General features: G+C 35.6%; 5 protein-coding genes and 2 pseudogenes across 6 annotated transcripts; 4 read left to right on the top strand and 3 right to left on the bottom strand.

Moving 5' to 3' along the window:
* Positions 1 to 15,405: 15,405 nt before the first annotated feature.
* LOC143566285 (uncharacterized) lies at positions 15,406 to 16,403 on the top strand. Its single transcript, XM_077053028.1, has 3 exons — positions 15,406 to 15,572; positions 15,656 to 15,739; positions 16,000 to 16,403. Exons 1-3 carry the CDS (start codon positions 15,413 to 15,415, stop codon positions 16,098 to 16,100), a joined length of 345 nt encoding a protein of 114 aa, XP_076909143.1. The 5' UTR covers positions 15,406 to 15,412; the 3' UTR covers positions 16,101 to 16,403.
* A 5,581-nt stretch (positions 16,404 to 21,984) lies between these two features.
* LOC143566302 (protein NLP5-like) lies at positions 21,985 to 25,532 on the top strand. Its single transcript, XM_077053041.1, has 4 exons — positions 21,985 to 22,909; positions 23,588 to 23,635; positions 23,714 to 24,515; positions 24,715 to 25,532. Exons 1-4 carry the CDS (start codon positions 22,100 to 22,102, stop codon positions 25,530 to 25,532), a joined length of 2,478 nt encoding a protein of 825 aa, XP_076909156.1. The 5' UTR covers positions 21,985 to 22,099.
* Positions 25,533 to 26,472: 940 nt separating this feature from the next.
* Positions 26,473 to 49,176, bottom strand: LOC143566301 (uncharacterized; annotated as a pseudogene).
* LOC143566320 (uncharacterized) lies at positions 31,368 to 33,720 on the bottom strand. Its single transcript, XM_077053059.1, has 2 exons — positions 33,033 to 33,720; positions 31,368 to 32,923 (listed from the first exon to the last, which is right to left on the bottom strand). Exon 2 carries the CDS (start codon positions 32,712 to 32,714, stop codon positions 31,368 to 31,370), a length of 1,347 nt encoding a protein of 448 aa, XP_076909174.1. The 5' UTR covers positions 32,715 to 32,923; positions 33,033 to 33,720.
* A 1,121-nt stretch (positions 49,177 to 50,297) lies between the features above and the next one.
* Positions 50,298 to 53,563, bottom strand: LOC143566300 (putative serine/threonine-protein kinase PBL21 pseudogene; annotated as a pseudogene). Its single transcript, XR_013141214.1, has 4 exons — positions 53,384 to 53,563; positions 53,101 to 53,290; positions 51,432 to 51,823; positions 50,298 to 50,579 (listed from the first exon to the last, which is right to left on the bottom strand). The product of XR_013141214.1 is annotated as a putative serine/threonine-protein kinase PBL21 pseudogene (transcript).
* A 2,994-nt stretch (positions 53,564 to 56,557) lies between these two features.
* Positions 56,558 to 57,246, top strand: LOC143566299 (uncharacterized). Its single transcript, XM_077053040.1, has 3 exons — positions 56,558 to 56,692; positions 56,776 to 57,043; positions 57,140 to 57,246. The coding sequence occupies exons 1-3, from the start codon at positions 56,558 to 56,560 to the stop codon at positions 57,244 to 57,246; spliced, it is 510 nt and encodes a 169-aa protein (XP_076909155.1).
* A 7,437-nt stretch (positions 57,247 to 64,683) lies between these two features.
* Positions 64,684 to 66,646, top strand: LOC143566298 (HMG1/2-like protein). Its single transcript, XM_077053039.1, has 8 exons — positions 64,684 to 64,745; positions 64,831 to 64,886; positions 64,967 to 65,056; positions 65,129 to 65,186; positions 65,267 to 65,311; positions 66,191 to 66,271; positions 66,357 to 66,458; positions 66,629 to 66,646. The coding sequence occupies exons 2-8, from the start codon at positions 64,840 to 64,842 to the stop codon at positions 66,644 to 66,646; spliced, it is 441 nt and encodes a 146-aa protein (XP_076909154.1). The 5' UTR covers positions 64,684 to 64,745; positions 64,831 to 64,839.
* The last annotated feature ends 5,443 nt before the right edge of the window (positions 66,647 to 72,089 follow it).

Here is a 72,089-nt window from a genome sequence, read left to right as displayed (position 1 = left end):
ATAATTTTAATTTAATCCACCATCTTCTATAAATATAATAATTTGTGCTTTTAACTTTGTTTTTTGGTAACACCTTATTTATATCACAGACACCGGAAAATTCCCGACTACTGCAAATCCAATCTTTCTCTTTATCTTACATTTTCATTAGTTTCACAGGGGTCGGTTTCAAAATTTTATAGGGGTCGATCAGAATTCTAACACATATATAACACTAAAAACAAAATTTTTACAGGGGATGGCCGACCCCTGTAGCACCAACGTAGGTCCGCCCTGTTTTAAATAAAGTATTGATTATAAATTCAACATATCGTATGAATCAGTCGATCTCCATTGATTGAATTATTAATGCATAAATTATATTCTAAACATACTTAATATATAAAAATATTAATATAATAATTACGTGGCATAAACATATTTTCAATAAAATTGAAATGTATATATAAAGAGTACATTAACATTCAACTTTTTAAGACATCTTCATATTGAAGAAAACTATAATAACATTTTTTTATTTTTTATACAAATATTCAGTCTTGAAAATCATAGACAAATTTTTCATTTTTTATATTTATTATAAGACTATTATGATAGTTGAACAATAAGGACAACATGAAAGTTGTTCAAAAAGGAAAATATGGTGTCTTTTTTGTCTATGGACGAGTACGGAATGTAAAGCCTTTTTGTAAAAGACTTTAGCTACATCTTTCCCATTGAAAAACCACATTGTTTTAAATGTTGTTTCCCGTGGTATTGCTTCAATATTGTATACCAATGTTAGAACAACTCATTCTCGATTTAAAATTCAAATATATTTGATGATATAAAACGACTATATTTGTAACTTTGTTTACATAATATAAAGAGGCTTAATTATCTTTTTTTATATTAAATTATTTATTGTAATTTATGCATTAATTTATCACGTGTAATACACGGGTTTCTAAAGCTAATAATGCAATAATAATCTTTCACTTAAACCATGTATGTAAATTTATACATATAGATATTTTATTATTTATTATTGATTTTTTCATGTATTATTATAACTTGTAAGATAGATATACATCAAGACTTTTAGATAATGTACATGAGTTATTATTTTTTTTTATGTTGTATGACAAAAATGTACCTTTTCTTATACGTTGGTTTTCTTCTTTCTTTTAATTTTAATCAAGTTGCAACACTATAAAGGTTTTTAATTTATTAAATACTAGTTTGAGGCTCGTGTATTACACGGGTAATTGATAAAAATTTTAAAAGAGAAAATTATGATTTGCCTCCATGTGCTTTAGTGGCACGCAACACACAAAATCGGACTCGGGCCTGTAAAGTGCTCCCACCCATAAAGCGGGAAGCGAATTATATTTTTCTCATTTTTAAAATTTAAACATTAAGAAACATACAATCAACGACGAAATTATCATATATTGTTAATACAATTACAAATTACATTGAAATTACAGGAATTACAAAATAAACATTACACAAATACTTTACAAATAAGAACATTTCCTTGTACACTACATTTGTCCTTGTATTGGTCAGATTACCTTTTTTATCAAGAATCAAATTCTTTAGCACATGCCTGCTTGTAACTCTTGACAATACAACATATAACCGTCCATGTAAGAACACGAGTTCTTTCAAGTAAAAAGATATATGTCGGTTATTTTTTATTGAATTTGATACTTTTAATAATGTTATACTAACAGACTTTTAATACAAAGTATTATACTAATTGAATCGGAAGTTGAATGAGCATGATAAATTTGTTGTCACCAACCAATCTGTATTGAAATATTTTAAGTTTTCTTTTAAATTTATTACCAAAAAAAAGTCATATAATCAAGGAATATATGAAATAGTTGAAAGTATTACACAAGGAATGCAATTAGTATAAATATGAAAAAGACATACTAACATGTTTGGCATAGTTGTGAAAACGTTGATTATTGTATGAGTTAGCAAAGTACCACGGGATGTTCTTATATATAGTACTTGAAAATATTAGATATAGAATGTTTTAAACTTTGAATACTAATCCCGTGTGATTAGTGATTATTTTAATAAGTAGCAATATTTAATTAAATTGATATATCTCTATCTCTATAATTATTTAAAACAATTAAAAAATCATGATTGTAGTTTTCAAAATAATGAAATAATTCAGATTTACAGGAAACAATCATGGTAAATGAGCTGACCATATTAAATAAAAAAACCGTTATTATAGCTTGATCATATTAGACCCTTGATTTATTCCTTAAAAAAATCTACCTAAAATAATCTATTGATTTATATTTAGAAAAAATTGAAAAATCAAATCACTCACATTTATATTAGTTAAAAGTGTTAAATAATGAATATCTATAATTTGATACATATCGATAATTTCATTTGGAAAGTTGTTAAAATATTAAACACGTAGTAAACCATGATTGTTTTCACACTTATATATGTATAATAAGGAAAAAGATATAATTTAATACTAGATTTTAAGGTTTAAAACTAATAATTATTCGTATGATTAGAGTTTTAGCAAGAAAACCAGAATTGCAGGTTTTCAAAGTTTCAGCTAAAACTAATAATAGTTTTAATATTTACCTAAAATTCTCTTAATTTTAAAAATATTAAATAAAGTGATTTTAATGAAAATGTTAAAACTTTGCACATTAAGCAAAATATAGTCAACAAAAATATGAATGACGAAAAAACAAACAACTAATGGTATCTTAGTTATGAAAATAAAGACATAATGAAAAGTTTTAAATAGCTAGTAAATCGTGATTGTAGTTTTCCATATAAACAAAGAATTCGAATTTTTAGGAAGTATGTTAAATGAGTTGACCATATCCAAAATAATGTTTGTTGAATTTATGTTTTTTGAAAAAAAGCTAAAAAATGAGAATGGCTAAGGGAGTGATGTGACATCTGCCCCGATCCGACCCGACCCGACCCAGGTACCCGTTTCTCTGACCCGATCTCTTTCTTTTATGATTTAATATTTATTTATACTTATATTTTACTTTTAATAATAATATATATTTTCCTTCCCGCCTCTTTCTCTCTCTTTCTTTCCGCCGTCCCGTCCCTCTCCTTCTCTCTTTCCGCCTTCTTTTCCCTCTTGTCGCCGTCCCGCCCTTACGCCTTGTTTCCCTCTTTTTCTTCTAACTCTTTGCTTGTCCTTTGTTCCTTCCCGCCTAAGGTTGTCTGCGCAGCTCCACGCGCCAGACCCCTTACAAGGAATCCTGCGTGAAGACCACCTGTTTCAGCGATACGCGAGACGAACTCTTCTCGCAGCGCGCTAAGAATTGTAATTCTTCTCGCAGCGCGCTAAGAACGATAGTTCTTCCCGCGACGCGCTAAGGATTTGTAGTTCTTCTCGCAGCGCGCTAAGAATCGTAGTTCATCCCTCGACGCGCGAAGAATTATAGTTCTTCCCGCGGCGCGCTAGGAATTTTAGTTCCTCCCCGCGGCGCGCTAAGAAATGTGATTCTTCCCGCGGCGCGCTTAGAAATGTAGTTCTTTCCGCGACGCGTTAAGGTTGGTTCTGTCTGCCTTCGCGCTCGCGCTCTCTTGACCTTCTGTGTCTGCCTTCGCTCTCGCGCGTGCGCTCGAGCCTTCTCGCGCTAAACCCTTTGAGTTTTCTTCTGTTTAATCTAGCCATTTGCTTTTGTGTTGTCTTATCTTTTGTGCTGTTGACCTAATCTGCTTTATGTCTGAAAAGTTACTTTCGGCGCAGCATGCGCACCAACCCCATTGGTTGGCAGAAAAAGTGACTGACATTATCTTTTGAGATCTGCTTTTTCCATACTTGACCAGTACCTTTTTCTGAACCGCCCATGCCTTTTTACTGTTCCCTGTCAGCCTTTTTCTCTTCTTCCCTGCTGCCATATCTTTTGATATCTTTTACTTGCTTTTGGATATCTTTTGTTATCTTTTGTTTTGTCTTGTTCTGTTTGTCTTGGAATCTTTTCCCCTTTTTCTGGATTCATGTCTCCTAGGGTTTCTCTATAAATAATAATGTTATTTTTCCTAACACTACACACACAAAACACTTAATCTCTCCTGTTCTCCTTGCTCTCTCTGCCGCCTCCCTCTCTGCCTCCGTCTTCCTCCCTGTTCTGCCCTGCTTTTCCGGTAATATATATATTATATATAATAATTTACTTATTAATTATGCTAACTTATAATCAAGACTTAAAACAGATCATTAAAACAATAATCTTTAATTATAGGTTAACTTGTGCTTGTTTAAAGTTGGTTCTTGCTTTATCTTACACTGCATCGTTTATCAAGTGAGTAATCTCGTACCTAATACCTTTTTATTTTTAAATGTTTTGGGATGTTCATGTGTTCGTACAAACTTGAGTCTTAAACTTGTTTATGAACTTTAGTCGCGCAGTATCCCATGTGTTGAGGACGTTTACTTGGCTGTTTATTTGTATGTGTGTATCATTAACCGCTTTGTTCGGCCTATTCCGCAGTTTTCATGGATCCATTAGATGAACACGGGAGACCTATCGTTTACGGTTTTCTTTGTTTACACTTGCACAGATGTTTTCTCGTTTTTGTGCTCAATTGGGAGCACGGATTGAACTATGAACTATGAGCTATGATCTATCTAGGCTTGATCACAATCTGATTGCACCCTTGTTAAACACCAGACATACACGTGTTGCGCGCAGATTTATTGTTATCTATTATTATCTATTAAACTTGATTTCTCACCAACACGCAAGTGTTTGACGTTTATTTTAACACATGTTCAGGTTTGCTGTAGCTACATTTGGAGCTTGTGGACACGTAGGAAGTTTTCTTTATTTTGGACCTAGATTAAAATGTGTCAAGACAAGTTTTTGCTATTCGAATATTATGATTTATAATATATTGATTTATGATGATTTATGTTATCTGTGTTTACTCTGCGCGTGCGCGAATGAATGTATTTATTAAATATTGACACCCAATAGTGTCACGAGTAATGAAACAATATGTGGCGCCCCGATGTATAATCCGCCTTTGGTCGGGGTGTTACAAGTGACAAGTGACACAAACAAGTAGTCTTTTATTATAGGAAAATTGGATTTTAATAATCCCAACTTAATGCAGTTGGCTGATAATAATCCCAACTTTGAAAGTAGCTGTCACTGGTCCCAACTTTCACACTATTTATTTTCATTGGACCTCCGTTAAAAAAAACTTAACGACGTTATGTTTTTTCCAAATTTCAAACTGATATTTTAGGGCTTTTGATCGGAATGAGAATACGAGTCGATTGATGTAAAACTTACTTCCAAACGGTGGTCCAAACGACTAAAGGAAGCTTCAATTTCGGTGTTTAAACTTTTAATTAACAAAAATCAAGTTGTTTGAAGTGTCGTTTCGAGTTAAGTTTTACATCAATCGACTCGTATTCTCATTCCGATAAAAAGCCCTAAAATATCAGTTTGAAATTTGGAAAAAAAACATAATGTCGTTAAGTTTTTTTTAACGAAGGTCCAATGAAAATAAATAGTGTGAAAGTTGGGACCAGTGACAGCTACTTTCAAAGTTTGGATTATTATCAGCCAACTGCATTAAGTTGAGATTATTAAAATCCAATTTTCCATTATAATAGTAGATTGTTAGTTTCTGACCTAAAACTGGAGTGATGGTGTATTTAAACATCAGGTTAGAAAACATTGACAAAACCTTGACTTAATAAGTTGATATTAATAAATATAAAACAAAGATGATAAAAGAAGAGATTTGGCATATTATTATATTAAAAACTAGCTTTAGAATCCGTGTGATGCACGAGATACTTAAAAGAAATGCAATTAAACTATATAAATTAAAAGATTAAATTTGAAAAATAAACTTCTATTTTATCAAATTAAATTGTTTATAAGTTCAAATTATTTTTTTAATATTCATATGAATACGTGATGTTTTCACAAATAATTTCTTCATAACCACGAAACATATGCACATAGTAATTTTATAAGTTGGTACATTCATGTGAAAAAAAATTAGAATAGGTAGACAACGAACTTCTACGTTATAAAAATTAATAACAAAAGTTGATAAAATATGGGAAAATAATATTAAATCGTGAGATATAATGAACATATAAACAAACTTCTAGCATTATGAAAACTTGAATCGAACAAATGAAACTGTAAAATTGACAATGGAAAAATTTTAAAGAGTTTAAAAAATTGTATCTTGTATTTTATGTGTGTTGTCTATATATTTATATATTGTTCATATATAATCATATATAAAATAAACTAAAAATATTCGAGCCAAACCGAACTAGTGACTCGTTTACAATCGAGCGAAAAAACGAGCGACCATTTTCTAAGCAATTTCTGAATAAGCGGTGAGCGGTTTGAACGACTCATAAAATTAAGAATGCATTTTGTTAAAGTTTTCAATTTTACTTTTTTTTTCGAAAACATAAAAGTCTATTCTACATATATTCTCCTTACAAAATTCATCACACACTCACTTGATTTATATAGAAATAGAAATAACTAATTAGAAATTTTATATTTTTTATATTTGTTTAGTTATCTGAGTCTGAAATTTTGGATATCTTGATTTCGATTATTCGAAATTTCGGATATGAATATGAATATTGAAACTCATTGTCCGGAATTTTTGGATATATGAATTTGAATACCCCTAGGTTTTGACTTGTTCATGGTTCAATGGGTTCAATTATTAGCTCGACCAAATTAACCAATCGGTTTATTTGGTTAAATTTTTGATTTTCGGTTCGGTTAATAAACAACATCAAATTTGGCTACAAATTTTACATAGAAATACATGAAACGGAAATATAAATACTTGTAGTGAGGAATAAATACATGAAACATTGATATAAAACATGAAATACATGAAATTGAGATATAGAAGCTGAAAATACGAATAGTTTGGTTCAGTTTCTTTGATTTTCGCTTAAGTTCGATTATCACTCACCACTAAATTTTGTTGCGCAGTTTAAGATGTTGGTGGCGGATCATTGGACGACCCCACTACTAGAAAAAATGATAAATTAAGGCTTCATTCAAGCCCCCCTCCCCCCCCTGACAGAATTATGATAACATCTGTCACCTGTTTCTCGTTTTGCACCGTTTTGTCTTCCAACGTCAAATAGTCAACCTTTTAATGCTGACTCACATCTATTTCTATTTTAGTTTAGTTTCAAATTATGTTTGTTCAAGAATTGTACGTTGCATATAAAGTATAACAAAAAACATTTACAAATTTCAATGTACATTTAACCAGCAAAAGTCAAAGTATAACAAAAAACATTTACAAATTTCAATGTACACTTGAATGAAAATTAACATGTTATTGAATATTGATTCATCATCATCATCATCATCGTACTCATTATATCCCACCAATAGCAAAGCTATGGTAGGGTCAGAGGAGGGTAAGATGTAGGTGAGACCCCCGGCTCGATAGTAGTTTTGCATCAAGCCTTGGACATAAGGCACATGGCACTCAATCATCGGGACACCGGCTGATTAGTGCATGTATCCTTGTCTTTCGGCTATCAACGCCACCACATGATGCCTGATTAACCTTCCGCCACTTTAAGCGTTATTTTCACGATATTATTAAAATAACGTCAAAATTAATGCATTCTTACTTTTGCCCACCCGAGGGTTCACACATATATACTTTATTTTAAAGAGCAAATAATTATAGTATTATGAAAGACTAAATTTAGGTTTTTGATTGTCATAACAGTTTGTTTTGTAACATAATTATATAATATGTTTATAAAAAGAAATGTCTTATATATTGTTTATCTTTTAACATCTTTTAACATTGATGTGTAATAAATGTCAAAATTGATGTGTAAATAAACACGGGTATTATCTTAGAGTAATAAACATTACAGTTACTGATGTGTAATAAATGTCTTAGATAGAATTTATCTTTTGAATCAACATTGAGATAGAAGTTTTGTTGAATCAACATTGTAGAATTGTTTTATTGATTTTGAGACTAATTTTCTTTGTTTTCTTATTATTGTACTGATGGTATAAGTTATAAAATATTTTAATTTTTTATTTATCTTTGTTAGTCTTTGTATGTTTTTGTATTTGATTCAAACAAGTTATGATGTCTTATAATTTTGTAAAAGTATCATTTATTTATAAGTACAACATTGCATTTCATTATATTTATATGATGTTACATACATATTATGTTTTAAATATGTACCACCGTGTGTAACACGAGTACTATCCAAAATCAATATTAGAATCTAATGCTATGTTTCTTTTAAGAGATTTGAATCACTTAAAGCTTGCTAATGTTAGGAAAGAAATGGCACATTTGGATTTGGAAAATGAAGTTAGTGAGAAGGTAAATTGGTTGTTAGAGTGTGAGAACTATTAGTCAAATTTTGATGATCTTCTAAACTCTTTGGAATCTGAAGATTAAATTTAAGGTAACACTTATTCGATAACTTAGTTATGTAGTTGATTACTCTAAATTTTTTTACTTTCATTGTTTACTTTGTGTTTTCTGTTTAAGTTATTAGTTTAGTTCATAACTAGAAACTTCCAAAATTTATTTTGTTTGTCAGGTTGTGAAGGTAATTTGCTTTTTTTGGTGAAATTTTGAAGAAGTTGATGGTTGGTAAATTTGACTCCGACATGTTTAGATCTTCTTTTGGTCTCTCCATTTTATGTGTATATTTAGTTTGTTTTAGTATTAAGCTTGTATTAAGACAATCTGAATAATCAATAGTTTGGTTACTAAGTTATGTTTATTATGTGTGTTTGTTTAATATAATAGTGAAAAAATATTATGATTTTGATGACCAGTTTGTTGCATTTTATTTAAAAAGCATCTGAATTTCTAAGATTATGGTTATAAAGTTATGTTAAATTTTATGATTTTCTAAATGTTTTCTTGTGAAATTTTATGATTGTCCATATTTTTATGATAATAATTACATTTAGATATTTTGTTTTTAGTTTTACATAATCTTCTAGATATTAATGTTAACGTAAACTTATTATGACATACATTAACATTTTAGTTTAATACTTAATCTGGTTAGTATGTTAAACACTGGTTGAAATTAGATAATACAGTTTAAAAACTAATCGGGGACTCGATTGGACAGAAAATTTTGAAGTTCATATTAGGATAATACGGTTTGAATATTTTCATGACTTTGCTAATATAGACAAGTTTGTATAACTATTAACTTTTTATGTAAACAATGTTACTCTCTAATATTTTGTTTAGCTCATCTTAATGTTAATATATGGTTATCTATTTATGAAAATTTATGGTCGTCTATATTGATTTTGTTATTTATTTATTTTCACCCCGTGTGTAACACGGGTACTATCCTAGTAAATTAATAAAATATTAATTAATATGTAAGTTAATAATTATTAATTTATCAATTAATTAAATACTCTTTTAATTAATAAATTTTAGTTGTCCCAAGTGTATTATTTTATCGAGTTTCTATTATAAGGGTTGAGTTATAATAAGAAGATTAGTTTTCCTAGGAAGGATAAGAAATAATCTTGTCCATTCATTTTAAAATTGAATGGTTGAGATTAGATTAAAGAGATCATCAAGTGTAAAACAATGGTAAGGGCATAATAGGGATAACACATTTGTTGACCTTCTCTCTCCACATGCAAGGCACATGTTAAATACCTCAATCATTTTAAAACGCTCATAACTTTTTTATTCGACATTTTTTTTCAAAACAATTTCACCATAATAACGAGTGTTTTTTTTATCTTTTATATGAGTACCATATTGCTATATAAAAATAAAAAAAATTCGTGGGTTTTTTACAAAGTGTGTTTTATCAAAATTGTGTTTTACAAAATTGTATTATACAAGTGTGTTTTATTTTTTCATAGTGTTTTTTGCATTCTGTTTTTTACATTGTGTAATTTAATTGTGTTTTTCATTGTGTTTTTGTCATTGTGTTTTTATTTTCATAGTGTTTATTCCATTGTGTTTTCTACATTGTGTCTTTTTCATTGTGTTTTATTTTCTGACGAAATTTCCGAAGACTTTTCCGGCAAGGTGGTGGCGGTGGGCGGTGGTGGTTGTAGGAGATAAGTTAAAATTTAAGTGGGTTTTAATTAAGTGTGTTTTAATTAAGTGGGTTTTTGAAATTAAATTAAGTGGGTTTTCAATATTAAGGTATTAGACAAAAATACCCTCTTCCTAGTCTTCTTATAATAATCAAACTTCTTATTTGATATTTTCTCTCTACTGTAATACACTTATTAATTATACATGTTTTTCTAAACCGATATTTGACCGGTTAGAAATACATACTCTAATTGAAATAAAACCCAATACATTAGAGACTAAAACCAACTAAAATACAATTTTTTGATATCTTGCCTAATCCACCCACTTACAGTTTTGTAATTTTTGTAGGGCTAACGTAGTCTCTTATTCATCAAAAAAACATAACTTGTCAGTGTCATCTCGGTCTGCTATAGGGCAAATCACTAATGAACTCACTTGTCTACATTTTCCTCACTCTAATCTCTCCATTTCTCTTAGAGCAAATCACGTTTATTGTTTGACAATGTTAGTCCCATTTATGTCTACGTCAATCCATTTTCATCTGCTTGCAGCAAACATAGCTGACTCCCAACTTCTTGAGAGAAGGTTACATAAAGTGTTGCAAGTCATCTCCACAAATAGGGTTGCCGAGCCACTCACAAGCTATTCAAGCTTTGATCGATAAAAATCCCAAAACCAACCTAGTTTTTTCGAGACCGAGCCTCAAACAATGCTTGTTTAGTTAGTAATCCCTAAATGCTCACCTTAAATAGGAAGCTCATTTAAACTAGTCGAGCCTTAAACGAAAATTGTGGATTTTTTAAAGTTTTTTCTCTTTTGACATTTGTGTATTAATATTAATTTTGTTTTACTCTACATAGTTGAGCTCGAGCTGAGCATTGGTTCGTTTATGAAACTACACAAGCTCAAGTCGAACTTAGGCTCATTTAAGGTTTTCTCAGAGTATATAAAAATAATTAAAAACATATGTAAAATAACTAATAAATAATTTTACGAACCTAGCTCAAGCTTTAGAAAGAGAGCCCGAAGAAACGATCCGCGTAAATTCAGGTGTCAGTGGCCCAAATAACAATCAAAAGTCCAATGGCCCAAAATAATAGTCCTTTTAACTTAAGTACTCGTTGACATATCGTTCGTTCGTTTGTTCATTCATATTAAGTTATAAACCCTAAAATCAAATCTGTGAGAAAATGTCGGACAACATTCCGTTCGAAATCCAAACGGACATCATCAAACGTGTTGTTCCCGTCAAGTCTTTTATTCGGTTCAGACTCGTTTGTAAACAATGGAAGTCTTTGATCGACAGCTCCGAGTTCCTCCGAGAAAAAATGTGTTTTAGTTGTCGATGATGACGATCATACTTTCCCGAAATACAACTGTCCCATACCCGTTCCTCCGGTTACCGCCACTAAGGTAATGCTCGATTCGTCCCACGGGTTGGTGTTTCTGTTAGGTTTTACTCCCGACGGGAATAAACTGGCTGTTGTTTGGAATCCGTCCATTAGGAAATCTGTTCGTATAGTCCCCCCGGTTGGAACAACTGTTGTTGGTTTGGAGTGTGTCCGAAAACCATCGACCTTAAGATCTTTGCGATCACTGGTGACGCCAAGGCGCATGTTTTTACATTAAGCACTAGGGCTTGGAGAAGTGTTCCGATGAATATGAACACATCATTTGAATCTTCGTATAATCAGGTAGTTATTGATGGGGTTATTCATTCTGGGGTTTATGATCCGAATGATGAATATCATCAACGGATCATTACGTTTGATTTGACAAGTGAAGAATTTGGAGAAGTAGTTCTTCCAGGTTTTTTAGTAGATTTTCAATCTGCTAGGATCTCTAAGCTCGAGGAGTCTCTTGCTGTGATTGCTTACCATGAAAATGCCGCGGATATGCCAGTTTATGACATAATGGTGATGTGCAAAAACGGTGTTGAAAAACCGACCTTTACAAAACTGTTCACTATTACGAATAATTCAATGTGTTTTTATTTTGTAATTGGATTTAGGAAGAATGGCCAGCCGGTGATAGAGCGAGATGTTAGTTTGGAAAAAGAACTTGAAGTGTATGAAGCCGACTCAAAAAACATGAAAGGTATTGGGATTTATGGTTCGTCGTTTGAAATGGTCAACTACACAGAATCTCTACTTATGCTTAATCTCTCTGATTCTGTCATCCAGTGACAATGGTAATGGTAATGGTAACGGTAACGGTAACGATGATGATAGCCACTTTGTTTTTATGATTGAATCTTTATTTCCTGTTTTGGTTTTGTTTTAGAAAGACATAACTTTTGTTACTAAATAACATTATTGCAATGCATGCAAACAATCTTGAGTCCTTATATTTCCTTGCAAGTATACGTGCTAAGATGTTAGCTTCTATATCGAAAATATGTAAACTGTATAAAATTTATCCGGGTTTAAAATAACTAGCATTACTGAAATAGTGGAATTTACGTTTTAAAAACACTTAAATATTTTTTCATAAACAAATCAATTTTGTATATAAACTTTAAGAGGATGCATAACGGGTAACACAACCCGAGGCCTACATCTATGTGGTAGTCATGGACGAGCAAGCAAACAAACTCCACCGTTAAGTGGACGCGAATGGTTGGCCTTCTCCGACAACTACCTCAATAAATTAAAAGAAAAAAAACAGTTTGAATAAAAAAATCAATCAAAAAGTAAAATTAAATATTAATTTATTAAGTTGTTAATTATTTTATTTTATTTGTTATTAAACGATCAGCAAAAACAAAATTGTAATAAAAACACATCATACAACTGACCTGGGTCTAGCAAGACACTAGCCCGAGGACCAAGAGACACCCAACAAAACCACCACATAACGTTTACAAAACTTGCCTAGCTATACCTTGAACCTACAGTCCTACACCAATCCTCCCAAGACAATCTAGACCCACCCGACGTGTTCTTAACCCAAAGATATCCGAGTGCTTTTATATCACCCATCACAGTTTCCACCGTAACTGCCATGCCACTAAACACTATGTCATTTTGCGCCATCCATAAGCACCACACCGGCACCCGACAACCATCGCGGAACAACTTGCCTTTCATTTTGAACCTTTATAAATATATATAACTCAAGAATATCTCGAATACTAGACGCGAAAATACGCGGAACCTTACACCGAATTGAAACTGCTTGAGCCAAACTGCATGAGACAAAGACATGCTCGGTTGTCCCTTCCAACTCACCACAAGCCGACAATCCAAAGACCCGACAATAACATTACGTTTTGCCAATAAGTGAACCACCGGAATCCTAACTAACTCTGCTCGTCACCAGTGGCGAAGTATAGTGAGGGCCCGGGCCCCCTGTTTTTTCGCGTAATAGTGTAAATTTACCCCGTTTTTCATCCGAAATTTGTTATACGTAGTGTAAATTAAGCCGTTTTCGACCGAAAATTTAGGCCCGGACCCCCTTTTCTTTGCGCGGTAGTGTAAATTTACCTGTTTTTCATCTGAAATTTATTATACATAGTGTAAATTAAGTCGTTTTCCGACCGAAAATTTAAGCCCTGGCCCCCTTTTTTGCACGGTAGTGTAAATTTACCCGTGTTTTTCATCCAAAATTTGTTATACGTAGTGTAAATTAAGTCCGTTTTCTGGCAAAAATTTGAGCCCGGCTCCGCGTTATTAATTTTTTTAAATACATTTTGAGTCCGCCCCCCCCCCCCCCACCCCCCCCGATGTCTTAGTCCAAGCTTCGCCACCTGCTCGTCACACTAGAATACCCGGTTTACCAAGGACCCAATTGTTTCACTTTAAACTAAACTCATGATCCTATCTATTAAGTCGTCCATCAGAACCGTCTCTGAAAATTTAAAAATCTCGAGCGAGTCAAAATAAAAAAGGCCCGCAATTACTATAATAGACTCTTTTTATTGGGCTTCCTTCCATACCATTGGAGCCAAACCTTATGTTTTAAAAACCCACCCCCAATAAATATCATGTCCGCACCTCCCGCCGTCTCTCTTTCTTCCTTTTGGATCCACCCAATTTACACCTAATTACGGTAATAAGCTAAATCTTCAACCTATATTATATATTATATTATATTCACTTTCAATTCCATTTCCATTGTATTCAATTAAAACTTTCGCATTACTTCACATTAAACTGCTTATTATTAATTCATCCTCAGGTTAATTAATTAATTGCAAATTGTTGCGGTTAATTTAGAAACGGTTAGTGATTCATAACCGTTACTTGAATCCATTAACTTTAATGCTCCTTACTCTCGATTAGATAGATACCTTCATTTTCTGTTAATTTAGAAACCGTTAGTTGCTTGATTTATATAAATTTGATATTTTTTATTTATTTTATATATGTTTACTATTTTGAGAAAAACCTTAAACGTGTCTAAGCTCGGCTGTGCAGTGTGAAATTAATACGTAGAGGTCTAAAAGAGGTAGAACTTAAATAATACACGAGGCTCGTTAAAGCTCGACGAGCCTAAACGAGCTTTTCCTACAAGCTCGGCTTTATTTGAGGCTTGGGCTCGGCTCAAGCACAGCTGAGTTTTTTATCGATCCGATCTCAAGTTGCTTGCAAGCAGCTTGGCAAGTTGCTGTTTCTTTAGAAACGGTTTACCGTTTGTTGCTTAATTTTGTAAATCATTCAAGTTTCTTCGTTGCTCTTGATCAAAAATCTCGTTTTGCTATTAATTTATAGACGGTTAGCGATTGATTCCCGTTCGTTGGTTGATTTTATAAATCTATACTGCAATTCATGTTTCGATTACTTCAAATATTACAGCTTCAGTATGTATGCATTATTTTTTGATAATTTCTAAGCTTATATCAGCATTGATTTCTTAACATTTATTGTTTTTCACTGATGAATTTACTCGTGTCACCAGGCTGATTAATCAAATTTGTGGAGAATTTGTTTTCCAAACAATCATAATGATCAACTCTGAGATTAACAAAACCGATCTCGCGACTAATATAGCTGGCACAACCACATTGCAAAAACAACTGACTTTTACAACCAAAAAGTTGCATTAACAGAGGTGCGGAACAACAACGATAATAATAACTTAACACGTGACACAGGTTCAGAAAGTTTACTTCCAGCAGATGCATCTAAAATAAGTGGTACTAAAAGGGCTACACCCGACTATGCTTCATCTCCTATCTTGACCAATAATGGTGCACACGCGCGTTTAAATTTTGTTGGTAAATATGACGGATACGAAGGAAAAAATGTTGGTTATTCACAATCTGCAAATTTGCCTCAAACTAAACAAGAAGCGAGCCCGATAAAATGGGAAGAATATGCATTACAGTTCTGTTATGTCACCAAACCAAATGGCTTCAAGGACATCGGCTTCTCGTTTTAACGAGTCTAAAGATGAACAGAGGGCAGACCGGTTGGTTAATTTGCAGAATTTCATCAATCAGTGTGATGCCTCTGATTATAGAGATAATATTCAATGTATGTTTCTTTGGTTTACTTTTTTATTTGGTTTGAATAATTTATGAATCTATATTGATCTTTGATTCTTGTTATCTTCACAGTGCTGTTGCGTTTATCGCCTGCAGAGCTTAGCAGACACGCTGTTGAATTAGAGAAAAGAGCGATTCAGTTGACCATAGAAGAAGGTATCGAAAAGGGTTAAAAATGTATAAAACCCTTTTGACTTTTAAAGTCAAATGAGTTGAAAATAGTCAAAATACCATTCTGGTAATGAAAAAAAAAATGGAATCTTGTTAAATAGATCAACATTGTTAGTAAAGTTTTGCTTTTTATATAAACTGATTTTTTTATATTCTTGCAGCATAGAACTCAAAATTTGGTTATTATTATTATCATCATCATCATCTTCATCTGTATTTGAATCTAAAGTTTTGTTTGGTTGCAGGAAAAGAAATGCAACGAATGCAAGCATTAAACATTTTGGGGAAGCCTTCAATAACTAGAAATCCAATGCCAACAACACAGCATATCCAACGTAAGAATTGAGTTAATTTAACATTGCCACGCCATTTACCACATTTTTCGTTTTTAAGTTTTGTATCTTATGAATTTATGCATTATGTGATGCTAGTTTTACTTTTTTTGAATTTATTCAGTTTAGTTTTGTTTTAGATGTTTAACTTAAGAATTCATTTGAAATTGTTACTCTAGAAATCCTTTATTGTAATCAAATGATTTGTTTAAAAGTGACCCCTTGATAAGTTTAATTTTATCTATATGTGAGACAAGTTGAACAGTTAAGATGGGTAATGCTTTCTCTAATCTTTATACTATACATGTACAGATCGGTTTTAAATCCCAACCAGTTTGGGTTAGAAACCGATCCAAGTCGGTTAAAGCATGGTCAAAACCGGTTTAGAATTAATTGAATCGGATTGGGAATTGGTTTCGAGGCAATGAAGTCCAACCTTGTCCCGACCGGTTTTAACTGGGTCGGATTGGGACCGGTTTGGATTATTCATAAACACAGACTTAACTAGGGATGAGCAGATGACACCGGATACTGTCGGTACCAATTTTGTTATCTACTTTTTGAGGTTTCGGGTTCAATACGGTACCGGTACCGGTACCTTACCGAGATTTTGTCTTCGGTACCAGTATCATACCAAGCATTTTCGGTACCGGTACTAATACCCATTTTTGACAAATTTTGGGATTCGTATTTTTAGTACATGTACCGAGCTCGTCATTAAACTTAACAATAATAACTATTTTAATACTTTAAAGTGTAGATAACACCATTAACTATTTTAATACTTTAAAGTGTAGATAACACCATTAATTGAAATACATTGAAAGAAATACAAGTCTTAATTTGTTTTTATTCGTCTGCTCGTTATGTGATTAATCTTCATCACCAGAACCCGAGCTGCAATGTGGGTACTCATCATCCCAACGGCATCAACGTTATAATCCCTCATGATGTTTGCATCTTTTCTAAAAATTTTACCACAATACTGGCAACAAACCATATTCAGACCGACTCCCATTTCACATATACCGTTGCGACGTGTCTATTAAAATCATCGTTTTTACATAAATATTATTTAAAACCGAGCCTTACCCCACCACACTGTAGGGGTTATTATTTATTAGTTCCACAAGCATCTCATGATCATCTACATGTTGTCTTTAAGCTAGAAACATGATGACGTTGTTATCCAATTACATCATTTCACATGTGTCGGTATTGTAATTATAAACTTTTGGATAGTTGAAAAATAGACCACTGGCGTTTTTGTTTGAATATTCTTTTTCTTTGAAAGATTCTAAAATTAATATAAAAATTTTAGTTGTTTAATCAATGAATGCCTTGAAAGGGCAATTGGCTCTACACGTTTTTTTTATTATTTTGTAAGCAAGTTTGGCTCTACAAGTCGAGTAAATTCCGTAATGAAATAGTTGAGATGTAACTACTAGACAAAGTATTCAACGACCTTTTATTGATCAAGCTTGTTCAAGCTCGTTTAAATATAAGTTTTTTTAGAAACTCATGTATTACACAGGTCGTTGAATAAAAAAAATATTAAATAATTAGTTATAAATCACTATGTTATAAACCAACTGAATTATAATGGTTTTTAACGATTATAACATATGTTTTTTTGAACGATCAAAAAGTCCGAGCACATGGGTATATCTATTGGCAAAAGGTCATCCATATCTATGATCGAAGAACGCTGATGACCCAACCAATCATCCCTTCTAGAGAAAACTTATCCCCCGAAGATCTACTATAATAAAACATTTGGCTTATAATCGACATCTTGTTTCGAATAAAACTTCAACATGTGAACTCTTTGATGGTTTTTGTGAAGTTATTATTACTCAAATTAACTAAAGAAGATTCCATCAAATAACAATGCTGACGAAATCACCTATTCTTTAACGAAAAATACCCACACGCCCACTAACACGTGTTGATCACGGACCAAGAAATAAGAAGTTTGGGGCATATGCTGAACACGCGCTATGATGACGTTGCCGTATCTCCGGCATTTAATATATTTATTTGTTTTTCGTCAAAAAGTAAAAAATAATTTTTTTTGAACGGCCAACAGAAATTTTATTCATCAATTAGCCGGTGGCTAAACATTACATACATGAAACATCAAGTGATGTATAATTACTAACCATACGTTACATACATTCCTTAATTAAAGACATCAAACCTTCTCCAGGCGTTCCAGGTGATATCCGGTTCCTTTGACCGACACTTTATCCATAGGAAACCCAAGGACTTCACATCCTCGATGATCTTTGAATGTGAAAAGGGGGAATGTTCGAACACCACCTCGTTTCGCATCTTCCATATCCTCCAAGACGTTATGAGAATGATCGCATTGATGGCCTTCTTTCTTTTCATGGATCCGTGAGTACTCAGATGTAGGTTCAGTAAATCCTTAAAACTGAATGCAAAGAAACTAGGGATCTTACACCATTGCGCAATGACCTGCCAGATTATCTGAGTGTCTTGACATGATACTAGAAGGTGGTCGCTAGATTCATCATAATCGCCGCATAATGGACATCGAACCGAGTTTAAATGGATGTTCTTTGCTGCTAAAGCCGCCAAAGTCGGTAGTCTTTCTTGGATTGCCCTCCATGCTACAATGCCTACCTTCAAAGGTACCCAGTTATTCCATTTGAAGTCTCCTGTCGGTTGCATTCCTTTTGATTCCCGTATGTATTCCCTCATGCTTTTGATCGAAAATACCCCAGTTGCATCCGGTTCCCATTTCCATGTGTCCTCCCCATCCTGAAACGATGTGGAACTGAGGCAAGTTTTTAGAGCTTGTAGCTGCTGGATCTCCGTTACAGACAGCTCCTGTCTTATCCATTGCCAACTCCATAGCAGCCTATTCCCGTCATGTTTTATCCTATCCGACACTAGGCATCTTTTGTTTTTTTCCAGCGCGAACAGGTCAGGGAACGTGATATAGATTGGGCTGTCATCAAACCATCTGTCCAGCCAAAACATCACACTGGACCCGTCCCTCATTACTGCTTTAATCGATGTTGATAGATCCACGCCCCACCTTGATAGATGACCCGATATGCTATAGATTTGTTTCCAAGAACCCGGGATAGAGATCTTTGCTGGGATGAAATTCCAAGTTCGCGAGTTATTGTGAATTGCCCACACCACTTTCCTCCAGAGACTTCCTTTTTCAAGTTTGAATCTCCACCACCATTTCGATAACATTGCTAAGTTTGTCTCGCGAAGGCTTCCAAAACCGAGACCCCCATACTCCACGGGTTCAACCACTTTTTTCCATGCAATCCAATTGATTTTTGAGTTGTTGTCCGACCCGCCCCAAAAGAACACTCTCCTTAGTTTCTCTAGTTCTTCAATAACTTGGGAAGGTGCTTTGTATAATGAGAAGTAGTAAGTTGGTAGTGAGTTTAATACGGACTTAATCAAGGTAACTCTTCCACCATAAGAGAGGGATCTTGCTTTCCATATGGACAGCCTCTTTTTGAATTTTTCAATAATTAGGTTCCAGTTCCTTGCAAGATTCATGTTGGCCCCCACTTGAAGACCTAAGTATCGAAAGGGGAGTTTCCCAGGTTTGCAATGTAGCATCTCCGCCATAGATTGGGATTTATTTGCCATATTTTATCCGCCATAAAAAGTAAAAAATAATAATAGATTCTCTTTAGCAGGTAGTGAGAGAAAGTAGTGGATTGAGATTTATTTGCCATATTTTAGTTTCACATTTTGCCCCTAAAGTTTTTGTAAAGTTTTATTTTGTAACATTTGTTTTTGCTTGATTTTCATAGCAATCTATAAATCTATATCTATCCTCTTTAATAAAAACTTACAACTTTTACCACTTGTCACTCATATATTAAACCTTACCTTTTAACAAATTTATATTAATAAAATAATAGTTACCATTCTTAGAATGTTTGCTTTAAAATTTGTTAATTTAATATTTACTTCCTATTTTTTTTCAAACATTTGAAATTTATAATTATTTTTTACTTTAAAATTGTTTTAAGGACTATTGTACAATGACCGTGTTAATAGTGTTTAACGGGGTTTATTGTTTCTTGTATACTGATCATTTATTAAATATTGTATTTTCAAGAACTACCCGTGTAGTACACGGCCTCAAACTAGTAGTGAATAAACTGCATTAGTTTCACGTTAAATTGAATTCGCAACGCTTTTCAAAAAGGCGTTGCTATATTCTTGAGAAGTATGTTATTCTCAAGTTAATTGAGTCATAGAGTAGTATACTATATGCTATATTGAATAGAGTTATGCATTCCTTATATCTAATAAGATATTGTTTTTTTAACTATGTGTGGTTTTCTTTTGGCATTCTTAGAGTTCAAACATGAAGATTTGATACGTTTATTAAATTATTCAGGGTCATTCATTTCGTTGGATACAATGAGCATCTAGATTTAAAAGATGTTTGTTTGGTTGAATAATGAATGGGTATGAAACTGATCCATTCAAGTAAAGGAATCGAGATTCCTACAAGTTAGTGAAAGATTTCAACGAAAGGAGCCAAATTCTTCGCTCCTCACATTGCGGCTGTCATAACTCACAACCACCATCACCCCCCCCCCCCACCAGGACCACCATCGTCGTTACCATCACCACCACTATATTCCAACGTATTTTAATAACTTTATGAAACCAATATATGTTTTTTTTTTGTTCCACCAAATGTATAAAATAAGCTAACTTCCTTTTAAGAGACTCAAATGCTAAATTGTTACTTTTGAAACATTTAACTATTTAAGTCACATTTACTGAAAAATGATACCATAGGGGCCAAACTGTTAACCTATTAGTTTATTGACAAACCTTGAGTTTTGCTTCAACTACCAACACTTAAAAAGTTGTACAAAACACAATTATTTAATAACCTTACATCAGCATTTATTTTAGTTCTGTACATGTATTCCCCTTGAATCATCATCATCACACTTCAACCTTAAAAATTGAATCTTTCATCCTCAAACCAAGGATCTTGATCACCTGTGGGATTCCCTTGAGGGTTTATGGTGGGGCTTCCAAGATTGTAAATCTTGAACAAACAACAAAAATATCAAGCTTGGATAAAGATTACAAGGTAGAATATAAACATGATTCCGTGTTTGTTCCTTAACAAGATAACAAAAAATTTTCTTTCCACAAAACTTTCTTGCCAAAAGAAAATTTTGGCGCCTTTTTTATTTTTTTTAATAATATAATCTCAAGAAAATATACCATCAGGTGTTAATCATATATTTTTACTTATAGTTTGGAATATTATTTGGTTTTTCTTGACTATTTAATTTCCATCTTTTTCCTTATCATGCTATTGATTGATCTTTTTGCTGATCATCTGATTATTATTTTACATGTTTGACAATTTACATAAGTCAAATTAGCAAATATTTTTTTATAATATCATGATTTTCTGCTGTTTTTAACATGTTATGCTCGAATGCTTAGGGATTTCTAAAGAATTAATCCTATAATATTTTTTATTTATTTTGCATCTGTTGATGGTTATTTTACATTTTTGGCTAATTACAGAAGCCAACATAGCAATTTGTAATGGACCCTTTTGATTTTCCAAGGGTTTTTTGTTATCATTTTATGTATGATATATTGACTGATCTTATTGCATCTTATGGTGATTATATGTTTATCATTTGGAATAGTCAAAATGGTAAATCTTGTCTAAGTAATTTGATTTTTTCTAGTGTTCTTATTATGCAAGTTTACCTCAAATATAACATGTTATACAACTTTATTGCTTTTTTGTTTACTAGGATATCTTCATAGATTGATATTTTGATTCTTTTTGCAACTGTTTATGATCATTTTACATGTTTGACCCGTTACAAAAATCAAAACAAACAAACGAACGTACCTAGTATAATTTGCGATGTCTAGTTCTGAATTTAAAGAATTTTTGTCCCATTTTTGACAGATTCCAGCTTAAGAATTGTGGGAGGCTTACTAAAAATTAACCATGAATAAATATGTTTTCACATTCGAAAACTCATCCAATTCACCTATGGATTTTGATTACATGGATGAACTCTTGTTGGATGGATGTTGGTTACAAACAACCAATGGATCCGAAACCTTGAACAATAATCCCTCACCTTCCAACCCTTTTGATCCTTCATTTCAATGGCCTAAATTGGATCCCAACATCGAACAACCGGTGTCAAATGATCTGGAAGAAGAGATGCCAAAATCCCATGTAAAAACCCTCATTAAATCACCAAACACGTATGGTGAATTTGTTTCTGAATCTAGCAAACAATGGTGGATTGCACCAATGACAAGTTCTGCTGGCTCTTCATTATCTGTGATGGAGAGATTGTTTTATGTAATCAATAACATAAGACGATACGCAATTGACAAGAATGCACTTATTCAAGTATGGCTACCTGAAACTAGAGAAGGAAGCAAAGTTTTAAGCACGAGCCGAAGGCTTTTCTCACTTGACTTGAGTTGCCCTCAGCTTTCTTATTATAGAAATGTATCAGAAAGTTATCATTTTCGGACTGACGAGGATGTTAAAGACAGTGTAGGATTGCCCGGAAGGGTGTTTATGCAAAAAGTGCCAGAGTGGACTCCTGATGTTCGGCTTTATAAGGTTGAAGAGTATTCAAGAGTTTCTCATGCTCAAGAACATGATGTTCGTGGGAGTTTTGCGGTTCCGGTTTTTGATCAAGATGTTAAGAATTGCATTGGTGTTGTTGAGGTTGTTATGACTACTCAGAAAAGTAAATATGCGCTAGAGATTCAAAGTCTTTGTAAGGCTCTTGAGGTATGCTATTTATAGTTTATCAAGATTATTGGTAGTTAAAGGTTTAATCCACTGGTTTCCTGCCCTAACTTCTTGAAAACCACATGTGCGGTACAAGCTACGATTTCCTTATCCTATTAGTTGACAAAGTACTAATTAGGGTTTAAACGAGCCGAGCCATTCACAAGCTACTTGAGATCGGCTCACTAAAAGCTCGAATTGAGCCTAGCTTAAACTAGCTCATGCCTGAGTTTGTGCCTAATATAAGCTTGTTTACACGAGCCCCCGAACTACATGTATTGAGCTCCAACTACCTCACAAGCCTAGTGTTTATAGTTTTTATTTAATATATTTTTATATAATTAATGTAATTATGTATAAAAATCATGATAAAATAACTAAATAATATATATGTTACTTACTATAAGGTTTTTAATGCATAAAAACTAATTAACATGTGTATACAATCCAAGCTCAAGTGTGTAAAATTTTTCATGAGCCAAGCTTGAGCTTGGTGATAGAGCTCGAAACGAGTTGAACTCGAGTTTTGGTAAGTTAAATAAGCCAAGCTCGAGCCTACTCGAGCTCGGGCTTGGCTCGACTCGTACACCCTAGTCATGAAAGGTCACATGAGTTCTTTGGTAACAGGTTTTTATGTTTAACAAGCTCTAATCCATAACACTTTCATGATTTTAATAGGCAGTTGATCTCATGAGTTCTGAAGATTCAAACACACACAAAATCAAGGTAATTGGAAGCAAATTCAACAAAAAATAAAAATTCATGAAATTAGTACTAAAATTTTAAATTTCTGATTATTATTAGGAATATGATGGCTTCTATCATCCTGCATTACCAGATATTCTTGAAACCCTGAAATGTGCATGCATGATTCATAATCTACCACTAGCTCAAACATGGATCCCATGCATCAAACAAGGGGGCAAAGGCGGCTGCCGCCACTCAAACGAGAACATAATCCGCTGCATCTCCACGGTTGATTCTGCTTCGTACGTATCTGACCATCGATTTAAAGATTTTCAAGAAGCTTGTTCTGAGCATCACTTGTTTATAGGCCAAGGTGTTGTAGGCAAAGCTTTCACAACCAATGAGCTGTTTTGTTACTCACCTGATGTCACCTCATACTTGAAAACCGAGTACCCGCTTGCTCATCATGCTAAAATCTTTGACTTGCATGCTGCTGTTGCTATTCGGGTCCGAACCATGTATGCTGCCATGGTTGACTTTGTGCTGGAGTTCTTCTTGCCTGTTGACTGCAAGAACCGTGAAGAACAAAAGACGATGATTGATTCGTTGTTGGTTATTATAAGGAAGGTTTGTGGAAGCGTGAGGATCGTTGCAGAAGAGGGTGTTAATGAATGTTTAGTTGCAGTTTCTGATTCAGAACCGGTGCCAAAAGTACAAGAAACAGATGGTCATGGTCACGGTCATGGTCCAGTTTCAGGGTCGGGTTCCGGATCAGGTTCTGGTTCTGGTTCCGGTTTAGGCTCTGGTCCAGATATTGAGAAACGACGTGCTGGTCCGAAGCTGGAGAAAACTATTACTTTGGAAATGATTCGGCAACAATTTGCTGGCAGCCTGAAAGAAGCTGCAAGGAATATTGGTGGTAAGTTTATCATCTGTTATTATTATTATTATTGTTATTCCATCTCATGTTTGAATATTCGGATAGTTATTGACGTTTTATCATTATCATTAGTTGGTTAGATATGGTTATCAGTTATTATAATAGACTGAAAATATTATTCACAGATACAGTTTTTCAGTTCGATGTCAAATCCTGATTCGCGTTATATAATATGCAGTGTGTCCAACGACTCTGAAACGGATATGCAGGCAGCATGGGATACAACGGTGGCCCTCTCGAAAGATCAAGAAAGTCGGCCACTCGTTAAGAAAGATCCAACTTGTAATGGAGTCGATCCATGGTGGATCGAGTTCCATTGATCAGATCGGGTCTTCTTTCTATTCAAACTTTCCTAAACTCGCCTCTCCCAACCTGTCAAAACCGACCCCTTATCCTTTTCCGGCTACAAATATCGAAATTTTCGACTCTAAGCCCATTGACCAAGCCACTGCCCCCACTTCATGCAGCCCGAGTTCAAGTTCCGATCCTTCTTTATCTGGTGGGGCCCAAAACGTACCGGTCTTAAATGAAGTTACCGGTGATGGTACTTTGAAAAGGACCAAAAGTGATGCAGAAATTTATGCATCAAACACTCAAAATCAAGAACAAAAGATCTTTCTAAGATCTCAGAGCCATACATTGCTGACCGAACCACGGGTTCAACCGGATGGTCATCTTTGGAGGGTAAAAGTGACATTTGGAGAAGAAAAGGCTCGATTTCGGATGCAAAAAGATTGGGGTTATAGTGAATTATTGCAAGAAATTGCAAAAAGGTTTTGTTTGAGTGATATCAGTAGGTATCAGTTAAAGTATCTGGATGATGATTCTGAATGGGTGTTAATAACTTGTGATGATGATGTAGAAGAGTGTATCGATGTCAACCGGTCGTTTAAAAAAAGTGGGACCATTAGGCTCACTCTTCGTGAGCCACGACTTCGTGTCGGTAGTAGTTTAGGTAGCAACACCCACCTTGTAAAGGGGAGTTTTGATTTCTAGACGGTTTTTAATTACATGTAAAAATAGGTAAGTCGAGGGGGTGTCAAAATCGCACCCCATGTGATTTACCTACTTCTACTAGTAAATAATAAATCACGTAGAAATCAAGGTGGTTTTATTAAACCACCTAAAGATATAAAAATAATAATGTAAAAGGGTGACTTTGGTTCACCATGGCTCTTGATTATTCAAGGGTTAGGTCCTGCGAAGCTATCGGGTTTGCCATGGTTCTTGACTTTCGACGCATTGTGATATTGTGTGGTATACATTTTCAGATTGTACATTGAGGGTGTTGCTGGAACTGATGCTGTTATTTTTAGTTTGCAGCAAAGGAAGTTTGTGTGATATATATATTAATGTGTAGTATATTGAATAGGAGAAAGAGATACAACTTGCAATACATGGTGTATAAGTTATTATTACATGTATCGCGAATGTAAGTTACGATTGAGTGTATTGACTATATAAACTATTAATTCGTATTGTTTTTTTGTAATTCAACATCCATATCATAGGTTAATAACAGGTAAACCTTGGTATGTTTAGTCTATTAGACGGACGTGGTGGCTAACGTGGAGGTAAAATTTGGAGAAAATCATTAGGAGGGTCCGGGAGTTGCACTGCCTATGACGTTTCTCGCAACATATGTATGTTATACCGTTTGCATTCGTATATTGTGGGCCTCATACCTCCAAACGGATCGAAACTTGAAAGTAATGCATGGTGTTTAAGTTTGGTTTTTTAATCCATATTTATTTGGCTGCTTCAAATATGAATCTACTAACTTTTGGGTCAGCCACAGCAACCAGCAAGCTAGAATATCCAGCCATCAAGTTTTAAATGTTCTATATTTCATTGTCTTATATATAAGTTTTAAATGTCTCTACAATATATATAAGTTATGATGCCAATTTAATTATACTTTAAAGATACAAGAATCTTATGGGTATTTCACTTGATAGCCTACATATATAGCACAAAGATAATTCAACATCAGCATATAGCTAAATTTCAATACAAATCCTCCAGATGTTACAAGAAAATTTTATCGCCAAACATACTTCATAAATATGAATCCATCTTTGTAGAGCTTTGCATCGATAGTTTTTCTGCTCGCAAAGGAAGCATATAGAGCATATCTCAATCTGTTGCTTGCTCTAGTTCTCATTTTTATGTTTCCCATATTCCGGTTTTGGTTTGGTCTTGCTTCAAACAGATGAGCACTATTAAGCCTGATAGCCATGTACCGGTGGATTTTAATGATAGCAATTACCCAAGATCTTGGTATTAGCCTTTGACAGGTTCGGTTTCATTTTGATCGCATTGATATCTTGCAAACACAACACTACTTCCATAGAAGGCCAGTTCTTGGGTTCTTGTTCAAGACAATTTATGGCGAGGGCAAGGGCTTTAGTAGCTCCTTTTGAAGGGTAACATTGATCCAACCGTGGATCCATAAATTTTTGGAGTTTATTTCACCGCTTAAGTAAAGTCTAGCACAATCCGCCAAGTTATGAATTACAACATGCCGAATTGCATCAAGAACTTTTATACCTGTTATCAGCTCCATCATCACCACTCCAAAACCGTAAACATCACTCTTAAAAGATAGGCAACCTGTAATTGCATCCTGACATCATTGTTATAAATTATAAAACCACATAGTAATAAAGAACAACAATAATAAACATGTATCACATTTTTTATAATTATCAATAACTTTAACCAAACACTCCAACCAGGGGAATATCACAGTAACAATATATTTTGAGAATCATACTTATCGGCTTATCGCATTACATATTTATAAACTTGAAAAGCAATGGATACTCAATTTGAGCTATGGCATGTCCCTTTTGCAACCTCTGCATATTATATATGACTGTAAAAGGCAGAGATAAGAAAACGAACCAGTAGCCACGTATTCAGGAGCTACATAGCCATATGTGCCTTTTACGCATGTGGAGACATGAGACTCTCCATTGACCGGACCAAGTTTTGCCATCCCAAAATCCGAGAGCTTTGCATTATAATCCTGAAGTATTAAATATAAAACTTTTAACTCAAAACATCAAAATTATTCAGCATTCACACGTGTGCAACTAAAATTGTATGCACATTTTTTAAGTAATAGCGATTAGTCTTTTACTCGCCTCATCCAACAAAATATTTGAGCATTTCACATCCCTGCAAACGACATTATTTTCTGCGGTGTGCAAGAATGCAAGGCCACGAGCTACTCCCAGTGCTATTTTAATCCTAGTGTCCCATGGAAGCGGTTCTGCACCTTCTACAAATTGCAAGTTAAAATAAATAAGCATGTTTATAAATTTTGAAGTACTAAAATTTCATGTTTTTCATTCGGATTTGAAGTACTTAAAGATGATTTGTGATAAAATAAAGACAGCAGCAACAAGATTGTGGTGTAGAACCCTTGAAGTGGAGTTTGGGCTAGAACAAGAGCATTTGTTTGTTGTATCTTCAACATAAATGGAGCCACTTTAAATAGGCGAATGAATCCTTCCTTAGCTATGAAGAGAACCAAGATGAGCGGAGCAATCACCGGAGTTGCCAAAGATAAGTGCAGAACAGAGGACGCGCCATTCCAAAATTAAGAAAAGACGAGGGCGCGTCAAAAAAGACGTTGGCAGAGCAAGCATCAAAACCTAGCAGAAACTTGGAGGTGGGCCAGGTCCAGTAAGGTTCAGTAGCAATCCAAGAACCCATATGCAAAGAAACAAAGATAAAAAAGGATTATTAAATTGAAAGATACATATATAAATATATAAATTTAACACCCCCTCTCAATTTGATAATCCAAACATGTCGTACATAAAAAGTTCACGAGTTAAAAAATCATGTTGTTTAGGCAACAAACCTTTCGTGAGCACATCTGCAAGTTGATTGTTGGAATCAATACGCATGGTCTTGATAAGCCCATCAGCAATCTTATTACGAAGGAAGAACAAATCTATTTCAAAATGTTTCGTTCGCTCATGAAACACTGGGTTTGCGGCAATAGATATAGCAGCATTGTTATCACAAAAGAGCTCAACAAGGAGCGATGTTGGAACGTGCATTTCCTTCAAAATATTCATCAACCAAACAATTTCACCGGTTGCGGAACACATTGACCTGTATTCAGCTTCAGCAGAGGATCTTGAAACGGTTTCTTACTTTTTGCTCTTCCAAGAAACAAGGGACTTACCTAAAAAATGCAATAACCAGTGACAGAGCGATGGGTCTCAAGGCATTTACCCCAGTCAGAATCAGCATAAGCTCGTATATTTAAACCTGACCCTTTGCTAAGTAGAATGCCTTTGCCCGGGGCCTTTTTTAAGTACCGAAGTAGCCGAAGAGCAACTTGTAAGTGAGAGTTTGTGGGTTTGTGCATGATTGACTTAAAAAATGGACAGCATAAGATATCTCTGGTCGTGTGTGTGATAAATAGATTAGTTTGCCAACCAATTTTTGAAAACCTGTGATGTTTGTTAAAAGAGATTCATCTAGTTTGCAAAAATTCGTGACCACATGGTGTTGTTCAATAGGGGTGTTGAAAGGCTTGCACGCACTAAGTCCAAACTCAGCAAGAAGATCAATACAATACTTTCTTTGTGATAAACATATACCTTTTTCAGATCTTAAGACTTCTATGCCAAGAAAATATTTTAGCAAACCTAGATCTTTTATTAAAAAAATTGAGTTTAACATTTGCTTGACTCTGTTTATTTCAGTAGGGTCATTACCTGTAATAACAATATCATCTACATAAACAAGCAAAATTACGAGGGAGGATTTGTCACCTTTAACAAACAGTGAGTAGTCACACATGCTTTGGACAAAACCCCATTTGGTTAGAGTCCCAACTAGTTTTTCATTCCACATTCTAGGGGCTTGTTTTAAACCATATAAAGACTTATTTAGTTTACAAACTTTGGTTTCATGTGAAGAAAAATAACCTTCGGGCAAGCGCATGTAGACTTCCTCATTTAAGTTTCCATACAAGAAAGCATTGTTAATGTCCAATTGAAAGAGTGGCCAATCATTTTCAACGGCAAGGCTAATCACACATCGAACAGTAACCATTTTAACAACAGGAGAAAAGGTTTCATCAAAATCTACTCCTTCTTTTTGACTATACCCTTTTGCTACAAGCCTAGCCTTAAATCTATCAATTTCTCCTGTAGATTTGTATTTGATTTTGTAGACCCATTTACAACCTATTGGTTTCCTACCTTCGGGTAGGTCAACAAGAGTCCACGTATTATTTCTATTTAAAGCCTCCATCTCTTCATTCATGGCATTCACCCAATTAGTATCATTTTTTGCTTCAAAAAAACTTTTTGGTTCAATTGATTTGTTAAGACAAGAAGCAAAACATTGATTTTCAAAAGATAAGTTTGAGTAGTTTACAACTTTTTCAAGACCATATTTTACTTTGCCTTCGATGATAAAATCATCTAATTTTTTTGGTATAGAAGAATTTCGGGTAGACCTTCTAACAGGAATACCAGAAGTTTTAGTTCCCTCAGGAGAGCATGTGTTGTCATTGGTAGTTCTAGTGCCGTCGGCCTCACTAGCACCTTTAGTCGACTCATGAGACTGCTGTGGGACAGCCTCGCCATCATGGTTTTGAGACTGGGCACTAGGCTGCTGATCGGTACCAACTACCTCACTAAAATCCCTCTCCTCATCATCGGGTTTTTCACGCTTAGAATCATCTGGCTGGTTAGACTCAAATAAATCAAAAAAATTTATGGAATTTATGGAGGGACTAACATTTGAAGAATCTTCATTAAAAAATTTATTATCTATGAAAGGAAATATGGTTTCATAAAATTTTACATCTCTAGAAAAAAATATCTTTCTTTGATCAAGACTCCGAAGTTTGTATCCTTTTTTAAAAGGTGAGTACCCTAAAAAAACACATTTCTCAGCACGATATGCAAACTTGTCGGTGTTATTTAAGATAGTGCTAAAACAAAGACAGCCAAATGTTCTAAGGTGATTAAGAGAGGGTTGAAAACCAAACATGAGTTTATAGGGTGATTTGCCATCAAGAATGGAAGAGGGAGTCATGTTAATCAAATAAGCAGCAGTAAGCACACATTCAGACCAAAACCTAAGAGGAACGCCCCCCTGAAATAAAAGCGTTCTCGCAATGTTTAACAAATGCCTGTGTTTTCGCTCAACAATTCCATTCTGTTGTGGAGTATATGTGCATGTGGTTTGGTGAATAATGCCATTATCTCTTGTAAAATCATACATATGACTATTAACAAACTCTGGGTCGTTATCACTTCTGAAAGTTTAAATAGAGGTATTAAACTGAGTTTTGATAAGATTGAAGAAACTTTGAATGTTGTAAAAAACCTCATCTTTGTGTTTAATCAAATAAATCCACACACACCTTGAGAAATCATCCACAACAATTAGAAAATACCTATACCCATCTTAGCTTTTTTACTTTATATGGCCCCCAAATATCTAAATGAACTAATTCTCCCACATAAGTTGATTTGTGGTCACTTAATGGGAAGGGTTCTCTATGTTGTTTGGCCTTGTGACAAACATCACAAGGAAAGATTTCATCTAGGGTTTTAATTTTCAAAACATTTTCTAAAACTTTTAGAACTTGATGTGAAGGATATCCTAGCCTAGAATGCCAAAGATTAAAAGCATCATGACTATTAAAGCACACCTTAATAGGTTTAGAAGCATCACCACAAACCATCAATTTGATTACCAGTCACCAGGACTCTCTTTGTGTGCAAATCCTGAAGATAACAAGTATGTTCATCAAATGAGACACGCAACTTATTTTCACTAGCAAGCCTATAAGACAGACATCAAATTCACATAATATTCTGGAATAACAAAGACATCCGATAAAGTTACTCCTTCCGTTAATTTTAGACGACCAATTTTAGTAACTTTAGCATTTGTACCATTTGGATGTTTCACAGAAATATTTAAATCAGATACATCGACAAGATCTATTAGCCCTTTTTCGGATGTCACCATATGTTGGTTTGCCCCAGAATCAACAACCCACCCTGTGGACATTTTGGACGAACAACTTGCAAAATCAAATATATATTTACTGAAAGCATTTGAAGAAAAAAAACCAATGGAGTTACCTCCAAAGTTTGTATTTTGAGGTCCATCATTGTTCTTATCTTTTAGAAGCTCCAATAGCTGAGTAATCTGATCAGCGGTGAGAGTTGGGGCAGACGTAGCGGCAACACTAGCAGATGTATCAGGACAAGTTTTATTTGATACAGAGTTACATGCACGATTACCTTGACTATTACCCTGCCCAGATTTGGCTTTATTCCCTTGAGGATACCCGACCAGTTCAAAACACCTATCTACAACGTGGCCCAGTTTGTGACAATGGGTGCATTTAAGGTTTGGATTAGGCCCTTTATTAAACCTTTTTTTGTTATCCATAAAATGATTAGATTTAGACACAAAACCAACATTTACACCTTTGGTAGGGGTGTTTCCACCTCTGTGCGATTCTTCCCTAGAAATTACTGAAAAAGCAGTTTTGATTGTGGGAAGGGGATCACGGGTTAAAAGACTAGTTCTGACAGGTTGATAAACTTCATCAAGCCCCATTAAAAACTGCATTAGTTTTATTAACTGAGTGAAATCATTAAATTCTTTTGAGGCCTTACACGTACATGTGGGTAATTGCACCATAGCATCAAACTGTTTCCACATTGTATTTAGTTTGTGATAGTATTCAGAAACGGAATTACCATTTTGAGACATAGAATTAATTTTTTGGTATAAGTTAAATACTATCGATCCGTCAACCTTATCATACGTTTCTTTTAAATCATCCCAAACATCATAAGCAAATTTAGAATAAACTTGACCCACATAAAGTTCTTCACACACAGAATTAAGAATCCAAGTCAAGACAACTGAATTACACCTTTCCAATTGAGAGGCTAAAACTTCATTTTCAGTGGATTTTTTGCAAGAGCCATTGATAAGACCAATTTTATTTTTTGCTTGCAAAGCTAATAAAAAAGAATTTGCCCAAATGGTGTAATTTTCGGTGCCTTTTAGTTTAACATTTACAATAGTCAAACAACTTGAATCACTAGGATGCAAATACAAAGGGTCACTAGCATCTAGTTTGCTAATTAAGGTCTCTGAGGTGCTCATAGTAATCAATTAAACACGCTATAATAAAAACACTAAAAAAACAAGAAATAAGGGAGCACAATAAAAAAAACAAGTAGTAAATTATAAAAAAAAAATAAAAGGAACGAACTCACATGGGGTTTCCAAGTTGGGGTATTTTGCCAAGGAGAGTAATTGTAACCAGGATTACAAAATGCTAAGATGTGAACCGCAACTTGCTTCCTGTGTGTCTTAATTCAACGATGTTACCACCAAATTAATGCACTATAAGCTAGTTGCAAAAGAATGGCACAACACAATCAACTTGACAGCCTTCAATGATGAGCCAATTGCAACAACCTTTAACCAGATGCCCAAATCAGAAATAAAGAGAGGATTCACTCCAGATACCCAGCAGCGGAAACGGTGTGGTAGGAAAATCAAACCGATTTTGACAGACTCGACACGAGTTTATTATAGAGCAGCGGAACAAAAAAGTTGGATTAATCGGTAGAAGAAACAGGTTTTGATTACAGAAAGAGATGAATCAGAAATTACGAGCTCGATGGCTCTGATACCATGTGACAAATGGTATTTAGATTATTCCCAACCCAATATATAAGTCAAACAAAGTCTACTGCCCAATCGAAGTAAAATAGAATACAAATCATCTACAACTTAAAGATGATTTGTGATAAAATAAAGACAGCAGCAACAAGATTGTGGTGTAGAACCCTTGAAGTGGAGTTTGGGCTAGAACAAGAGCATCTGTTTGTTATATCTTCAACATAAATGGAGCCACTTTAAATAGGCGAATGAATCCTTCCTTAGCTATGAAGAGAACCAAGATGAGCGGAGCAATCACCGGAGTTGCCAAAGATAAGTGCAGAACAGAGGACGCGCCATTCCAAAATTAAGAAAAGACGAGGGCGCGTCAAAAAAGACGTTGGCAGAGCAAGCATCAAAACCTAGCAGAAACTTGGAGGTGGGCCAGGTCCAGTAAGGTTCAGTAGCAATCCAAGAACCCATATGCAAAGAAACAAAGATAAAAAAGGATTATTATTTTGAAAGATACATATATAAATATATAAATTTAACAACCACTGAAGAGATGTGTGTCCAAGCTTCCTTTTTGCATATATTCATAAACAAGAAGAAATTTCTTCTTTTCCGAGCAATATCCGTAGAGCTTAACAACATTCGGGTGGCTAAGTTTTTCCAACAATTTCACTTCTGTCTGTTAAAAAAACACACAAATTTACAGTGTTTGATTGTTCCTTAATTTTTAAGCTAGATATTAGATAGTTAACGGTTTAATTTTATAATAATTCTCATATGAAAAGTAACATAATTATTAACTAACTAACCTGCCACTCATTGAAACCTTGATCGCTATGGGGATTTGATTTCTTGATGGCCACAGTAAGCCCACCACCAAATGTCACACAATCCAACCGTCCTTTGTAAACCTTCCCGAAAGCACCCTCTCCAATGATACTGTCCTGTTTGAAATTATTTGTGGCCCTCTTTAGCTCAGAAAACTTGAATATCTTCAAGAAATTTATCATTGTCTGCCCATTTGGGGACAATGGCACCACCTGCCGAGAAGCAGGTGCAACACAACCGCTTCCATGTTTTTCCACCACCTTGATGGCATGTTTTTCCATCATCATGTCTTTCTTATTGTTGCCAATGCTTTGAGCAACAATAAATAAGCATGTTTATAAATTTTGAAGTACTAAAATTTCATGTTTTTCATTCGGATTTGAAGTACTTAAAGATGATTTGTGATAAAATAAAGACAGCAGCAACAAGATTGTGGTGTAGAACCCTTGAAGTGGAGTTTGGGCTAGAACAAGAGCATCTGTTTGTTATATCTTCAACATAAATGGAGCCACTTTAAATAGGCGAATGAATCCTTCCTTAGCTATGAAGAGAACCAAGATGAGCGGAGCAATCACCGGAGTTGCCAAAGATAAGTGCAGAACAGAGGACGCGCCATTCCAAAATTAAGAAAAGACGAGGGCGCGTCAAAAAAGACGTTGGCAGAGCAAGCATCAAAACCTAGCAGAAACTTGGAGGTGGGCCAGGTCCAGTAAGGTTCAGTAGCAATCCAAGAACCCATATGCAAAGAAACAAAGATAAAAAAGGATTATTATTTTGAAAGATACATATATAAATATATAAATTTAACAACCACTGAAGAGATGTGTGTCCAAGCTTCCTTTTTGCATATATTCATAAACAAGAAGAAATTTCTTCTTTTCCGAGCAATATCCGTAGAGCTTAACAACATTCGGGTGGCTAAGTTTTTCCAACTGAAGAGGTATGTACCCGCCTCAACACCAAGCAAGGCGGGTCAACCCACAAGATAAAGACATTATGAAGGCACAAAGCCAAAACCCAGGCGCATCGCGCATGCAAAACATGCTCAGGCATCATATGCTCGCGCATAACATATGCGCGCGGCGCATATCGCATGCTCTTGCACATCACATATGCTCGCGTGTCACATATGCGCGTGGCGCACCAGCGCGCGGCGCATATCACACGCTCGTGCATATCACACCTGCGCATGAAATATCTGCGCGTGAGAATAAAAAGAAGACTTCGCGCATCCTCAGGATGGGCGCATATCACACGTGCACATAATCAACCTCGTTCTTATCCAAATCAGGATCAGGGCAACCTTGATTGTGCACGTCAGACACTCTTCTAGAAGGCATCTTTTTAAGGAGTAAGAATATGCTGATGTTGACAGCTGCCAAATGAAAGGTCGACAACTCAGCATGACACATGTGCTACCACATGATTTCAACCAACGAGAAAGCGCCAGATGTCCCAGAGGACACGTGGCGCAGTGCGATTGGAGGAGGCCAACGAGGCTGAGCATTGCCAGTGGAAACCCTAGCACTATAAATACAGCATCAACTCCACTTTGATGAGACATTCATTCACACTCAATCATTGACAGTTACAAGCAGTGATATCACATTCAATCATATTGAATTATATTCACTCACAGTCAGTTACAGAAAAAACACACAGTCACACAATCAAGAGTATTCAGCGATTCAGCAATACTCTTGAGATTTCACTGACTCACACTTTATTATCTTCTCCACAAAGATACTGATTCTCACGCCAGAGGGTTACCCCAAAGAGGACCCCTCTGTCCCTTTCTGAGGGGTAAGTAACGGCGCTGTTCATTTTGTAGGTGGAAGAACACGGATTCAAAGGAACCATCGGTGAAACAGTTTAATCATACCCGAGGAAAGTAGATCTGCTACCAGTGAGTAGATCCACGTTTCTTCATTGGCGCCATCCACTGTTACAAACGGCAATCAGATCTCATCCAGATCTACGAAAAAAAAAAAAATAATCAATCACCATGGTTTCTGGAGTTCGTAACGTTGATCAAGCTCTGGAGGATATTGAACGTGAGGGCGTTAACGACGGACACCAGGTTCTGAGGGTTCCGCGTGATTCTACGCGTACCACCAGCAACCGTCCCTTCGTCATAACCCCTCACGGCCAGACTGAAACTCCTCCAGACGATCACACGTTACAAAATATGGCCGGCGCGAAGCTGAAAGGACCAATGGGTCCAGAAGATGAAGCAAACGATCCGAATGAATGGCTCATAAATGAGCAGCGGCGTCTGATGGAAAAGTACACTGAAATGATCAAACAGAAGAAGCTAGCCGACCAAACACAAAGGCAAGCGATTGATAAGCAGCCTACAAAAAGGCCGCGCGCGCCGGAAGAAGGGCATTCTGTTCACACTGCACACACTGAGTTCAGTGATGAAGAAGTGCATAGCATGAGGAAGACAAGGGATACTCATGCAGGAGGCTCGCAGCTCCGCGCGCCTGTGAACATGGCGCCTGGGGCCAGAGCAGATCTGGATCTGCACATGCCATACAGCCCACCGGTCAGAGGGCAAGTTGATGTAACCACACCCTACAGACCAGCCATCCTGGTAAAACACTCAAAGTTTACTGCGCGCATCGCGCAGGCTCCCATCCAGCACAAGACCAAGATGCCAAGTGGTCTGGGCAAATATGATGGCACAACAGATCCAGATGACTTTTTGCAGGGTTTCTATAACACGGGAAACCTAGAGAGCTGGACGATGCCAACATGGTGTCATATGTTTGCTCGCTGCCTCACGGGCGCTGCGCGGGTATGGTTCGAAAGCTTGCCGACAGGGCAAATTGATGGGTTCGAGGAATTATTAGAAAAGTTCCAAGCCCACTTCGTACAGCAGCGCAGGCACACGCGCGATCCTGATGACATCATGCACTGCATACGCAGGAATGATGAAACGATTGAAGATTACATCACTCGTTTCAATCAGGAGTCCCTGGCAATCGGGGGCATAACTGAGCAGCTCCTGCGCGTGGCCTTTATACAAGGCGCGCGTAGTGATCAGTTACGACGAGCTCTCGTAAGCAAAGATGGTATGCCCACCACGTGGGCCAAGTTAATGGAGGCATCGCGAGTTTTCGCGAGAAATGAGAAACAGATTGCCCAAGATAGGGCAAGAGAAAGAGCGCATCAGGCTGAATCACCGCGCAGCAAAGAGAAGAGGCCCAAACAGAACTCTGTATGGTCCAGGTTGCAGCCAACAAGTTTTTCTTCCGCGGAAAAACAAGCGCAACCAAGCTCACCCCAGCCCCAAAAGGATGCTCGTAAACACGGGGAGGGTGACAAGAGGGAGGGCGGCAGAGATCCCAGCAGACCTCTGCCAAGAATATGGACTCCCCTCACTAAAACACCTTCACAGGTGTTAAGTACTGAGAATGTCCAATTCAAGCCTCCCAAACAACTACACTACAAGGGACCGCAAAACAGTGGCAAATATTGTGAATTTCACAGGTCCCCGGGCCACAACACCGACGCATGCCATCATTTAAAGGATGCGATCGAGAAGGATGTAAAGTCGGGCAGGCTGGCTCACTTGGTAAAAAACCAAAGAATAGAAGATGAGCAACCGGAGGGAGCCTCTGCCAGCAAGAAGTACAAAAGAATCTGTGTGGCTGAGGGGGGACGACAAGGGCAGACGTCAAGAAAGAGAAGCGCGCAAATTCACGGAGATTGGCGCGAGCAGCAAGTCATCTTCCCAAGAATCAGGGGAGGCCCTTCAATAAGCAGTCCTCTAGTCATTACCACACACATTGCTCATTACGAGGTGTCAAAGGTCCTGGTGGACACTGGAAGCGAATCTGACATTATGTATGAGCAGTGTTTCAGAAAGTTAGACCCGGCAGACCAAGCGCGGCTCGAAATTGTGAACGCACCGATCTGTGGTGTCTCAAATGAAATCATACATCCCCTAGGCCAGATTCAGTTTGAACTAACTATGGGGGATGATGAGCACAAGCGAGCCGAAGTTGTCAACTTCTTGGTTTTGCCCACCACGTCATGCCACAATATGATCCTGGGTAGGGGAACGATTGCCCAATTTAATGCTGTACCGTCGCCAGCGCACGGCGCATTGGGGATCCCTACACCAACAGGCGTAGCATTTGTTTACCGCGATCATTTGTGCGCAGTGACAAGCACGCCGCGGGAAGGGAGAATGAAACTTACAATAGCTGACAATGCGCCAGAGAAGTGGATTTTAAACCCAAAATTCCCAGAGCAAACGGTCACAATTGGCGCTACCATTTCAGACGAAACGAGATTGAGAATGAAAAAGTTGCTTACAAAATACACGTCGGTTTTCGCGTGGCAACACTCCGATATGACGGGGGTCCCGCGAGACTTGGCGCAACATTCTCTTAACACGTTTAAGTCGGTGGAGCCAATTGCACAGAAAAAGAGAATCATGGGGGATGAAAAGGCGAGGGCCATGAATGAGCAAGTGGAGGACCTGTTGCGCGCAAACATCATCCGCCCAATTCGATACCAGACATGGGTAGCCAATCCTGTGATGGTAAAGAAAAGCAACGGGTCATGGCGAATGTGTATTGACTTCAAGGACCTCAACAAAGCATGTCCGAAAGATTGTTATCCCCTCCCAAACATCGACGCAAAGGTGGACTCCGTGGCGCCATTCAAGCTCAAATGTTTCCTGGATGCCTACAAAGGCTATCACCAGATTCAAATGGCACCACAGGATGAAGACAAGACGGCCTTCAGAACCGACAAGGGTGTTTTTTGTTACACAAAAATGCCCTTTGGTCTAAAAAATGCGGGCGCAACCTATCAGAGACTTATGGATTCGGTTTTCAGTGAACAAATCGGAAGAAATCTAGAAGTCTACGTCGATGATTTGGTGATCAAGAGCAGGGAGGAGAGACAAATGCTCAAAGACATCGAGGAAACCCTTCAGCGCCTAACGGAGGTTAACATGAAGCTCAACCCGAGCAAATGTACTTTCGGCGCAGAAGAGGGGAAATTTCTTGGTGTAATGGTCACTAAGGATGGTTTCAAGGTGAACCCTGAAAAGGTGGAAGCCATCCTTGACATGCCTTCACCATCCACCATGAAAGAGGTTCAGAAGCTGAATGGTAGATTGGTGTCAATCAACAGGTTCCTAGCGAACCACGCCAGCAAATCTACTCCATTCGTTAACACCTTGAGGAACTGTTTGAAGAAGAGCCAATTCAAGTGGACGCCTGAGGCTGAGCAAGCTTTCACTGAGATAAAAGAATGTCTCATTAAATTGCCAGCGCTCACAGCTCCACTTCCTGGCGAGACCCTTACATTGTACCTGTCAGCTGGAGACCGCGCGATTGGCGCAGTATTATTGGTGGATCGCAAGGGGATACAAACGCCGATATACTATGTGAGTCGGGTGCTCACAGACCCTGAGACGCGCTATTCCATAATGGAAAAGTTAGTTTTGTCACTAACACACGCGTCGCGCAAGCTCCATAGATACTTCAATGGTCATCCTATTGAAGTTCTGACTGGTTACAACATCCAGCAAGTTTTGCGACGCCCCGCGCTCTCCGGAAGGCTGACAAAGTGGGCGCTGGAATTAGGTGAACACACGATCACTTATAAGCCCCGTCCAGCGATAAAGGGTCAAGTTTTGGCGGATTTCATCACGGAAATCCCAGACGGAAAGATTGAAGAAGCTCAGCGCGAGGTAGATCCTCCGCGAGCAAATGATGAAGAAGATGTTTGGAGGCTATTCACTGATGGAGCCTCCAACAGCGAAGGGTCCGGCGCAGGCCTCAAACTGATGGACCCTGATAATCGTGAATATACTTATGCTATCAGGTTGGACTTCAAGAGTACCAACAATGAGGCTGAGTATGAAGCCCTGCTGGCTGGTCTGCGGATCGCGCGCAAGTTTGGGGTTAAAAGACTAGAGGCGCATGTTGATTCTTACTTGGTGGCTGCTCAGGTCAACGGCCTATATGACGCCAAGGAGAACACAATGCCTCTGTATCTAGAGCAGGCAAAAAAGCTCGTTGAGCAGTTTGACTTCTTCAGAATAATACACATCTCGCGCAGCGAAAACAAGTCCGCTGACGCGTTGAGTAAAATGGCATCAACTAATTTTGATCACTTTGGCAAGGATGTCAGGGTGGAGGTAATGAGCAGCCCGTCAGTGCAAACGCAATCGGTCCTTGTAATTCATACAACCCCTTCATCCTGGATAACTCCAATAACAGAATTCCTGATGAAGGGGAAGTTACCGGACGATCGCGCACAGGCGAGAAAGATAAGACACAAGGCACAGAACTATGAATTACTTGATGGTGCATTATATCGACGCTCTTATCTTGGACCGCTCATGAAGTGCCTGGATGCTGAAGAAGCAACCTATGTGATTAGGGAGATTCATGAAGGAATCTGTGGAATTCACGCTGGCCCGCGCATGGTGGTTGCCAAGGCGATGAGCTCAGGCTACTATTGGCCAGGCATGTACTTGGATGCGCTAAAAGAAATCCAAAAATGCAAGGCATGTCAGAGCTACGCGCCAAACACCATGCGTCCAAAGAACAACTTGATTCCAGTCACCTCAGCATGGCCTTTCCACAAATGGGCCATTGATATTGTAGGGCCCCTGCCGCAAGCGCAAGGGCGAGTGAAATTTTTGGTAGTGGCGATAGACTATTTCACAAAATGGGTTGAGGCCAAGCCACTAGCAAAAATCACAGCTGAGGCGATGAAGCAATTTATCTGGAGCCACATCATTTGCCGTTTTGGCCTTCCCATGGAAATTGTGAGCGACAATGGCAAACAATTCACTGACAGGAAGATATCAAGCTGGCTCAGAGAATTGCACATCAACCAAATCTTCACATCCGTCTACCACCCTCAGGGGAATGGTCAAGTGGAGCGCGCGAATCAAAGTTTGCTAAATGGGCTGAAGAAAAGGTTGGAGGGAGAATCCCATTCTTGGGTCGAAGAGTTACCTAATGTCCTGTGGGCGCACAGGACATTAAGCAAAACTAGCAATGGCGAATCCCCGTTCAGCCTAACCTATGGGACAGAGGCTATGATCCCAGCAGAAATTGGATGCCCATCCCATAGGGTACTCATGATGAGCAAAACTGATAACGAACGCGAAAGAAGATTGGACCTTAACTTGCTTGAAGGGCGCAGAGAAGCGGCTATCATTAATGAAGCCAGATACAAGAAAAAGCTGGAAAAATATTATAATCAGCGCGTTAAAGAATGCCACTTCAAGAAAAATGATTTTGTCCTTCGAAACAATGAAGCTAGTCGCGCAATACCCCCAGGAAAAATGTCCCCCAATTGGGAGGGACCTTATCAAATTTCAGAAGATTTGGGGAAAGGCGCGTACGCTTTAAAAGATTTGAATGGAAAAAAGATACCGCGCTCGTGGAACGCGGCACAACTTAGAAAATGCTTCATGTAAAAGTTCAAATTTGTAATGAAGGCTTTTAAGCCATCATGAATGATGATTCGCGCTATCTTTCAATATTTGTTCTATTACCTTTGCATACATGTTTCACACTTCCTTTATTAAATTGGAACAATATGACAACACTATATTGACTTCAAAACAAAATAAAGTGAAGTAAAACATACATGCGCGAGCCTTAGCTCAAACGCGTTAACGAGTCTTAACTCTAAAACGTCAGGGCCTTAGCCCAAACTTATGAGCCTTAGCTCAAACACGTTAATGAGTCTTAACTCTAAAAACGTCAGGGCCTTAGCCCAAAACAAAGAGCCTTAGCTCAAAACACTCACAAACATCCATCTTACATCCCGCGCAGCCTGATCATAAGAATCCTTAAACATAACTAAGGCAAAGTACATGCCATATCATGTTAAGGTCTCAGGTCGAGGCCGCGCGCGGAATCATAGTGGATATCTGAGTAACACAAGCTGACATGTAATGGCTAAACTCATACTTCCAGCCCGCGCGACAACGACGCGCGAAAAGGAAAATAACGATAAGTTAGCGCGCATGTCAGCATGAGCAAGATACTGCGAGAACCACAAACAAAATAGAACAGAGGTTAAGTGAATAATTTCCATACAACCTTGTTCTTATTTTAACGTGCAAGCATATCTTATATCTATAAAACCAAACATGAAGAGATGAATGGAAATGCGCAAGATATGAAAACGAGAGAACAAGTTTCATTCCATTGGATCGAAATTTACAAGTATGATGAGTTACAAATTACAAGTATAAAAAATAAATATACAAAATTTGATGAAGGGCTTCTCAAGTCTCCACGTCGACGTCAGCCGCTTCATCATCCTCATCATCTCCCGCAGCATCTGGCGCGGTCTGCTCCTCATCCCCGAACTGACCATAGTCAAGTTCTTCCTCCTCATTGGAGTCTTCGATCACAACGGTGTCACGAGCAGATTCTTTCGCCCCACCAGAGCCGCTGGCAGGGGCAACATCCCCCGCGCCACCATCATCGCCACCAGCCCTCTCGCAATCATCAAGCAACTTCTTTAGCGCGCCGAGGTCGGGCTGGTCAGCAAGCGCAGCTATCTGTAAATCATTAGAAAAGTAATGAGTACAAAACACTTACAAAAGTTAGTCAAGAAAAACTCATTATGATCAAGGTACCTGCATAAGGATGGGGATGGGAGTATTCATATACTTTTCCCCCACCGCGGCCATGTCCGCGCAGGCCGCATCGCTCTTGTAAGGGTACTCGGATGGGTTCTTCCTCAACATGCCATATTCATACCCATCCGTAAACCCTTCAGCTCGGCCCACCAAACGCGCGGCGGCATTGCAGTCCATCACAAGGGCTTGAAACTCGGCGGAATATTTCATCGCCAAAGCGCAGCGAGCCATGCCCTGTGACACCAGCCATTGGCGATCCTGCGCGAGGCCAGCAACAGACGTCTCGAGGGCAGGAACCTGAGAGTTTAATAACTCAACAGTTTCCTTAGTCTTTTTTAGTTCCTCCTTATCAGACGCTGCTGCCGCCAAAATTTTTCCTTTCTCCGCCTGCGCAGCACCAAGTGCTTCCTGGCTAGACGCCGCCGTCGCTAAGGCCTCATCTCTATCGGCCTGCGCGGCCGCCAAATCCCTTTTCAGGCGCGCAACCTCGCTCTCCAGTGATGATTTCTCAGTGATACTCTGGACGATAGCTTGGTCACGCGCCTCGGCCTGCTGTTCCAAGACACGCACTCTGCGCGCGTACTTGGCAACTTCGGCCTCCGCCAACTGCTGCTTCTCCCGCGCAGCTTGGAGCTCATGCCCGCGCTTGATGTATGCGGTGTTGGCACTTGCTCTGTTTTCACTGAGCTCCGCCTGGAGTTTCTCAGCTCGCGCGCGAGAATCAGACAGGTTCCAGGCGGCCACTTTAGCCTCTCGCTGGGCTTCCACAAGAGCGTCGCGTACTTTAACATAATCACGTCGAAGCTCTTGGGAAGCAGCGAAGAAAGCCGACCCAGCGAAAACATGCTCGTTCAGCAAGTCCGCGCGGGTGCGCTCCTCCTGATACCTCCTTTCAGTAGGAGGCACGGCATGAGCCCAGAAGTCCTCGCATACGCCCATGGATTGAAAGGAACTCTCTTCATTAATATTCCATCTCGGGCGGTAAACGGGGACACCTTCCTGCAAAACACAAGAAAAGTTCTAAGTCATAAAACATACTTATATGGAGATACGCGCAGCGGACCAACAAATCAATACATACCTGCGGGGATGAAGCAGGAAAGTCAGCGCCAGCCCCACCAGAGGTCTGCGCTGCGAACACTTGCGGCATCGCAGGGCTGGCGCGGTCTCCCAAGGAGTCTTCAACTTGAACCCCCTCGTCCTCCTCGTCTTCTTCAACAGACCTCTTCTCCTGCGACCTGGAAGGCTCCAAACCAGCCTCGCGGGGAGGGCTGCGTGCAGGAGGAGGCGAGGGAGGTCTCGACGCCGCCAGTTCGGCGCGCAATACGGTTTCCTGCTCCTTGGTAATCCCAATAAGGGGAGATTCAGCACTAGCAGGAGCAGGACCAGAACCAGCGGCGCCGGAAGTGCCGCCGGGAGTATCACCAGCAACTGTTGCGCCAGCTACAACTCCTATGAACAAATAAACAAGGAAAAATTGTTTATGACTGACTCCAAAGGGAAAAATTTAGAAGACATATGTGCAAAACTTACCTTGGCGCAATTCTGTTCGCGCATCGAACATCGCCATAAAATCCATTCTACCCTTTTCAGAGGGTAGAACAGGGGACTTCGATGGAGTCCCCGGCGCAGCCGTGGCACCTTGTGGCGCCTGCGGCTGATCTGTTACCGTCGCTGCCTCTGCAAACATTTAAAGGAGCAAAGGTTTAATAACAAATCACCCAGATGAAGATAAATAAAGTATACCTGTTGCAGGCGCGGCACTGCTTCTCTCTTCAGCCGCGCGAAAGGAGGAGGCGACGCCACCATACCTCAAGTGGACAGGAGGTCTGCCCACTCTCACAGGCAGAGAAGCTAAAGAAACCTTTGTGGTAAACACCTGGGTTTCCTTAGGTCCCTTCGTTTGAGCATGGGGATGAGCGACAGGGGTGTCCTCTTTCTTCTGTTTCTTACTGGCCCCTGCGCCAGATTTCCCCTTAGCTTTGCGCTTTAGTAGAGGCGCCTCCTCTTCCTCTTCCGCGAGCTCTAGCTCGTAGTTTTCAAGCGCATCTACAAAAACAAGCGACAGAAATGTTAATAAACTTGGGTATTCTAAAGGAATGAGCAGCAGTGCGAAGACTTACCAGGCGCGTCACCGTCAAAGTCAAAATCCAGATCTACTGGGATGAACAGGTCATCGAAGCGATCCGGGAAACCAACCTCCCCAGCGCCAAGTTCGACGGAGCCGCCCTCCACATGTTCATCATAAGCGGCAAGGATGTAATCCTTGGTGACTGCGCAAAGCCAAGTTAAATGATATCAGCAAAATAACGATGCTCGCGCAAATATAAAAAAAAAAAACTTACACAACCCGTCGACTTGGATAACGGGCTCAAGCGCGCTGTCGGCCCAGAGCCTGCTCATGCCGACCCCAACCAGCGCCTCCTCGCAAATTTTCTTCGCGGGGGATGGTTCGGCGGTCAGTTTCTTAACCCATGCGCCAGTTGGGTTCTTGAGGACACCCTCATCCGCAGGCGCAGAAGTAATAGGGCGCATGGTCATACGGATGGGGATCACACCGGCCTTAATGTAAAAAAACCTCTCAGACCAGTCATGAAGGCTCTTGAATGAAACAGTGGAGCACTTCACTTTCTGACTGCGAGGAATAAAAGAGATCCAATTGTCTTGGATCTTGGCCTTATAAAAATATTGAAAGCGCCGAGGAGTGGGTTCCTCGCGCTGGGATTTGCACATGAACTCAAAGTGAGTCACGCGCACGAGTCCAAACGGATGGACTTGGGATATGTGAATCCCATAGAACTTCAACAGTGCACCCACAAACCTTGTCATCGGGAGACGAAGGTTGCAGTGGGAGAAAAAGTGGCTATATAGGGATATATAGCCGGCAGGCGGGTCCGCCGCCGTTTGCCCGGACCTAGGCAACATGCAGCCAAACAGGGTGGGAAAGCCCTGAGAGGTGATCAGGTTGTCGAGATCTGCCTGCTTCAATTTGCAGGGGATTTCATTCCACCTTTTGGTGGCCTTGGTCCTCCCTACTTCCTCCGATGTGGTCTCAACAACCTTCTTCCCCTTCCCCTTTTGCTTCAATGTCGACATCACCACAGATTTCACACGGCGTCTTCGAGAGGCAACGGAGGTGATTGAAGGGCTAGACGAGTATGAACTATCAGACATACAACTGTAATAGCCGATAATCGAGGATTCGAATCGATGTAAACACTCAAATCAGAATGTGAAAGCAGAAATTTGAATTTTAGCAACAATGAAGATGAAGATAAAAATTTCCTAAGGGCCTGCTTTTATAGGCCCAGGAGAGAGAAATGAGGCAGCTGATCGGGTTTCACGCGCCCCCACTCGCAGGGGCAACCCAACGACGGCGCGACACGTGTCCCTAACAGCTGTGTGAGGGGACAAAAAGATGTAACCGACCTGCCACGGAACAGAGACGCGCCCCCACTCGCAGGTACTAACCAATGCGAGTGCGACACGTGTTCAAGACAGCTGTGTGAGGGGACGTGAAAGGTAACTGTAGCACCTCGAGCACACGAAACGTCTGACACGTTTACGGCGCACGTCATCACCAACCAACCACGTGTTTGGACCTTTCGTTTTCAACCAAATGGATAGAACTTCGCGCGACGATGGGAACAACAAAGAAAACGACAAAACCCCCTATAAAAGGACAATTCAGTGAGTCTAATATCTATCTTACCACGCTCGCGCAAGATAAGACACACATTAGACTGGGGGGGCTTGAAGAGGTATGTACCCGCCTCAACACCAAGCAAGGCGGGTCAACCCACAAGATAAAGACATTATGAAGGCACAAAGCCAAAACCCAGGCGCATCGCGCATGCAAAACATGCTCAGGCATCATATGCTCGCGCATAACATATGCGCGCGGCGCATATCGCATGCTCTTGCACATCACATATGCTCGCGTGTCACATATGCGCGTGGCGCACCAGCGCGCGGCGCATATCACACGCTCGTGCATATCACACCTGCGCATGAAATATCTGCGCGTGAGAATAAAAAGAAGACTTCGCGCATCCTCAGGATGGGCGCATATCACACGTGCACATAATCAACCTCGTTCTTATCCAAATCAGGATCAGGGCAACCTTGATTGTGCACGTCAGACACTCTTCTAGAAGGCATCTTTTTAAGGAGTAAGAATATGCTGATGTTGACAGCTGCCAAATGAAAGGTCGACAACTCAGCATGACACATGTGCTACCACATGATTTCAACCAACGAGAAAGCGCCAGATGTCCCAGAGGACACGTGGCGCAGTGCGATTGGAGGAGGCCAACGAGGCTGAGCATTGCCAGTGGAAACCCTAGCACTATAAATACAGCATCAACTCCACTTTGATGAGACATTCATTCACACTCAATCATTGACAGTTACAAGCAGTGATATCACATTCAATCATATTGAATTATATTCACTCACAGTCAGTTACAGAAAAAACACACAGTCACACAATCAAGAGTATTCAGCGATTCAGCAATACTCTTGAGATTTCACTGACTCACACTTTATTATCTTCTCCACAAAGATACTGATTCTCACGCCGGAGGGTTACCCCAAAGAGGACCCCTCTGTCCCTTTCTGAGGGGTAAGTAACGGCGCTGTTCATTTTGTAGGTGGAAGAACACGGATTCAAAGGAACCATCGGTGAAACAGTTTAATCATACCCGAGGAAAGTAGATCTGCTACCAGTGAGTAGATCCACGTTTCTTCACCAACAATTTCACTTCTGTCTGTTAAAAAAACACACAAATTTACAGTGTTTGATTGTTCCTTAATTTTTAAGCTAGATATTAGATAGTTAACGGTTTAATTTTATAATAATTCTCATATGAAAAGTAACATAATTATTAACTAACTAACCTGCCACTCATTGAAACCTTGATCGCTATGGGGATTTGATTTCTTGATGGCCACAGTAAGCCCACCACCAAATGTCACACAATCCAACCGTCCTTTGTAAACCTTCCCGAAAGCACCCTCTCCAATGATACTGTCCTGTTTGAAATTATTTGTGGCCCTCTTTAGCTCAGAAAACTTGAATATCTTCAAGAAATTTATCATTGTCTGCCCATTTGGGGACAATGGCACCACCTGCCGAGAAGCAGGTGCAACACAACCGCTTCCATGTTTTTCCACCACCTTGATGGCATGTTTTTCCATCATCATGTCTTTCTTATTGTTGCCAATGCTTTGAGCAAGTGTCTTTGCATCAGAACTTTTGAGAACTGTGGGAAGTATGATTAATATTTCTAGAGAAGAACTAGATGATATGCAACTAAATTAAAAACGGAACTTACTTGCACCTTTGGTGAAAAACATTGACCATGCCTTCTCAATAAGCATGGATCTTCCAACGTGTTTTCGGTCACTAGCTCTTTGCACACTTTGAAAGGTCAATGTTGTCAAAAACTCGAGCCTCGCAAGAACCACAGTCATCGTGGGTCGATCCTTAGAACGAGGTTGGACGCATTCATATGCAATTTGCCCAAATTCCATCAGGCAGGTACAAGGGGCTTGCCCCCTCAAACATGGATCGATAATTCGACCCATACTACCTTCTTTAATGCACTGTCTGGCCCATCCTGCTAGGCTGTGTTGCTGCTCATCCAATGTAAAATCCACAGCTGGTCTACCACATAAAACTTCCAATAACACAACACCGAATGCGTACACATCAGACTTTCGTGTTAGCCTGCGAGTTGTGAAATACTCAGCATCCATGTATCCGAATGTGCCTTTGATCTGATTGGTATAAACATCAGCGGTAGAGCCTAACTGATATGTCGGACCAATTCTGGACACCCCGAAGTCAGAAATCTTAGCTGAATAATTCTCGTCCAGTAATATGTTTGAACTCTTGACATCACGATGCAGGATTCTGGAGTGGACATCTGTACCCGTATGTAGGTAGTCTAAACCACGTGCGGCACCTATGCAAATATTGAGCTTTTGAACCCATGTCAGTGGAGAATAATTGCTTCCAATAGCTCTTCTTTTATGCAAATGATCGTCAAGGCTTCCATTGGGCATGTATTCATAAACAAGGATCATTTCTTTTTCACAATATCCTAGTAAAGAGACGATATGACTATGACGAAACTTGGAAAGCATCTCAATCTCTGCCCAGAACTCGGATGCCCCTTGATTGGATTCAAGATTCGACCTCTTGACCGCAACTTCTTTAACTTTCCCGAAGTTAATTTTCCCTTTGTATACCTTACCAAACCCACCCTTTCCAATCACAAGAGCATCATCAAAGTCATGAGTTGCTAATTTGATTTCTTCAAGTGAAAAACGTATACACGCTTTATCTCGTGGTGATAATGACAAGGATAGATCCTTCTTCTCACAATCTTCTTCCTCATGTTGTTTCTTTAAGTAATAAATAACTATATTCAATAGAGTAAGGGGAAATATAAAACAAGTGAAAAAGCACATGGTTTTAAGTGTTAAGAGTTAACTTTGATCATCCAAATAATATGATACTCTCTGTGACTTCTTGAAATTTATATATTTGTGTCATCTTGTGAATGGACTATTTTTAGATTGCAAATATATATCATCTGAATGATCAAGAAGCAATATTGACAAAGGGAAAGAGAAGGAGAAGGAAATTTCAGGAAGGTGCAAAGATTTTCAAGAACATAATTAGTCAAAGATAGGAAAAATAAAAGTACAAGACTTGACTTACTATTTAGATATTTGCTTCTCCTGTTAATGGACATCTGTCATTGTAAGAATTATTATATGCCAAGAAATCGTTCCCTGCCTTCTCATTAAATGTTAAATACAAATAATAGAAGATATTATCAATCAAATAATATCTGTTCTATACAATAACATATGTTAAATTTTTAATTTTGAACTAACCTACTTCTAAATATTTCATTTTGCTTACAATGATACTTGAACCCTCACTGCTTAGGTATTAGGATGGACTACACCTTAACAAACACATTGGTACCATTTGAAAGTAACCACGCGATTCATAAAGAAGGCTGGGAAATTGTGTTTTATAGGTTAGAGACAACGTGATAATCATAAGTATAGTAGATATATGCATCAACATCCACTTTAATCTCTTTACTATTCCTACTTACAACATTAGTCACTTTGTTATTTAAGAATAACTAGTCGAATTCCCCAGCGCGGTGCGGCTAGAATTTAGTTTTGGTCCGTTTTTTGCAGCACAGGTAAAACTTGAAAAAGTCGGTTTCATTGGTTCGATCAGTTACTAATAGACCAGACACAAATGAAACGATCGGTTTGAATAAATCAACCAAGCCGTCTCTCTTTATTGCTTGACTAGTTACTTAGACTGTACCAAGCGGTTGAACCTGTGAATCGTGTTGCTTGTTTGATAGTAGGACCGGTTTTCATAACGTAGCATTGCATTTAAGATATTTAGTTTTCTTAATTTATGCATCCAATCCAAAACTAATCAAACTCATAAAATAAAAATGTTATATGACCAAGAAATAGAACATCAATTAAGATCATGTATAATTATATATAATGTATCTATCTGCAAAAGAAACCTTATCAGCAACAAAAAAGCATCATGTACACGGGTCACAAGCACGGCGTTCATCTTGTTCAGAGGGTGATGCTTGCGAGTCAACGGTCAAACTTTTATGGTTTTCAAATGCTTCAGCTTGAGAAACTAACAATTCGAATGCAACAACAATATCACTAATCAAGGGCCGAAAATTTGCTTCCTCTTGAAGACACATTGCAATTATTGTAACCACATGGTGCACCGAACGCGTTGAGAATCGACCATGCAGTAGTGGATCCACTAGTTTAAGAAACTTCTTACGGTCTTTTAAAAAAGGACGAGACTGCATAAATTCAAAAACTTTAATGAAAGAAACAACTTTGACACATTTACTTGTGAGCGGGTCAATCGTCACCAAAAGTCTAAGTTTAGTTATCATAATGTGCGTATGGGTTGGTTCGGGCCAAAATTTTGGTTTTCAAAAACCCTTCGGTTCAGTTTTTTGGTTCTGTTATTTGAGTATGAAAGTTTTGGGCCAAAAGAAAATTTTTGGTCCAAAATAATAAATTTGGACCTAAAGCTTTTTATAAAATAATCCAGTTCGGTTTTGATTTTGCATGTAATGAAAACAAAAAGAAACTGAACCGAGATGACCTTATAGATTTTCATTTTTATTTTTATTTTTAAGTTTAAGTAACTTTTAGTTTTCAATTTTCGATTTGGGCTCAGTTTTTTCAGTTTTGTCATTTGAGCTAGAAATGTTTGGGTAAAAAAGAAAAAAAATTGGCCCAAAATATTGAATGTGGACCTAATTTTTTTTTAATTGATAACCAATTGATTATTATATATTTGGGCCAATATATTATTATATTTCGGCCACACTATTTATTAAATTCTTATAAATTACTTAAAATCAAAAATAAAAATCTATAAATTCATTTCGGTTTAACTTTTGTGATTTTATTATATGCAAAACCAAAACCGAAACTTTTTAGTTCGATTTTTATGAACGAATAAAACCAAACCGTCTTTTGTTTAAGTTAGGTGTTTTTGGTTTCGGATCGGTTTTCCTGGTTCATGCGCACCCCTAGAACTTATTATTACTGCAATGCAGTTTTTTACCAGACCGGGGATAAAATGGCCCGTTTCAAGCTGAAGTTTGACCAAACCCGTGATAAATAAAAAGTCAACTCACCCAAGAAACTAAATTTTGCTCTCCGGGGTTCTTGGTTGAATCGATAGCCCTACGTCCAGTAACCAACTCCAACAAAACAACACCGAAGCTATATATATCAGATTTTATGGTTAGTTTCCCGGTCATTGCATATTCAGGAGCACAATAACCATATGTACCCATAACACGTGTTGACACGTGAGTGTTATCGCCAACCGGGCCCAGTTTAGCTAGTCCAAAATCTGAAAGCTTTGGATTGAAGTCATTATCCAATAATATGTTTGAAGATTTTAAATCGCGGTAGATTACAGGTGGATTTGCTTTGCAGTGGAGATACTCGAGGCCACGAGCTGCACCAACAGCAATTTTTAGTCTCGTGTACCAATCGAGTGGCTCGTGATTAGGCTCAAGATCTGGAAATTAGACAAATCATGTTAAAAATTAAAATTCTCCCATTAATTTCTTGTTTTTTCGAAAAATTTGGGAAACATGTAAAGTCAAATGAATCAAATGCAATAAGCTATCCTTGCAACAGGGGTGTGCATGAAACCAAAAGAACTGAACCCAAACAAAAACCGACGATCTGGTTTTATGTTTTCGTAAAAAATGAACTTTTGGTGAGTGTAAACCAAATATTGTAACTGAAATGTATAATAATCAGTTAATTATTAATTAACAAAAATAATTAAGCTCAAATTCATTACTTTGGGCCAATTTTTTTCGGCCCAAATGTTCCAATCCAAAATAGCAAAACCAAACCGAACAGGTTGAGCCCAAAACCAACCCACGCACACCACTTTGCAGTAAGATAGCACTTTTCACTTTTCAGAATATCTAAGATCTTTTATGTAACAAATACATTAAAGAGTTATAACAAATTAACAGCCCAAAATGATATAAAAAGCCGCATCATTAATTCCTATGGGTCAATCAAAGGAGCAAAAGACAGGATCTTGATTGGGAGAAGTAGTGTAGGTTCAATTTCGTTACTTTTTCGTTATGAGCTTGTAGTTGTTTCGGTTGTTGTTAGTTTTTATTTTTTCTTTGTTTTTCGGGCTCTTGCATCTTGTAAGTTGTCTTTTTTTTTTCGTTTAATGAATTTGGCATTTCTAAAAAAAACTAAAAATCACAATTAGACCCAAATGCAGGGAACAACATAATAATCTTTAATGCAACAATTCTATGTTAACTAACAATAAATTCTCATCATCATCATCATCGTACTTGGTATATCCCACCAATAGCAAAGTTATGATATGGTATGCTTTGAGGAGGGTAAGATGTAGACAGCCTTACCTCTACCCCATAGGGATAGAGAGGCAGCTTCCGGTAAGACCCCCGACTCGATAGTAGTTTTGCATCAAGCCTTGGACATAAGACACATAACACTCAACCATCGAAACACCGACAGATTAGTGCATGTACCCTTGTCTTTCGGCTATCAACGCCACCACATGATACATGATTAACCTCCCGCCACTTTTAACGTTATTTTCACGAGATTAGTAAAATAACGTCAAAATTAGTTCAATTTCACCTTTGCCCTCCCGAGGGTTCACACATATATACATTATATGCATGCACCGCAAGCAGGGCGTAAACTAACAATAAATTCTAATAAGACTAATTCATATAACAATCATATTAATTTATCACTCAAAAGTAAAACAATTATATCAATAAAACCTACCAAAAAGATGATTTTCCAGGCTGCCAAGTGACATGAACTCATAAACCAACAACCTTTGATCTCCATGTGCACAAAAACCTGTCAAAGTAACAAGATTCGAATGCCGCAACAAACTCAACATCAAAACCTCCACAATAAACTCCTGGTTCCCTTGATCACCATTAAGGTTAAGCTTCTTTACCGCAACCATCTATTCATCAAACCAAACACCATTAATCCCACAATCATAAAAACAAAATAGTTATAGTTATAATCACAATAACAAAATAACAATACAACTTACTTTCCCTGAATCCAACTTGCCCTTATAAACGCTTCCGAACCCGCCTTCTCCTATCAAATTATCATCTTTGAAATTCTGTGTCGCGATAACGAGGTCTTTAAGTGTAAAACAATGCGTCACGTTAGCCCTCTTACTACTAAACCCTTTCTCATCTATACATCAACATAATATTATTATATCAGCTAAAACATCTAAACATAATAACATAAATGCTTACTTATTATGTGCTTACCGGTTACACTCTTACGTATACTTCCCCGTTCATCGACTGTAAATTATTAAAAAAAATCAAACCAAACCGTAAACTGCAACGAATCGAGTGTAATGTATGGTTTTAATTATCGAACCTGCTTCATTGGATGCGATATCGTCTTCGTAGTTTTTGACATCTTTTGAGCAAAACTTTATGCAAGAGAAGCAACGCATCTTCAATAACTGATGTTAACTTATCAATAATATGCACATTATGAAACAAAAACCCTAAATATTTCTTCTAAAAAGCAAATATATATATATATATATGAATATTTATTTATGCAATGTATCCAGCAAATCAACGCGGTATTGCCGAAAAATTGTGATCATGAAGCTAGAAGAATTAAATTAAATTAAATATTAAATAAAATCTGAAGTATAGTAAGTAGTTGTAATTGGTTGAAATTTGGTGATTTATGGTGAATCAATGGTCTCCGCATTTAACGCTATGTATGAACATAGAATTTTATTTATGGCATTTGACGTGCCAGTATCAATATTGATTATTATGTATTTAACGTGGAATAAAAGTTAGAATATATCTCACGTTAAAGAGATATATATTGCATAAATTTATCTTTCTTAGTAGTAACGCATTTTCCGTATTCTATTTACTGAAAATATTCAAAATCTAAACTATTATTATGTTTTTGAATTTTATTGTGAAAATATAAAAGTGATATACTTACCTAACACATAAAAAAGTAAAACTGGTATTTTATGTGTAGGATAAATTACTATTAAAAAATTAATCATTTAAAGCCGAATCTATGTTAATAAAGAAAAATAATTCTGGATACATGACCATTTGAGGTTAATTTTCATTATCAAATTCCCACTAAAATCACTTTTCTTCTATTGATGGAAAAGAAAAAGAAAATCTTGATTCTAAATTAGTGGCGGATCTAGAAAATTTTTTTACAGGGGTCGGAATTTTTTTTGGGTCGGTACATTTAATTTTTTTATGGTTCGGTTAGGCCGTTCGGGTCAGGTTAAATCAGTATATAATTCTTTTTTGATCCGATTCATTTTTTTGGGACGGGTCAATTGGGTAAGGTCATATAAAAAATAACTAGATAACTAAACAAATATCATATAACAAAAAAAAGGACATAAAACGTAATATTTAACAATAAAATGTTAGTTTTTGTAGTGACTATATATTCAATAACTTGACTTAAAAACCAGTTGATCTTAACTCCTATATCATGTCTAATAAATTAGTTTGTTCGGGCTGCGTCACATTATCATATATTATTTTAAAAGAAATGTATACACTAAATATTAAAAGAATTAATAAAAATCATCTACTAAACAAAATAATACGGAGTAAATAAGTAAATAAATTAATTGAATACTACAAATATACGACAGAAAATCTTATCTTACTAATCTATTAAATTAACACAATGCTTCCACATGTCTTTCTACTAGGGTGTCCACCTAGGCATCCATGTCATCTTATTTCCATTCTAAGATCGTCTAATATTGTGTCATTTGTCATCTTAACCACAAAACCCTATAAAAAAAACCGGTCCAATTTCCATAATCCACAAACAATCCAACCACTCATTTTTCTCTCTAATCTCTATACGAACATACCAAACTTAGCTAAACCTAATACGCCGCTACTATTCTACACTAATTCCGGCCGTCGTATTCCGCCTTCTCCGTTATTCACCATGTTATTCTTCAATTCCATATTTGGAAATGTCTACAATCGTTTGGTTTCCGTTCAATTCATGGTTTGTCATACCAAATGCGATAAGGTTTTTTTCTCGCAATTGATGTTTCTTATAACAGATCGATTCTCTGGTGAACATGATAAAGATAATTAACAGACGATTTTTTCACCATTAGATTCTTAATTATTATATTAACATCCGATGAATATAGTCCGGCCCAAAGATGAAGTTGTTCATAATTAATTTTTATAACATAACCTTATGTTAAAATAAATTTTACGGTCAATTTTATATTATTTTCTTTAGTCAACAATCATAATTGAACTCTTCATTGTTTTTCGGCCACTTTGTTATTTATGTTTTTATTTCCGACCAATTTCCGTTTAGATTTTCATTTATACCGTATATTCATTTAATTTGCGGGCAATTTCAAAATATTTTCTATAGTCAACTGTCATAATTGTATTCTTATTTGGTTTCCGGTGATTTTCCAATTTATGTTATAATTGTCGATCAATTTCCGTTCACTATTTGATTTATTTTCCTGCAATTTAGTATATAATTAAATGTTAAATTATATATTAAATTATAATATTCATGTTCCAAAAATAATCTATTCAATGATTTATTACAAATTTATTACAAAATTAATGTACCTAACTAATTCCAAGATTAGTTTACGTTTTGACTTACTTTTCAACTCATAAATTTTGAAAGTTTTGACTAAAATAACCGTATTTAAATAAATAATTTATGAATCGAATGTTCTTTATTTATTTTGATATTATTATTTTTAAAGTTTTTGACTAAAATAACCGTATATGATATTATATTAAGAAATAATAACTTATTTTTGAAATATTTTATTTAGAATATATGAACGGTATGATTATATTCAAATTCAAATTTCTTTAAAAAACGTTTATACTTTTAGAAACAATAAGTTATTTTTGGATATTATAATTTAATATAATACGGTTGATAATATTCGATTATATTTTAATAAACTTTCTATACATAATATGTTTAACAAAATTAAACCTCTCTACATTCTACTATATAATATGTAATCACATATTCATTTTTCATAATCATATTCATTTTATCCCATTCGTATTTTCTTTATCATGTAAGTTTCTACACTTTTGATAATTGTTTTTAGTTTTCTGCCACTTTATTTAACTGTTTTATATTTCATTTTAAGCATATGTCAATGGAAACTCAGACCTTTACCATGCTAAATGAGATTGATGTTCTCAAAACATCAACATCAACTCTTAAGGTTAGAGTTCTGAGGTTTTGGAGTATCATAGATAACAAAAATGTCAAGGAGGATTTTTTGATGGAGATGGTTTTAATGGATGAAGAGGTAACACTGTATTTATTAATCTGTATATATGTTATACTTTCTACATTATATCATTAAATCAATACTTATATCTTTAATGACAGGAGAATCGAATCCAAGCCACCGTTTACAAACAGGATATCTTTCGATTCAAAAGATTCTTGAAGGAAAGCTCTACTCTTACTATTGTTAATCCTAGCATTGGTCTAAATGGATCAAACTACAGAGTTATTGATTCTCCCAACAAATTAGTGTTTGGACCAAACACTCATGTTAATCCATGCCAAGATTTTGAAGGTCGCCTGTTTGGATTCAAAATGATTTCATTTGAATCAGTAATCAATAAACAAATTTCTTTGAAGTCCACAATTGGTAAATTGCTATTACTATTCAAAGAAATTATTTATTCAATTTATCCTAAGATTTCCAGTTAATGTCTGACTTAATTTATTTAATTCTTTCTTTTAGATATAATTTGTCTTATGGTTCATGTTTTTAAGACGAATGTTTCAAACGTCAAAGACAAAAACAAGCGTACAATGGAGTTATGTGATTTAAGGTACCACTGTTTGTAGATATTTTATTTAAATAATTTTGTTAACTTACATTATCTTGATTCTGAACACTTATTTATATTTTAGTGGAAACTGTGTATCTCACGCTATGCGATCATTATGCTTCCGAGCTCTCTAAATATGTCGTTGAACATTTTGATGAACCACATGCCGTTATTGTTCTCCAGTTTGGTAGGGTTAAGTATTACACCGGTTCTGATGGTAAAGGTAATAATATTTAGTGTTTTCAAGTTAATTGAAATAGAAGCATAGCACCTTAATCTAACTTAATCTAATTTATTATTCATTAATATTCTATTTTTGTAGAGAAAGTCTATGTGTCCAATTCTTTTGGATCTAATGTTAGCCGTTTGTTCATTAATGACTACTTATTTGAGATTAAAGAATACAAAAACAGGTATATTATTTTGTTTTCTTTATTTACTTTATTTTCTTTGATATATTAGATTTGGTTATTTAAATTTTAGCCCTTATACTTTGTATTAAATGTGTAAATTTTATATATGTAGTTTGGCCGAAATGCTGATTGCCAATGATGTCTCTATTCGTAAGCCGATTCCAGTCAAGATGCTCTCTTCTGTTGATGATGAGTTTTTGAAAGCTACAGATTTGTTTAACATTTGTGATATTTGTATCATTATATTTGTGAGTTAATTATGAAATTCACTATTTAAACCATTATATTGCATAATTTGTGTTTTATGCCATTGCAGCCTATGAATATCATTATCCTTGGTACAACTAAGGCCATATGTCCATATACAGAGTGGTATTACATTTGGTGTAATACTTGTAGCCGTAAACTAATGGAAAATGTTAGTGAGGGGGTAACTGAATATGAATGCAAAACAGTTAGATGCAATGTTTTATGTGTTGTTCCTACACCTAGGTAATTAGTGAAAACAAATTCAAATATATATTTACAAAATATTCAATATTCTATTTTGGTTTGTAGTAACCTAATTTAAAATTTATATAGATTCAAGATAAAGATAAGGGTTCAAGATTCGACTGGTGTGGTGTCGTTGACTCTCTTCGATAGAGATGCTAAAATGCTGATCAACAAAACTGCAACTGAATTGATTGATTCTCAAAAGCAGGTTAATTTTCAATTAGTAAAGTTAAATATTTTTATACATAATAGTTCACAATTTGTATTTTTAAGTATTTATTTTTTATTTTTTTTACAGAATGAGGTTGAAAATGCTGGATTCCCTGCAGAGTTGGATTCTCTGTTAGAAAAGAAATTTGCTTTTAAAATCGATGTGACAGAGTTCAATTTCAGAAACAGTGTGAAGGATTACGGTATAAACAAGCTTACTGATGACACAAATATTCTTAGTGAATTGCAGAAAAGGCAGCATAGTCGTTTGATAATTATTTAATGCTACATTCTTTTTATACTTATTGTAATTTCCATTAACTGAATTTTTTGTTACCTTTTAATTTTCAGCAAACCGATTCTAATTATGTTTCTTTGGGAGCGTCTATGTCGGAATTTCAATCATCTGGTTCTGTTTCTGTTAAGGTATATATATTTGTTAAATATTATAATTCAAATTTATATATATAGGTGAAACAAACATTTGTTACATGATTGTCTGATGTTGATTACTTTATTAATAACAGGTTTCAGATATTTGAGATAACCAGACTCTGAATTCAAATGTTGATGGTCAGGATGTGGCAAGTGAGGAAAAGGTAGTTTTCACGTCTTCTGACGACAAACTAAAGAGAAAGTTGGTTGAAGTTTTTGAAGTTGATGATCAACCTAGCATGTCTGCAACTAAGGTTAAGGCGAAGAGTTTTGAAGATATTGAGAAGACCAATGAAGCATGTGATGTTACAGCTATTTTGACTCCTAAGTTGGAGAACCCTTCTAAGTGAACGGTTAAACTTTGTTTTTAAATTTATTCGGTTTTGTTTTACATCTTAAGTATTTCTATTACTTTTGGATATTTTATGTTTGGTTTTTTAAACATTTGTTTTTTGAAGTGACTATCTTTGAAAGTTGGTTGTTTATTTGATTTATCCTTAATTGAATGTTTGGTTAAATTTCTGTTTGTATTTAATTTTTTTAATGGTAGCTTTTTTGTTGTATATAAAATCTATTAAAAATGACTCTGCCATTAATTTTGAATGTGACACAAACATAATTTATATTATTCAATTGAATTTTATTTACAATAATGTTATCCACCATCTTCTATAAACATAATTTTAATTTAATCCACCATCTTCTATAAATATAATAATTTGTACTTTTAACTTTGTTTTTTGGTAACACCTTATTTATATCACAGACACCGGAAAATTCCCGACTACTGCAAATTCAATCTTTCTCTTTATCTTACATTTTCATTAGTTTCACAGGGGTCGGTTTCAAAATTTCATAGGGGTCGATCAGAATTCTAACACATATATAACACTAAAAACAAAATTTTTACAGGGGATGGCCGACCCCTGTAGCACCAACGTAGGTCCGCCCTGTTTTAAATAAAGTATTGATTATAAATTCAACATATCGTATGAATCAGTCGATCTCCATTGATTGAATTATTAATGCATAAATTATATTTTAAACATACTTAATATATAAAAATATTAATATAATAATTACGTGGCATAAATATATGTTCAATAAAATTGAAATGTATATATAAAGAGTACATTAACATTCAACTTTTTAAGACATCTTCATATTGAAGAAAACCATAATAACATTTTTTTATTTTTTATACAAATATTCAGTCTTGAAAATCATAGACAAATTTTTCATTTTTTATATTTATTATAAGACTATTGTGATAGTTGAACAATAAAGATAACATGAAAGTTGTTCAAAAAGGAAAATATGGTGTCTTTTTTGTCTATGGACGAGTACGGAATGTAAAGCATTTTTGTAAAAGACTTTAGCTACATCTTTCCCATTGAAAAACCACATTGTTTTAAATGTTGTTTCCCGTGGTATTGCTTCAATATTGTATACCAATGTTAGAACAACTCATTCTCGATTTAAAATTCAAATATATTTGATGATATAAAACGACTATATTTGTAACTTTGTTTACATAATATAAAGAGGCTTAATTATCTTTTTTTTATATTAAATTATTTATTGTAATTTATGCATTAATTTATCACGTGTAATACACGGGTTTCTAAAGCTAATAATGCAATAATAATCTTTCACTTAAACCATGTATGTAAATTTATACATATAGATATTTTATTATTTATTATTGATTTTTTCATGTATTATTATAACTTGTAAGATAGATATACATCAAGACTTTTAGATAATGTACATGAGTTATTATTTTTTTTTATGTTGTATGACAAAAATGTACCTTTTCTTATACGTTGGTTTTCTTCTTTCTTTTAATTTTAATCAAGTTGCAACACTATAAAGGTTTTTAATTTATTAAATACTAGTTTGAGGCTTGTATATTACACGGGTAATTGATAAAAATTTTAAAAGAGAAAATTATGATTTGCCTCCATGTGCTTTAGTGGCACGCAACACACAAAATCGGACTCGGGCCAGTAAAGTGCTCCCACCCATAAAGCGGGAAGCGAATTATATTTTTCTCATTTTTAAAATTTAAACGTTAAGAAACATACAATCAACGACGAAATTATCATATATTGTTAATACAATTACAAATTACATTGAAATTACAGGAATTACAAAATAAACATTACACAAATACTTTACAAATAAGAACATTTCCTTGTACACTACATTTGTCCTTGTATTGGTCAGATTACCTTTTTTATCAAGAATCAAATTCTTTAGCACATGCCTGCTTGTAACTCTTGACAATACAACATATAACCGTCCATGTAAGAACACGAGTTCTTTCAAGTAAAAAGATATATGTCGGTTATTTTTTATTGAATTTGATACTTTTAATAATGTTATACTAACATACTTTTAATACAAAGTATTATACTAATTGAATCGGAAGTTGAATGAGCATGATAAATTTGTTGTCACCAACCAATCTGTATTTAAATATTTTAAGTTTTCTTTTAAATTTATTACCAAAAAAAAGTCATATAATCAAGGAATATATGAAATAGTTGAAAGTATTACACAAGGAATGCAATTAGTATAAATATGAAAAAGACATACTAACATGTTTGGCATAGTTGTGAAAACGTTGATTATTGTATGAGTTAGCAAAGTACCACGGGATGTTCTTATATATAGTACTTGAAAATATTAGATATAGAATGTTTTAAACTTTGAATACTAATCCCGTGTGATTAGTGATTATTTTAATAAGTAGCAATATTTAATTAAATTGATATATCTCTATCTCTATAATTATTTAAAACAATTAAAAATCATGATTGTAGTTTTCAAAATAATGAAATAATTCAGATTTACAGGAAACAATCATGGTAAATGAGCTAACCATATTAAATAAAAAAACCATTATTATAGCTTGATCATATTAGACCCTTGATTTATTCCTTAAAAAAATCTACCTAAAATAATCTATTGATTTATATTTAGAAAAAATTGAAAAATCAAATCACTCACATTTATATTAGTTAAAAGTGTTAAATAATGAATATCTATAATTTGATACATATCGATAATTTCATTTGGAAAGTTGTTAAAATATTAAACACATAGTAAACCATGATTGTTTTCACACTTATATATGTATAAGAAGGAAAAAGATATAATTTAATACTTGATTTTAAGGTTTAAAACTAATAATTATTCGTATGATTAGAGTTTTAGCAAGAAAACCAGAATTGCAGGTTTTCAAAGTTTCAGCTAAAACTAATAATAGTTTTAATATTTACCTAAAATTCTCTTAATTTTAAAAATATTAAATAAAGTGATTTTAATGAAAATGTTAAAACTTTGCACATTAAGCAAAATATAGTCAACAAAAATATGAATGACGAAAAAACAAACAACTAATGGTATCTTAGTTATGAAAATAAAGACATAATGAAAAGTTTTAAATAGCTAGTAAATCGTGATTGTAGTTTTCCATATAAACAAAGAATTCGAATTTTTAGGAAGTATGTTAAATGAGTTGACCATATCCAAAATAATGTTTGTTGAATTTATGTTTTTTGAAAAAAAGCTAAAAAATGAGAATGGCTAAGGGAGCGACAAGTGACACAAACAAGTAGTCTTTTATTATAGGAAAATTGGATTTTAATAATCCCAAATTAATGCAGTTGGCTGATAATAATCTCAACTTTGAAAGTAGCTGTCACTGGTCCCAACTTTCACACTATTTATTTTCATTGGACCTCCGTTAAAAAAAACTTAACGACGTTATGTTTTTTCCAAATTTCAAACTGATATTTTAGGGCTTTTGATCGGAATGAGAATACGAGTCGATTGATGTAAAACTTACTTCCAAACGGTGGTCCAAACGACTAAAGGAAGCTTCAATTTCGGTGTTTAAACTTTTAATTAACAAAAATCAAGTTGTTTGAAGTGTCGTTTCGAGTTAAGTTTTACATCAATCGACTCGTATACTCATTCCGATCAAAAGCCCTAAAATATCAGTTTGAAATTTGGAAAAAAAACATAATGTCGTTAAGTTTTTTTTAACGAAGGTCCAATGAAAATAAATGGTGTGAAAGTTGGGACCAGTGACAGCTACTTTCAAAGTTGGGATTATTATCAGCCAACTGCATTAAATTGAGATTATTAAAATCCAATTTTCCATTATAATAGTAGATTGTTAGTTTCTGACCTAAAACTGGAGTGATGGTGTATTTAAACATCAGGTTAGAAAACATTGACAAAACCTTGATCTTAATAAGTTGATATTAATAAATATAAAACAAAGATGATAAAAGAAGAGATTTGGCATATTATTATATTAAAAACTAGCTTTAGAATCCGTGTGATGCACGAGATACTTAAAAGAAATGCAATTAAACTATATAAATTAAAAGATTAAATTTGAAAAATAAACTTCTATTTTATCAAATTAAATTGTTTATAAGTTCAAATTATTTTTTTTTAATATTCATATGAATACGTGATGTTTTCACAAATAATTTCTTCATAACCACGAAACATATGCACATAGTAATTTTATAAGTTGGTACATTCATGTGAAAAAAAATTAGAATAGGTAGACAACGAACTTCTACGTTATAAAAATTAATAACAAAAGTTGATAAAATATGGGAAAATAATATTAAATGGTGAAATTTCGCTTTAGAGACTTTTAGACACATCCTCTATGTATATGTTTCGGTTCCAGCAGAGCAGACTAAAAATCCACATATATCAATTTAGGCCCAAAATTTCTTTTGTAACACTTTGGGAGTCATAACTGTTCACGAGCCGAGCCGAACTGAGCGAACGCTTGCTCGTTACTTGGCTCGTTTATAACCGAGCCAAACCAAACGACTGAAATTCGAAACGAGCCAAAATCGAATCGAGCATTATTCTATCGAACATCGAGCGATTTTCAGCATTGTTTATTTCTTTTGCACTCTAAAAATTTCAATAAGAATAAGAGTTAGACCATGTGTAATCATAACTAGGCGCACCGGGCATTTTCGTCATGTGGCGCCTAGTCAGCTTTTGAACATTTTGCAAAAAGTGGATATAGTGGGAAAATGACCCCAAAAGGCCTCTCTTCTCCCCCTCTCTCTACCTCTCACTCACAAAACCCTCAAATTTTGTGCCATATGCACGTTGTGTTAGAAACGTTTGTTCTAAAACGCCTAGCCATAATGCCGGGGGATGGGGGTGTGCCCCCGACGTTTCGTCCATAATGCCACCTTACCGCCACCACTATGGGTGGTCTTAGGTTGTAAATAATATATTTTGTGAACAAATTAGTAGTTTTTAGACAAACGTGTAATATGTTGTAAATTTTTATAAGAAATTAGTCTGAAGTGAGATATAATGAACATATAAACAAACTTCTAGCATTATGAAAACTTGAATCGAACAAATGAAACTGTAAAATTGACAATGATAAATTTTTAGATGTTGGTGGCGGATCATTGGACGACCCCGCTACTAAAAAAAATGATAAATTAAGGCTTCATTCAAGCCCCCCCTGACAGAATTATGATAACATCTGTCACCTGTTTCTCGTTTTGCACCGTTTTGTCTTCCAACGTCAAATAGTCAACCTTTTAATGCTGACTCACATCTATTTCTATTTTAGTTTAGTTTCAAATTATGTTTGTTCAGGAATTGTACGTTGCATATAAAGTATAACAAAAAACATTTACAAATTTCAATGTACATTTAACCAGCAAAAGTCAAAGCACATTTGACCTTAAAAGTCAAAGTTAGAAAAGTTAAAACCAAAATATCCATCACAAAAATGGGCCCAAGTTCTTTATATTCAAAAAGCCCTGAAACTTTCCCGCCCAAATCCTTTAACCCTGAATACAAATCGATTTCTCTCGCCTCTTAACTCTCATCCGCTCCGTCATAATCGAATCCCAAACCCAAACTCAAACCCTAACCCTAACTCTCTTCCGTAAGCTTTCACATCAATTCCGTCATATTCAACCAATTAAATCTACTATTTTCACCTAATTGATCGTATTTCATTCGATTTGCAGGTTATAATCATGAAAGCAGGCAAATCAGCCGCCGCTTCGAAGAAATCGAACGCTAAGTACGTTTTTATTATTATCCATTTGTTACGGTTGATTTTGGTACTTGTTTGTTGAGTTTACTGTGTATGTTGTGGTTTAGGTTAGCGGTGAAGAAGGCTGCACCGAAGGCGAAAGCCGCTAAGGATCCGAACAAGCCGAAGAGGCCTGCTAGTGCATTCTTCGTGTTCATGTAATTAATTGTTGTTATTTAGGTTTTATTCATTTATTATTTTGATGTCTTGGTTATGGTTAATTATTGAAGGGAGGATTTTAGGAAGCAATTTAAAGCTGATAATCCTGACAACAAATCTGTTGCAGCTGTGAGTGGTTTTTGATAAATAAGTTTTTGTTTTGGGGGTTTTGGGTTACGATATTGAGTTTGTATGTGATTGCTTTACAGGTTGGTAAAGCGGGTGGGGCGAAATGGAAAGCTATGTCTGCTTCTGTAAGTAACACTTGCTTTGTGTTTTATCAAGTTTTTATTGTAAGCAGCAGGGGTGTGCAACTTGTAGTTTGGTTAATTGCTTGTTATGGTTTTTAGATTTTCTTAACTATAGTTATTAATGAAATTCTGTTAGGCTGTGGGGCATCAAGCCCATCCACAACGCCACGTGAGCATTGCGGGCATCGAAGCCCCAACTATGTGGGTTAAAGCCTTTTTACCGCCCCAATACACACACACATATGTATATGAGAGAGAAATATACTGAAAATGAGGAGGAGCTCACCTTTTTTCACCATCTGCACCCATTGTTTCAAGGCCGCGCCCTAAATGGCGCCCATAGCAACAAGCTTTATGGTTAATCGGCCATGAAGCTTGTTTGCGTTCGCTATTTGGTTAATTTTAGTTAATTAACCAAGCAAAGATTGAACTTAATGAACGTAGGATATCAATTGACATTTGAAGCTATTTGGTTCAAACTTATTTTAAATTTTTAATGTTTTGTTTACAACATTAATACATACACCTAATTCGCATATTGTCATATATGTTTACATCAACCTCAATTTAGTTCTTTTTGGTTCGGTTTGAGAACCTTCTAACTTAAATTTACTATTGATTCAATTCGGTGGCACTCTGGTTACTGGCTGAGGTTTGCTCACCTCTGGTAATCAGTATGTTCTACATAAGTGCTTGGATTTGATATTGCAGAAGAACATATATTATACCTATTTTGTTAAATTAAAGTTTTTAATTTAATTTTTTAAAGTTATGTTACAATTTTTAGAGATTGTATTGTATATATGCTTGTTTGTTGATCAACATTGAAATTTCGAAAAGCTAAGTTATATGTTCTTTGTATTTTGGAATATGTGAATACAGGACAAAGCACCTTATGTAGCTAAAGCTGACAAAAGGAAGAAAGAATACGAGAAGACTTTGGCAGCTTACAACAAAAAGCTGGTAATCTTTGTTAATTATACTGCTTTATTTATTGCTATATCAAGATTTCTTTTTACTGATTTTGATTTTGTTTCAATGGAAATAGGCATCAGGTGGTGATGACGCAGATGATGATTCTGACAAGTCTAAGTCTGAGGTTAATAATGAAGAGGAAGAGGAAGAAGACGAAGACAATGGTGATGATGAAGTATGTTGTTAATACTTCAAGTTCTTATTGGTTTTTAAACAATATATATAATATTTATCAAATTAATCATGATTTCTTTTCAAGAAAAATATCATGTGATTAGATACATCATTGATGCTGTTCTTGATTTTATGGTTTTATTGTTTGATTTTTCTTTTGGTGCTTTGTAGGAGGAAGATGATGAATAAATAGCAACTCGGAAAAAAGGTTTAGCTTGTTGACGGTTGATCTGTTACCATGCTTTGTAGTTTTTCTTTTTATTACTGCTAGCCTGAATTTTAGTTCTTTGAGTAATAGTTATGTTTGCACTCGCATTCTGGTAACAAATTTTATGATTAAAGTGGAAAGAAGTATGTTAGTTTTTGCATTGCCTGTTAGGTTCATTTCTGTTAATGATCTTTACTGGCTGATGTCTGTATATCTTTGGTAGTTAAAGGCTACACATATGTTCGTGACTTGTAAGCGGTAGTGCCAGCACAACAAAAGTGGGCATAACTTTTGAAGATGTTCATAAAGCCAAACTTAATTTTTTTGGCTTTTTGTAGTATGGAGTCATTTGATGATGGTTTTCAACCTTTGGGGTAAGAAGTCAGATTTTACATGAACGACTCAATACATTGGACTTATGGATTATATACATAGTAATGCACAATTTGACATAATAAGCACGCTATAAACATTACTTCAAAGGCCCAATACACAAACTTGTACAAATTAACCAAATTAGAGTTCAGTAAGTTATTTTACAGAAAAGATTGACAATCTACACAAACAGAACACTTATCTTCTTTGTTTATGAACACCGTATACTTAATTATGCGTATGTGAGAAATTGTAGCATACATCTTGAATACAACCTTGGTTAAAAAGAGTTCAACTGCCCCTAATGCTTGTTTCTGTTTTTTGTTGGTTCAATTTATTAATATAAATCTTCTATTCCGTAGAAGGATTGGTTGTATGACCCATCTTTCATTTGAATTATTTTGCTGTCTCTAGCTCCTTGCTTGCCAACAATTTTTATTGTAGGATCTTTATTAACTCGGGTCAGGGGAGAAAATGTTTGGGTCAATGACAGGCTCTGTAGTTCAGCAGTCATATTCATTTACAACAATCTTAGTGTGCTTCTTCTTTTTCCTTCTAATAGCAGAAACAAATGAGTTTGGCATGTTTGTCAAGACCAAGTTGTCAAAACTCTTTATCTGTAGTAAGGATAAAGGAAGTTCCTTTAGCTGTCTACAGCTTCTGATTTCCATGGTATGAAGTTTCCGCATTGTTCCTTCATGCACGGTCAATATGTGAAGCTCTTCCAGTTTCCATAGTTTAAGAACTCGGAGCGCAGGGAACCCATCTTTAGGACAGTGCATTTCTTGCCCCACATAAGAAGCAGCTAGAAGCCTGAGGACCATCAAATTCGGCAGCCGAGATAGTGTTGGCATGGGATCTTCGCCTAGCTTTGAGACTGATAAAGTTAGGACTTTGAGACCAGGTGGGATCTGATACCTATATATATATTTGACATTTAAAATAAATATATTAATAGATTTGGTTGAAGGTGACATTAAAATCATAATAACTTTAAATATTTAGTAATGCTTATTAATAATATAAAATTTTTATTTAAGGAATGAATATTGAAAAATTATGATATCTTATAATTAATATAAAATTATCATTTATTTATAAGTAAAATATTTGTACTTCATTAAATTTATATGATGTTACCATATATATTATGTTTTTAAATATGTTCCACCGCGTGTAACACGGGTACTATCCTAACTTATGTTTAATATGATATTGAAAAAATGTTATGATTTTGATGATCAGTTTGTTGCATTTTTTTTAAAAAAAAGCATATGAATTTTAAAAATTGTGGTTATAAAGTTATATTAAATTTTATGATTTTCTAAAATGTTTTCTTATGAAATTTTATGATTGTCTATATTTATATGGTAATTGTTACATTCACACATTTTGTTTTTAGTTTTTCATAATCCTCTAGATATTAATGTTAACATACACTCATTATGACATACATTAACATTTTCATTTCATACTTAATTAGGTTGCATGGTTTGCTTTGTTTTTCAGGTTCTAAATCAAAATGCTTTGTTTTTGGACGAAAATTTTTTAAGTTCATGCTGGGATAATACGATTTAAACATTTTCATAACTTTGCTAATATAGACAACTTTATGTAACTATTAACTTTTCGTGTAGACAATCTTACTCTTTAATATTTTGGTTAGGCCAACCTGATGTTAAATATTTATTTTCTCGAATATGTTATTTATTATTAGATGTATTCAATTATTATTTAATATAATTTATCCACGAAAGAATTATAAAAAATGGATGAGAAACCTTTGGCTAATTCCTGAATGATAAATATTAGGAATCAACTATATGTCAAACACACTTGAATGAAAATTAACATGTTATTGAATATTGATTCATCATCATCATCATCATCATCATCATCATCGTACTCATTATATCCCACCAATAGCAAAGCTATGGTAGGGTCTGAGGAGGGTAAGATGTAGGTGAGACCCCCGGCTCGATAGTAGTTTTGCATCAAGCCTTGGACATAAGGCGCATGGCACTCAATCATCGGGACACCGGCTGATTAGTGCATGTATCCTTGTCTTTCGGCTATCAACGCCACCACATGATGCCTGATTAACCTTCCGCCACTTTGATTAGTGCATGTATCCTTGTCTTTCGGCTATCAACGCCACCACATGATGCCTGATTAACCTTCCGCCACTTTAAGCGTTATTTTCATGATATTAGTAAAATAACGTCAAAATTAATGCATTCTTACTTTTGCCCACCCGAGGGTTCACACATATATACTTTATTTTAAAGAGCAAATAATTATAGTATTATGAAAGACTAAATTTAGGTTTTTGATTGTCATAACAGTTTGTTTTGTAACATAATTATATAATATGTTTATAAAAAGAAATGTCTTATATATTGTTTATCTTTTAACATTGATGTGTAATAAATGTCAAAATTGATGTGTAAATAAACACGGGTATTATCTTAGAGTAATAAACATTACAGTTATTGATGTGTAATAAATGTCTTAGATAGAGTTTATCTTTTGAATCAACATTGAGATAGAAGTTTTGTTGAATCAACATTGTAGAATTGTTTTATTGATTTTGAGACTAATTTTCTTTGTTTTCTTATTATTGTACTGATGGTATAAGTTATAAAATATTTTAATTTTTTATTTATCTTTGTTAGTCTTTGTATGTTTTTGTATTTGATTCAAACAAGTTATGATGTCTTATAATTCTGTAAAAGTATCATTTATTTATAAGTACAACATTGCATTTCATTATATTTATATGATGTTACATACATATTATGTTTTAAATATGTACCACCGTGTGTAACACGAGTACTATCCAAAATCAATATTAGAATCTAATGCTATGTTTCTTTTAAGAGATTTGAATCACTTAAAGCTTGCTAATGTTAGGAAAGAAATGGCACATTTGGATTTGGAAAATGAAGTTAGTGAGAAGGTAAATTGGTTGTTAGAGTGTGAGAACTATTAGTCAAATTTTGATGATCTTCTAAACTCTTTGGAATCTGAAGATTAAATTTAAGGTAACACTTATTCGATAACTTAGTTATGTAGTTGATTACTCTAAATTTTTTTACTTTCATTGTTTACTTTGTGTTTTCTGTTTAAGTTATTAGTTTAGTTCATAACTAGAAACTTCCAAAATTTATTTTGTTTGTTAGGTTGTGAAGGTAATTTGCTTTTTTTTTTGGTGAAATTTTGAAGAAGTTGATGGTTGGTAAATTTGACTCCGACATGTTTAGATCTTCTTTTGGTCTCTCCATTTTATGTGTATATTTAGTTTGTTTTAGTATTAAGCTTGTATTAAGACAATCTGAATAATCAATAGTTTGGTTACTAAGTTATGTTTATTATGTGTGTTTGTTTAATATAATAGTGAAAAAATATTATGATTTTGATGACCAGTTTGTTGCATTTTATTTAAAAAGCATCTGAATTTCTAAGATTATGGTTATAAAGTTATGTTAAATTTTATAATTTTCTAAATGTTTTCTTGTGAAATTTTATGATTGTCCATATTTTTATGATAATAATTACATTTAGATATTTTGTTTTTAGTTTTACATAATCTTCTAGATATTAATGTTAACGTAAACTTATTACGACATACATTAACATTTTAGTTTAATACTTAATCTGGTTGGTATGTTAAACACTGGTTGAAATTAGATAATACAGTTTAAAAACTAATCGGGGACTCGATTGGACAGAAAATTTTGAAGTTCATATTAAGATAATACGGTTTGAATATTTTCATGACTTTGCTAATATAGACAAGTTTGTATAACTATTAACTTTTTATGTAAACAATGTTACTCTCTAATATTTTGTTTAGCTCATCTTAATGTTAATATATGGTTATCTATTTATGAAAATTTATGGTCATCTATATTGATTTTGTTATTTATTTATTTTCACCCCGTGTGTAACACGGGTACTATCCTAGTAAATTAATAAAATATTAATTAATATATAAGTTAATAATTATTAATTTATCAATTAATTAAATACTCTTTTAATTAATAAATTTTAGTTGTCCCAAGTGTATTATTTTATCGAGTTTCTATTGTAAGGGTTGAGTTATAATAATAAGATTAGTTTTCCTAGGAAGGATAAGAAATAATCTTGTCCATTCATTTTAAAATTGAATGGTTGAGATTAGATTAAAGAGATCATCAAGTGTAAAACAATGGTAAGGGCATAATAGGGATAACACATTTGTTGATCTTCTCTCTCCACATGCAAGGCACATGTTAAATACCTCCATCATTTTAAAACGCTCATAACTTTTTTATTCGACATTTTTTTTCAAAACAATTTCACCATAATAACGAATGTTTTTTTATCTTTTATATGAGTACTATATTGCTATATAAAAATAAGAAAAAATTCGTGGGTTTTTTTACAAAGTGTGTTTTATCAAAATTGTGTTTTACAAAATTGTATTATACAAGTGTGTTTTATTTTTTCATAGTGTTTTTTGCATTCTGTTTTTTACATTGTGTAATTTAATTGTGTTTTTCATTGTGTTTTTGTCATTGTGTTTTTATTTTCATAGTGTTTATTCCATTGTGTTTTTTACATTGTGTCTTTTTCATTGTGTTTTATTTTCCGACGAAATTTCCGAAGACTTTTCCGGCAAGGTGGTGGCGGTGGGCGGTGGTGGTTGTAGGAGATAAGTTAAAATTTAAGTGGGTTTTAATTAAGTGGGTTTTTGAAATTAAATTAAGTGGGTTTTCAATATTAAGGTATTAGACAAAAATACCCTCTTCCTAGTCTTCTTATAATAATCAAACTTCTTATTTGATCTTTTCTCTCTACTGTAATACACTTATTAATTATACATGTTTTTCTAAACCGATATTTGACCGGTTAGAAATACATACTCTAATTGAAATAAAACCCAATAATTAGAGACTAAAACCAACTAAAATACAATTTTTTGATATCTTGCCTAATCCACCCACTTACAGTTTTGTAATTTTTGTAGGGCTAACGTAGTCTCTTATTTATCAAAAAAACATAACT

This window comes from Bidens hawaiensis, unplaced genomic scaffold (genome assembly GCF_021521415.1).
Source record: "Bidens hawaiensis isolate Kalapana, Puna unplaced genomic scaffold, B.hawaiensis_p1.1 tig00022871_1, whole genome shotgun sequence".
Lineage (NCBI taxonomy): Eukaryota > Viridiplantae > Streptophyta > Magnoliopsida > Asterales > Asteraceae > Bidens > Bidens hawaiensis.
Note: the sequence above shows the minus strand (reverse complement) of the source record. Positions and strands in the feature narration are given on the sequence as shown.

Excerpts from the sequence above, each read along its gene's own strand:
- LOC143566285 (XM_077053028.1), top strand. The coding sequence starts at position 15,413 with ATGCATTACAGTTCTGTTATGTCACCAAACCAAATGGCTTCAAGGACA. Across the intron at positions 15,573-15,655 it reads TTATAGAGATAATATTCAAT|TGCTGTTGCGTTTATCGCCT; the intron begins GTATGTTTCTTT and ends TTATCTTCACAG. Across the intron at positions 15,740-15,999 it reads TCAGTTGACCATAGAAGAAG|GAAAAGAAATGCAACGAATG; the intron begins GTATCGAAAAGG and ends GTTTGGTTGCAG.
- LOC143566302 (XM_077053041.1), top strand. The coding sequence starts at position 22,100 with ATGAATAAATATGTTTTCACATTCGAAAACTCATCCAATTCACCTATG. Across the intron at positions 23,636-23,713 it reads CAAACACACACAAAATCAAG|GAATATGATGGCTTCTATCA; the intron begins GTAATTGGAAGC and ends GATTATTATTAG. Across the intron at positions 24,516-24,714 it reads AGCTGCAAGGAATATTGGTG|TGTGTCCAACGACTCTGAAA; the intron begins GTAAGTTTATCA and ends TATAATATGCAG.
- LOC143566320 (XM_077053059.1), bottom strand. The coding sequence starts at position 32,714 with ATGAGCACCTCAGAGACCTTAATTAGCAAACTAGATGCTAGTGACCCT.
- LOC143566299 (XM_077053040.1), top strand. The coding sequence starts at position 56,558 with ATGCTAAATGAGATTGATGTTCTCAAAACATCAACATCAACTCTTAAG. Across the intron at positions 56,693-56,775 it reads TGGTTTTAATGGATGAAGAG|GAGAATCGAATCCAAGCCAC; the intron begins GTAACACTGTAT and ends CTTTAATGACAG. Across the intron at positions 57,044-57,139 it reads TTCTTTGAAGTCCACAATTG|ATATAATTTGTCTTATGGTT; the intron begins GTAAATTGCTAT and ends TCTTTCTTTTAG.
- LOC143566298 (XM_077053039.1), top strand. The coding sequence starts at position 64,840 with ATGAAAGCAGGCAAATCAGCCGCCGCTTCGAAGAAATCGAACGCTAA. Across the intron at positions 64,887-64,966 it reads TCGAAGAAATCGAACGCTAA|GTTAGCGGTGAAGAAGGCTG; the intron begins GTACGTTTTTAT and ends GTTGTGGTTTAG. Across the intron at positions 66,272-66,356 it reads CAGCTTACAACAAAAAGCTG|GCATCAGGTGGTGATGACGC; the intron begins GTAATCTTTGTT and ends CAATGGAAATAG.